The 71,768-nt window shown below is 42.0% G+C and overlaps 3 protein-coding genes across 7 annotated transcripts in view; 1 reads left to right on the forward strand and 2 right to left on the reverse strand.

Annotated features, from left to right (window-relative positions):
- Positions 1-15,782: 15,782 nt before the first annotated feature.
- Positions 15,783-30,362, reverse strand: Mrpl46 (mitochondrial ribosomal protein L46). 3 transcript variants are annotated; one of them, XM_046436938.2, is made up of 5 exons: positions 30,075-30,343; positions 28,573-28,762; positions 27,287-27,460; positions 22,707-22,879; positions 15,783-16,551 (listed from the first exon to the last, which is right to left on the reverse strand). In XM_046436938.2, the coding sequence occupies exons 1-5, from the start codon at positions 30,300-30,302 to the stop codon at positions 16,543-16,545; spliced, it is 774 nt and encodes a 257-aa protein (XP_046292894.1). In that variant the 5' UTR covers positions 30,303-30,343; the 3' UTR covers positions 15,783-16,542. The 3 variants fall into 3 exon arrangements, with proteins under 3 accessions (XP_046292894.1, XP_046292883.1, XP_046292911.1); XM_046436955.2 differs by lacking the exon at positions 15,783-16,551 and adding an exon at positions 26,657-26,713 and having other exon boundaries at positions 22,743-22,879; positions 30,075-30,362; XM_046436927.2 differs by lacking the exon at positions 15,783-16,551 and having other exon boundaries at positions 22,493-22,879; positions 30,075-30,341.
- Positions 30,363-30,383: 21 nt separating this feature from the next.
- Mrps11 (mitochondrial ribosomal protein S11) lies at positions 30,384-41,442 on the forward strand. Its single transcript, XM_046436966.2, has 7 exons — positions 30,384-30,496; positions 30,607-30,745; positions 30,872-30,982; positions 36,783-36,881; positions 38,769-38,898; positions 40,156-40,221; positions 40,927-41,442. The coding sequence occupies exons 2-7, from the start codon at positions 30,681-30,683 to the stop codon at positions 41,032-41,034; spliced, it is 579 nt and encodes a 192-aa protein (XP_046292922.1). The 5' UTR covers positions 30,384-30,496; positions 30,607-30,680; the 3' UTR covers positions 41,035-41,442.
- Positions 41,443-70,456: 29,014 nt separating this feature from the next.
- Positions 70,457-71,768, reverse strand: part of Det1 (DET1 partner of COP1 E3 ubiquitin ligase) — a 19,700-nt gene continuing 18,388 nt past the window's right edge. For 2 of the 3 annotated variants that reach the window (XM_046436989.2, XM_046436978.2), the window contains one exon: positions 70,457-71,099. In XM_046436989.2, the coding sequence (XP_046292945.1) occupies positions 70,910-71,099 (190 nt within the window). In that variant the 3' untranslated portion in view covers positions 70,457-70,909. The remainder of the gene's footprint in view (positions 71,100-71,768) is intronic. The other variant, XR_006850204.2, reaches the window with a different exon arrangement.

Raw genomic sequence — 71,768 nt, forward strand, 5'->3', positions numbered from 1 at the left:
CCTCTAATACCTCTAACTGTCCCTCACACTTCTGTTCCCCCTCTTCTCTATTTTGCCTCAGGACCTTGGGGCTCTATAACTCCCCTTAGATTGTGAAAGCCTTCCTAAAAGAACATCCTATTATGCCGCAGTATGGCTGGGCACAAAATAACGGAGCCGCCATGAGGCACTTGTAGGTTCAAACAGAAACTACTTTATTGCCCGAACTCTCACTGGCACTCCACTCGTGGCTCCACTGGAACTCAACTGGAACCCCGGGAGAACTCACGGGAACTCAAAAGTATCGGGCACCGGAGGCAGCAGGAGCCACCCTATTGCCAGACAGCAGGGGTCTATATACAACTCAATACACAGTCTGTTTCAATCCAGCATCATCCAGTCACAGCAATTATACACAGCTTAACTTAATTATCATCATGTTAATGGCTGGCGTCACCTCTCAACCACTCCTTCTAGCAATGCCAGGCGCCATCCCCACTCGACTCAGCTGTGGCTCTCAACACTATTATATCAAGTATGTTCCCCCAAATTCGATTTCACAAATGTCTCATAAGCACCTACCATGTGTCAGGCACAGAAGAGAATGGAGACAAAAGTCCCAGGCCTGAGGGTGGGCTGGATTCCAGGAGCCAGGCAGGCCCAGAGGACACAGGGATGAATCACAGAGTATTGGACACCTTGTACTACAGGATCTTTAACTTCTAGGTATGCTTTTTGAAACAAAAGAAAAGAAAGAGGAAAGAGAATGAGATTGAGACTCAAAGAATCAAGGTAGGACTAATTAAGGGTGCCTTGGGGGGCCAGGGAACGTCGTGAGAATTTCAAGTCAGGCAAACAAGAGGAGAGAACAAGGGGGACAAGTAACACTCATGTCCCACATGGTTTTTGTTTGTTTCTTTAGCTGTTAATTTTTTTTAGCTTTACTTTCACCCAATATATTTTTATTTGTTTTGTTATACATGACAGTAGAATGCAATTAATTTTTATTGTGATAAAATAAACATAACATAAAATTTGTGATTTATTTTTTTTTAATTTTTTTTATTGGTTGTTCAAAACATTATAAAGCTCTTGACATATCATATTTCATACATTAGATTCAAGTTGGTTATGAACTCCCAATTTTACCCCAAATACAGATTGCAGAATCACATCGGTTACACATCCACATTTTTACATAATGCCCTATTAGTAACTTTTGTATTCTGCTACCTTTCCTATCCTCTACCATCCCCCCTCCCTCCCCTCCCATCTTCTCTCTCTACCCCATCCACTGTAATTCATTTCTCTCCTTGTTTATTTTCCCATTCCCCTCACAACCTCTTATATGTAATTTTGTATAACAATGAGGGTCTCCCTCCATTACCATGCAATTTCCCTTTTCTCTCCCTTTCCATCCCACCTCATGTATCTGTTTAATGTTAATCTTTTCTTCCTGCTCTTCCTCCCTGCTCTGTTCTTAGTTGCTCTCATTATATCAAAGAAGACATTTGGTATTTGTTTTTTAGGGATTGGCTAGCTTCACTAAGCATAATCTGCTCTAGTGCCATCCATTTCCCTGCAAATTCTATGAATGGATAAAAAAAATGTGGCATTTATACACCATGGAGTATTACGCAGCACTAAAAAATGACAAAAAAAATGACAAAAAAATTTGTGATTTAAATTATTTTAAATATACAAATTCAGTGGCATTAATTATGTTCATGTGCAAATGGAGATTATTCTTTGTTCTATTTAGATATATATAACAGAGTGTATTTTGAATATTATACATACATGGAATATAATGTACTCTAATTAGGATCCCATTCTTGTGTTGTACATGATGTGGAGTTTCGCTCACAGTATATTTATACATGAACATAGTAAAGTCATGTCCATTCATTCTATTGTCTTTCCTATTCACATCCCCACTCCCTTGCCTTCATTCTCCTTTGTCTAATCCACTGAACTTCTATTCTTCCCTCCCCTCCTTATTGTGGGTAAGTATCTGTACAACAGAGAACATTCAGCCTTTGGTTTGGGGGCTTGGCTTATTTCACTTAGCACAATAGTCTCCAAATCCATCCATTCACTGGCAAAAGTCATAAAGTTATTCTTTTTTATGGATGGATAACATTCCACTGTCACACATGGTTTTGAAGAAGACACTAGAGCTACTTGTCTTATGTCCCTGAAACTAAGCCTCTATTATGAACATCCCTGAAACACCCAGTGGCTCCCTGTTCCCAATGCCCCCATCAAGTTACAAAGCATTTGTGTCTACAGTTCTGGTCTTGGGCCAAGGGCCTTGTGGGCTACTGACTGCCTCTCTATCACAGTAGTACAGCCCTGGTTGGCATATGTATGCATTCAGCAAACATGCAGGAGTCACCTCGAGAAGCTAGGGATGTAGCGTATGTAAGAGACATCTTCATCAGGAATCACTTAGTTGCAAGAAACAGAACCCCGTCCCCCAAAACTAGCACAACCCCTTCAGGGTTTAACTGAAGGGCTATTGGAGAAACTCAAGGAAATACTGAAAAGGAACTGAAAGTAATTTTCACAGAAGCTGAAAAGTCATTCCCAGCTTTTCTCTCCTATTTCTGGGTAGCATCATCATGTCTCCAGGTCTTTCTGTAGAATGGCTCCATGTTGGTCTCATCCATAACTTCCTTAGGCCTCCCTAGGCCAGGCTGACTCAGTTCTGACTCCACAGGGCCTCCCCCTCTCAATCTCACAGCTTACCAACTCATTCTCTTGGAGTTTTAAGAATCAATTGAAATCAATTGGAAGAATTTACTTGATAAAGGAACTGATCAAATAAGGTCATCTGTGCCAGCCTGATCTAATCAACATGAGACAAAGCACTGCCCCTTCCAGAAACTTGGGAGTCCTATCAGATAAATAAGTAGAGTATGTGGGCAGAAACACAAACTCACTGGCATATCCACTGCAGGCTGGTCCCAGCTCTCTAAAACCACAGTCCATTGGGAAAGCTTGCCCTCCCACAAGGAAATAAGAGCAACTCCTATTTCCCAGAGAGTAATAATGAGTCCAAAGGAGAGTGACCTATGGCAGCTCAGAAACCCAACAGGGCCCCAATGAGAGCAATCTGCCCAACTTCATACAGACCCATCCTGTGTCTCCCCCTGACTGACTGAGGTTCACTCCACCTGAGCCTATAACCCAAAACAATCTTCCACCTCCAGCCTTATCATCAGAACCTCCTGCTAGACTCTTTTGTGAGAAGAACACAAGATCAGAGGCAGTTTTATGATCCAGATAAACCAACACCATCCCTGTTCTACAGAGCTTCCATGCCAAGGTAGACCATACTGTGGTCTAAAAGCATCTGAGATATTGCAGTGCAAACATACAGAATGGGAAAAGAAATAAAAGAAAAAAAATAGTCCCACAGTGGTAGAAAGAGGAATGGACTAGAAATGAAGAAACCTGACCCTGAAGCTAGTGCATCAAGTGAAGGTGGACAAATCACCTCTTCTTTCTGCAGCAGAGCTAGCCTTCCAGCTCTACCCTTCTTTGGTGGGGGGTTACCTTGGACAGGGTGGGATGGGGTATGTCAAAGGGAAATTGCTCATGCTTTCCCTTTACTTAATAAAAAAAAAAAAGATTCTCTGGATGGGGCTAGTCCCCAGAATTGTTTAAAAGAGGAGAGAGAGAGGGTAATAGAGAACAGAGATCTAAAACTAGAAAGAGTTCTCAGGCCTGGCATCACTTGGGAGAAGGCTCTCAATCTTCCCACCCAGTAAACCGGCCAGCAGGGTCCATTTTCCTATGGACTCAGAGATGGTCCTTCTTCCATGCCATGCGGTTGCTGAGCTGAGCACTGTGATGCCAGCTGACCAGACTGATCCTCTACCAGAGCCCTCAACTCCTAGCACTCTTCATACCTCTACTGAGTTTAGAACCAGGGCTGAGCTGAGTTGTGAACCTCATTTATTGACATATAAAATCCAAAGGTTTGTTTCCCCAAGTTTCTGCTGCATCTGTGATTTCAAAATAATGACTCCAGTCACTGAAAAACATGTCTGACCACTTGGTCACTGCCTTTGAAAGAATTGATATGCTTTAAAGCATTTGTTTATTTAATATTTCCAAATTAAATTTAGAATTTTTATAGCAATGCTATTAAATATGTCACCTATTTTGAACTGTATATAAAAGTGTTTATAAGAACTGTGTGCATTTCCAAGTATTTATTTAATCTTCTAAATTAACCTTTTAATTTCTGCAAAGTGCCTCATTAAGTATGTCACCTCTTCTTTTCAACACAGTGCATAAAGATATTCATGAGAATTGCATTGTTTTCAGCATTTATCTACTTAATCAGAAATGGATATGTATTTATATACATTTATTTAATTAATTGGGGGTTTCAGATTTTCAAGAAAGATAAAAATGGCTAACCAAATGTTAGAACTCTGAGAAACCACAGAGGAATCACTTATCCAACTTTAGAGAAGCAATCAAATCAACTCTAATGCGTAATGAAACAGTCGTGGTGAAGATGAGCAGAAGCCTGAGGGTAGAAGAAAAAGACTAGAAATAGAAAGAAAGAAAATGCTGCAAAACAAAGACACAGGGATATTCCAGGTATAAATCATTGACAAACTACAGTCAGCACCATGGAGCCCCAGGGAGGAAATACGTAACAAATACAAGCATCACAGTGAGCTGGGACACTCTTCACCTCTCACTCGCCATATTGCTCTCCATACTCAAAAGAATAGGTTGCTGGGGTTTTTTACTGATCTGCTAGCAGCCCCAGGGAAAAACTTTTGACAGAACTTCAAATCCTAGAGAATGATAGGCTCTGTCAAAGTTTGATCATTGGCCTCATTAAAAGTTATATTTGAGGAGAATAAGATTAACTGTTAACAATGAAATGGATGGGAAAATGTGATTTTATTAATAGCAAAGTAAGATCTGCTGGGATGAGGTGTATTGCACTGGGAATAGCTCATTTCCAATCAGCCCCTGCCCTTGGGGCTATTCACTACTCTTTGGGTCATCTGGGAGTCATCCTGATCCATGCTTCAGGCATTCGTTAGATTTGGAGAAAGGACAGTCTGTCATGATGCCCAGAGTGTTGGCATTATATACCATATTGAATGTGGTGATTTAGACACCTGGCTAATTAGTTTTCCCAAATACATATACACACACACAACTCTGGCAACCTGAGTTCTTGCACTTATCCCTATCAGGAGATCCCATCCCATTTGCACTCAAGGTAGGCCTTGTCGGGATCCAAGTACTTGAGTAGTTGGAGAACTGTTGACTTTGAGTATCAACAGACCTTATCAAGTAGATTTCCCCCACCCTAACACTTAAAAGAGATGTGAAGAAATAAACACAACACTCCCTAAGTACAAGCAGATCTTAATAAAACCTCATACTGTTTTTCAGGACAGAAAGATATTACAATAATTCACAGTTTCCCCATGAATAATGGTGAATTATTTAAGATCAGGGGGCTACAAACTTTTGGCCACAGGCTAAAAGCAACTTAGCCCACTGAAACATTTCTTTTGCTTGGCATAACATTTTCTAAATATTTGAATTTTTGGTCACCTTGAAAATGAACCTGACTTTACACTAAAAGAACAAAATCTGGGCTTCTAGTTAGGATGAACAAGGATATGAAACATGTCATTCCAACAATAACAATGACAAAATTTCAGATAAACTATAAAATAATATTATGTAAGCCCACCAGAGAACTGAGGATGCAGAGAAATCTAAATGAACTAGATCCTAGAGAGGGAGACAAGCCTTTTATAAGTGAACAGAGACCAGTGGCTATTTTCATTCTTCAGTATATGGGCAGGCTGAGAAGAAAACCTGCAATAAATAGAGATATTTTACTGAATTAAAAAGAATTAAGATTCACTTGTAATGACAATAAAAGGTGGAATGACAGACTGGATTGTGATTGAGCCCTCAAAGTAAAGACAATGCTCACCAGTGATAATTCTCCCTCACAGGACTTTTAATGAATATGCAGTAGCATGCTGACCTGAACTGGAAAGCAGAGCAAGACACCTCCCATAGAATAAGAATCTGGAAGCAGGAAAGGACTGAGAGAGAAAGGTCTTTTGTCATTTTATATTCAGATTACAAGGGAGAGGTCTGATTCCATCCTCAACACATTTAGAATCAATGAAACAGTTATTTTTGCTGCTAGAAGAAGAAAGAACATGATCTTTCTGAGGGTAAATATTGTTTACTTCAGGTTTTGACTGTTCTTTTACATAACACATCTAGCTTGTGCTAAAATTCCAATTAATGCAATGAAAAATGGCACCTATAATCAAGAGACGAATAGCCAAGAGAAGCAGACCTACAGGTGACCCAAATAATGAAATTAAAAGACAGGAACTCTGAAACAGCAATTACAAATGTCTTTAAAAAGTTAGTGGAAAGCATAAATGTAATAGATAAAAAGAAAATTTCATAAGAGAAACAGAAACTTTAAAGAAGAAAATTTCAGGCCAGATAAATAGATATCTTAAATATATATATAGATAGGTAGATATCCTAAGTGTATGTATGCATATATATGTGTGGGTGTATATATGAAATGTATCTCAAGTATACACACACATTTCTGAAATGTATGTGTGTGTGTGTAAATGAAGAAGCAACTTTGTAATGAACTGGACAAAGTAAATGAAAGGATCAGTGAACTCAAAATTAGGGCAATTAAAAAAACTGAAGCATGTAAAGGAAAAAAAGAATTGAAAAACAAACGCAGCATCAGAGTGCTATAGAGGGGGAAAAATCAGTTAAATATAAATGAGAGTCCAAGAAGAAGGGAATAAAGAACTGGGGCAAAAGAAGCATTTAAGCAAGGAACACACCTCTAATTCCAAATTAGAAGGAAGGATTACAAGTTTGAGGTCTTCAGTAGCACAGCATGACCTTGAAAAGGTTGGGGGATGTAGGTCAGTGTCAGAATGCTTGCCTAGCATGTACTCAGGATTTGATCCCCAATATCACATACACACAAAAAAATTGAAGGATGATGACCCAGAATTTTCAAAAATTTATAAAGCATATCAACCCAAAATCAAAGAAGCTATCCAAAGAATACTGTATCTAAGCACATTAACGCCAAACCACTAAAAACCAAAGATGATGAGAAAATCTTAATATCAGGCGGAGAAAAAGAGAGACATTAAATTTAGAGAAAGAACCATAAGATTTACTGATTTATAGTTAACTTCTCAATGGAATTCAGCAAGTAATGAAAAACACTGTTTAGATGATGAAAGAAAAACTGTCAGTCTGTAATTCTATATACTATGAAAACATAATCGAAAATGAAAACAAAATAAAGACACCTTAAAAAAAAAAAAAAAGGTATTCATTGCCAGCAGACTGAACTAAAAGGAAGCTCTCTGGACTGAAGAAGACATGGAGGCCTGGATTTTTTGTGTGAGTGTGTGCATTTTTTTTTTTTTTTTTTTTTTTTTGGTGGAGGCACTGAGTATTTAACCCAGGGGGCGACCAACCCCTAAGCCACATCCCCAGCCCTATTTATTTATTTATTTATTTAGGGTACCAAGGATTGAACTCAGGGGCACTCAACCACTAAGCCACATCCCCAACCCTTTTTGTATTTTATAAAGAGAGAGAGTCTGAGTTGCTTAGCGCCTCACCATTGCTAAAGCTGGCTTTGAACTCACGAACCTCCTGTCTCAGCTTCTCGAGCTACTGGGATTTTCAGGTATGTGCCACCGCACCCTGCGGAGGCTTGTATCTTCAAGGAATGAAGAATACAGGAAAAGGGCAAATATTTGCAATGTGTGTGCATATATGCAATGTTATTTAAAGCAAAAAATAATAATAACTTTGAAGTGTGGAGTTAATATCTGGATGAAAAATAGCACAAATAGTAGGAGAATAAGCAAAAGGAATCATACTTTGTACAATTTTTACATTGACCTGAGGTGCAGCACAGTGACAGAGTGCTTGCCTAGCATGCATAAGGCCCTGGGTTTATTCCCCAGCACTAAAAAAAGTAAAAAATATAAATAAATACATATATACATACATATGTACATACATACTTACATGTTTTGTTAAATGGTATAATATTAATCAGTACTAATTACATAGTGTTATGGCTTGGATCTTAAACGTCCCTCAAAAGCCCATATGCTAAAGGCTTTACCACCATCCTGTGGCACTATTGGGAAGTGGTGAAACCTTTAGGAGGTGGGACCTTGGTGGAAAGAAGTAAGATCACTGGGGACATGTCCTTGATGGGGATATTGGGACCTCTCCACTTCTTCTCTCTTTGCTTTCTGGCCTTCATGAGTATAGCAGCCTCCTCTGCCACACCCTTCCACCAAAGCAACAGAGCCAAATGACCATGGTCAAAAACTCAGAAACTGTAAGCCAAATAAATCTTCCCTCCTTATAATATGATTATCTCAGGTATTTTGTCACAGCAATGGAAAGCTAACACATATGATTTGTTAAATGTGGGAAGTTAAGAATACTATAATTTCTATAATAAACACTCAAAATGATATAAAGTATAGTGTGTAAGTCAACAAATAAAATAGAATAAAAATGCTTGATTAATTAAAAAAAGGCCATAAATGAAGAATAAATACATAAAAAGAGATGGAACACATAGTAAAAGGGCAAACATAAACCCAATCCTATCTTCAACTATACTAATTGTAAACACACCAGATCCTTAAATTCCTAAAAAGAGAGAGATTGATTGATCATTTGGATAAAGAAGCTCAAATTACACTGTTTGCAAGAGAGAAACTTTTTAAGTATAAGGATACAGTTTGAAAGTAAACAGATGAAAGAAGATATATAAACGCTAATCAGAAGAAGGTTAATATAGCTATACTTGTCTATATCAGACAAATAAGCTTCAAGATAAGGAGTATTACTACAAGTAAAGAGGGTACATTATAATGACCAGGAAGACTTAAGAATCATAAATGCATATGAACCTAATAACAGAGTTTCAAACTACATGAAGCAAAAACTAGCAGGAAGAAATATACAGATCTACTACCACAACTGAAGATTTTAACATAACCTTCCCAATAATGGATAAAACAACTAACCAAAAATATCAAGAAGTATATAGAAGATTTGAGTACTGTCAATACAACTATCAATACAACTATTTTATCTAATTGATATTTATAGAAAACAATATTTAACAACTCCAGAATATAATTTTTGTCAAATCATATGGAATAGTCACCAAAATATCCACATAAAGCAAATCTTGATAAATCTCAAAGGACTAAAATTATAAAGAGTACTTACTTTGACCACAATGGATCAAAATAAAATCACTAACAACAACAAAACACTAAACATAACCTGAACAAAATAAATGTATATAACACATATGTAATAAAAAAATAAGAAGAGGGTATCAAATTGAAAAGAAAAAAGGAGGGCAAGGAATTGAAAAGGGAAATGTTTTATTTTGCTTTGTTTGCAGTGCTGGGGTTCAAACTCAAGGCCTCATACAGGCTCCACAAGAGCTTTTCCAATGGAAAGGGGAAGCACTGGGGAGTGATAGTGGGCAAATTATTTTGTAATATTGTGTGCATGTATGAACGTGAAACAACAAATCCCAGCATTATATACAACTATAATGTGCACCAATAAAAAAAATGGAAAAAAATTGCTTTTCCACTGAGCCACACTCCCAGCCCTTAAATGGAAACTTTACAAAATATTCTGAATAAATATGATTGATATCACCATTCATCAGGGAAATGTAAATTAAAATCACAATGAGGTACACTACCTACCCATGAGAATGGCCTAAAGTGGCAGATGAAGATGTGCAGCCACTAGAATTCTCATATGTTGCTGGAGACAAGGTAAAATGACATAATCTTTATGGAAAACTATTTCTAATAAAGTTACACAGACCTCCCCATGGCCCAGCAATACCCACTCATGCATATGTATATGATGTAAACTGAGTGCACATATCCAAAAAAAGAAACATGATGGTTCATGGTAGCTTTGTTCACAATAGCCCACAAGTGAAAACTATCCAAATATTCAATAAGAGCATAAGTAAGCAAATTTGGGCATTTGGTCCCACTCAGCAATAAAAAGGAATAATGGTGCATACAACACGGATTGGTGGCTACTGTGATGCCCTTGCTCGGGACTCCAAGCCTAACCGGTTCACCAAGGTAGTTGTATGTGGGCAGTGTGGAGCCAGATAGGCAGCAGAAATGAATGCTGTACATGCAACATGGATAAATCTCAAGAATATTATATTGAACAAGAGAAGCTGTACAAATTATATGATTTTAGTTCTGGGAAGTTCAAGATCAAACAGTTTATTGCTACAAAAGTCAATGATTATCTTTGGTAGGACAGGAGTACCTATTGACTAGAAAGGAGCACCAGAAAACTTCCTAGGTGATGGAAATATACCAGATCTTTCTATGGATGAAGGTTACATATGTAAAATATATATATGTGAAAATTTATTGTGATTTGTGTGTATTATACATAAATTGTACCTCAAAATAAAACTCCACATGTATCTGATTTCTTTTTGAAAACATGAGAAAACCTGGCAATGCAGGGTCCTTATTCCTCATGGCCACAATCGGCTAGGAGAATGCACAAGCCACTTTTTTCACATCATGCCTTATTGTTCACCTCTGGCTATCACATTCATTTCTGCTGCCTGTCTGGCCCCACACTGCCCATGTACAACTACCTTAGTGAATGGGTCAGGCTTGGAGTCCTGAGCAAGGGCACAACAGTAGCCACCAATCCAGACTGGCAGCAACCCATTATTCAGACTCTAGTTGTTTTTATCCTGGCATTGGGAGAATATCTCCTTCCTTCACAGTGAGCCAACAACAATTCAATGGGGCAGGAAACCTCAAAAGAGAGATCCTAAACTTCTGAACAATAAAGACTGCTCAAGCAACTAATTGGAGAAATAAAAGAAATGTGATGGTATTTGCATTTCAAGCTGGTGAAGCAGGTCATATTGATTACATTTTAATCATTTAAGCAAACCATGTACAAACTCTATTTTAACAAAGATAGACACTCCCTCCTTGTTGCTTCAATTCAGCTTCCAGATACAGGGCTCTGCCTTGTCTTATAGCCATGCTGGGGGAAATTATGGGAAGGGCATCTTTCAAATCAGCTGATAGTGGTGGGCTTGGCATCATGCCCATAAGTGAGGCCATTCTGTGTACTGACCTGGCACCATTTGGGCAGCAGGCCTGTGGTAGTCATGGTATTCAAACAGTTTATCTACTGGTCTAGCATAGCCTTGACCAATCAGAACTAATAGTGACTAAATCATGGGAGCAAAATGAATCAGAGGTTGGAGGCTTGGTAGGGGAGGAGCCAGGGATAACAGAGTTGAGGGAGGGCTCTCGAGGCAGTGGTTATTTACAAATGTTTAGTAATAGAAACATTTGTTAAGCAGTCTTCTCATACCAGTGGGTACTGGGCTAGAGCTCCACTAGAAGAACCAGCTCACACCAACACTTGGTGTGTGTACTTCTTCACAACTCTGCATTCACTGATGCCTCAAAATCAGCTATGATGGGAATATTTACACCATGGAAATGAGCAGAAGCTATGAAACAGCACAGTACCACCACCATCACCACTACTCACCCACTGGTGTGTGTTTACAACTGGAACTAAACATCAGCTACAACACCACTAATAATCAGGATGGTCAGGGTGTATTCTGGGACCATGGTGACAGGTGTCCACCCTGGTGATCACCCAGGTGACCTATGGGTTTTGAATATACACACTTAAGGACTAGAGGTGCAGCTCAGTGGTAGAGCACGTACTTAGCGTATGCAAAGCCCCAGGTTCCATTCCCAGCACTGCAAAAACAAGTGTTTTTCCTTAATCCTCACAGAAACGCCAGAAGGTGTGGCAATTTGTATTCACATTTAACAGATGAGAAACAGAGATACAGATAAGTCAACTTATTTGCCCAAAAATCATACAGCTACTAAGCAACAGTTCAAACTTGGTGGGCTGGCCAGAGCCAGAATTCACATGCTTCATCTCCATAGGACACTGCCCAGTTTCTCTTCTTTCCCCTTCAATAGCTTCAGTGGGCTTGTACTTCCTGTTAGCCATGAATGCAGAACCCAAATTACCAGTTGCAGAAAATCTGACTCTAATTCTTGGGAGGCAGGGAAGGCCCGGGGCTTCAAAACCATATTCCATTGCTCAGGCCCCACTTCTTCAAAAGGATGGGAGCTATGTGCATCAAATCTTGAAAAGAATTTCCTCCCCACCAGCCCAGGAATGTGCCTAATGATGCTTTCTAAAATGCAAAGTCAAATTTTCATTACCAAAACAGGTGGACTGTCCATATGCAGCATTATTGGTAATGAATGACTTCCTGTATCCCTGATCTGGCTACAGCTGCCCTGCCCTCCTCTTTCAGATACTGAGGGCACAAACTCTCCCAGCCCTCTAGGCCCCTTGGAAAATGCTGGCCTGGCCCCAGACAAGGAGCATGTCAGACCTTGGCCCCAGCCCTGCATGAAGGCCTAAGGGGCTTCTGGGAGGTCCTAGCTAGTGACATCAAGACCAGATGGCCAGGGAGATTACTACAATTTGATTTCCACATAATCCATAAACTTGGATGAGTTAATGTTTCTTCATATGTATTATCGTGTAATCCCAGGGAAAACTGTGCAGAGCCAAGAGTCTGGTTCTCCCCGCCTCCTGGCATGCTGGGTAATCCCCTGCTCTACCCGACAGATCTTATGAAGGCCAAGAAGCTCTGCCAGGGGCTGAGGAGATACTGTCACCAGGGCAGTGCTGGCTCCTCAGAGGCCTGACATCTGAGGCCAGTGCGGGAGGTCCTGAGGCTTCCTAAGGCTCCCAGCAGGCACCAAGGATCTCGCACAGGGGCCAGGCATACCCCACATGGATCACTGGGAAAAAGTCCAGGCTGGGGATCAGGACTCCCAGAGGCTCTTGCCTTTTCCTAGGCTCTGTTTGAGACCTAAGACAAGCGAGTCTCCATCTCTGCACTTTGTTACTCCCAAATGTAAAGGAAGGAGGTAGAAGCAGGTGATTTAAAGAGCCCAGCTTGCTTCACTTACTGTCATGTGTGAGCCCAAGGCCAGCACTGTCTCCCTGTTACATGCCAGGAGTCACTGATCAGATAAGACATCCAAGCCCACCCCAAGGCAACAGGGTGCCCCACCACATTGATTCTTTCCAGTACCAAAGGGTGTCCTTCAAAGGCCTGGCCACCCTGGTTCATGAGCACTAGACTCAAGACCCATCTCTGCCACTGACTAGTTAGCATGCCACTTAATTTCCCCAGCTCCACACTCCCCTCATCTGTCAATTAATAATGCTTATACTTTCCTCAGGCATCTTGTGAGGATCACAAAAATTTAGGGCACTGGATTATAGGGAAAATCTAACAGATCCATCTGCTCAAAGTGAAGATATGTTAAATTGCATCAAAAACATGAGAAAATGCTTGGATGTTGGTGTCATTACCATTTTTCCTACTTCCCTCTTACCCTTTCAAATTTTATTCTCCTGAATTCTCACACCCTCTCCCTGATTCTGCTTAATCCTGTTAGCTCACTCTAATGCACTAACCTAATGCTTGAACAATTTGGTTCAGTAACTTCTGCCTTGCAGTACTGCTGTATATTCAGTGGCCTTCAATGCCTTGACTCCATTTGAAATAGGCAGATGATCACCAGTGGCATTCACATGCTAGAGGCTTTGGGGAAGGATAGCATGGCCTTTTTGAACTGCAACACAGCCTTTGGCCTGTGGTGCAGGGATGGCCCATACATTTGGGTATGGTGCCTCCCTGTGGAAATTACATGTACTGCATAGGATCTGCCCCAATCACCAACGCTCCCAGCAGGCTTGTGAATCCACTGAGGAAAATGAGGTCCACATGCTGGCCATATTTGTTCAAGGTTAAATAGTTCCTCAAGCATTTTGCAAATAAAAATAAGTGATTGGTAATGCCTGTAATTCTAAAACCAAGAATGGTGAAGCTGTGGGTGGCTTGCCCATACCATTTTCAGAGCTAGGATCATAAGTACAACTAAGTCTTTAGAGAGAGTCTTTCCTATTTAACCCAATCGGTGAAGGTCCCCTTGCTTCTGAAGTCACATCTGGACTACTGAGGCAAAACCTGGTTGTGCCTACTGTCCCTTTAAGTTTCCACAAGAATGACTCAGTTGAGGAAAGCTCACCCTCCAGCCTCCAAAAAGGCTTTGTCCAAGATCAAGAACCCCATGAGGCTGGTCGCTACCACCGTTATTCATAATCCACCTAGACAAGACTGAAGATGCCCCTACGTTCAGGTATTTAGGGATGCAACAAGCTCCATCCAAGAAGGATCCCAGTAGTTGTCACTATACTCATTCAGCAAATACTGAATATTCCAAACCAGGGTTTGATCCAACAAAGTTCTGACCACAGTCAGAGAAAAGGCTGTACACTAGGGATGAGAATATTCTAAAGTAGGTGTTGGCTGAGCATCAATCAGGATCCAGTTAGGAAAAAGCCATCCATGCCAGGTAGTTCAGAAGAGGGAATTTAATATTAGTTACAAAGGTGTTGGTAAGATGGATAAACAAATGCAGGAGGGGATGGTGAAACAGCCCAGAAATTAAAGCAGAAGCTACCACCACTCCTCAGGCTGGAGGAACAGAAGGAGGTGATGTTACCAGGAGCCTCATCCATCCTGCAGACAGGGAAGGCTGCCAGTGGTATCTGGGACCACAGAGATACTGGAAATGCCACCAAAGCAAAGAATGAGAAGAAATGCTTGGCGTATCTTCTCTTCAGTTTCTCACCAGTACCTCTTATTGGCCAAATCCAGCTGGATTCCAGTGGGCAAGACAACTTGAGAAATGTGATTTACAGGGATCCTCATGCATATCTCCCAACATATGCACACACACATGCACAAATACACTGCTCAAAACAGCAGGGGAAGAATCTGAGGATCTGAAAGCAACAGGCAAAACAACCTGAACAGTGTGTGAGGTCAGAATATTCATGAGCATGTGACATGAATGCTCAAGAATGTGTATGTGCATTCTATCAAGTTTCAAAGATGTGTGAATAGTGTGCATGTGTGTTGGTGAACATTCAAGGGTATATGTGTATCAGGTCTCAAGGGTCTGTAGCTATATGTGATAAGAACATTCAAGGGTTTGTGTGTGATGTGAACATTCAAGGGTATGTGTATGTGATGAGAATATTTAAAGAAGCTCTTGGTGTGTATGTGTGCACTGAGTGGCCAAGGAGGTGCATATGTGATGTGAATGATCAAAGCTGTGTGACATGATGCTCAAGAGTGTATGAATAAGAGATTTGTGAGAGAGATTTTTGAGAAAAAGTGGGGATAAAAATGTACAAGTGTGCAAAAACATTCCCTATATACATGGCAGAAAAATGCAGCCATGCATCTTGGAGGATAGATATGCATAGTAAACTTTTTTGCTCACAAAATAGCTTTTTGCACACAAAATGGCTAAGAGGACGGTGTTCGGAGAAGGCTGTACAAGAGGTGTGACATCCAGAAAACAAAATTTGTTTTTGTAAACATACTTTTCCATCCAAGTGTATCTGCTTCAAAGGAGTCCCTTAAAGAGTTAAATTCTTATTTTATTGTCTCAGCCATGGCACAGTGAAATCTTCAGACCTGCTTTCAGAGTCCTTGTGCTGAACAAAAAAAAAATTCCAACCAATTCTCATAATCACATACTTTTTTTTTTTAATTTTAGGGGAGGGGGGAGGGAGGGAGAATATGAATCTTTTTTTTTTTGTAGATGGACACAACAAAATGCCTTTTTATTTTTTTATGTGGTGCTGAGAATCAAACCCGGGTCCCGCCCACGCTAGGCAAGTGCTCTACCACTGAGACACAATCCCAGCCCTCACATACTCTTTTATTAGCAGAGGCTGCAGTGATGCAACTTAGTCACTTAAATGACTGCCATTGTTGGCTTAAGAACCTTTCCCAAAGGGGGAAACAAAACGACTTTGTCACCTTTGTGGCCAAGCCTCCTTTGGGTATATGGATTAAAACACAACCTCCTTGATGGATAAGAAGCTTTGTAGGCGAGAGTGTACAGGAGATATGCAAACAACCAGGAACCAAGGAATACTGCAGAACCTGTAGGATCACCTCATAAGCACATCTGACTTTTATGAATTCAAGCTATTAGACTGGAATTTTTTAAAGTAAGATAAGTAATGTTATAAACAATATTTTCATCCACTATTCTCTTCCATAGGCTCCTGGAGTGAGCCTGAGATGGCTGAAGCAACTCCATCTTGAGTCCCAAGAGTCTCTTTTTGTGTGAGCATTTCACAAAACTCTGTGTGATTCTCTTCATATTCTCTCCGTGTGATTATTTTCATATTTTCCCAAATGTCCAAATTCAGGCCTTTCTAGCGGTGGGAGGCATAGACTCACAATTAACTGTGGTTACAGATACAGGAATCTTAAAATTTTATACATCATGGTTCCTAAAAAAAAAAGCCAACCAGTTAATCCTATGCTAAAATAAACCACATTTGGTTCCATGATTGGAGGAAACACTAGCCATGTTAGATTCCCAAAGGGCCCAGGCCACTTACCAATGTAACACTGTATTTCTTTTGTTCTGTTCTGTTTTGTTTTGTGGTACTAGAGACTGGGTCCAGGGCATTTTACCACTGAGCTATTCCCAGACCTTTTTTCAATTTTGAGACAGGATCTCACTAAGTTGCTGATCTTGGCCTAGAACTTGTGATCCTCCTGCCTCAGCCTCCTTCAGATCTCAGCTCAGGACTTCAGCTCAGCCAGGACTGCCTGGGAGGCCTTCCCTGGGCCAGACAGGATGGAGTGTCCAGCACACAGTCCCATGTTTCTGCCCCAACCCTCAGCACTGAACCATCATAAGGATGTTGACCAGAAGTATTGTGATCACTATTTTATCTCCAGTACTTAGTAGTAAAACCACCTCCTCCACAAGTGTTTGTAGAAAGGTAACTAGAATGTTTCGAGAATTCCTTTCAATGTCCAAGGAGTTCTTTCCATGTATAACTTCTCAAAATTCCTACTATTGTATTTTAGGCTTACTTCCTGTAATTCAGACAAAGATGACTAAATGACATCCCTGTATTTACAGTACATACACTGAAGCCCATGACTCCCATCAGTCTCTTCTCCAAGTTCAAGAAATTCAACCCCCCGAGCTTCATAGTTCTCTACTCCAAATCCTTTTCATATTCTTAAAGTTGCCCCAGTTCAGGCTTTTCCAGGGGTCCCTCAGCCTGCAGTAAGTTGTCCAGATGACCAGTCAGGGATTCTGATACAAAGAGTAAGTGTCCAGGCATCAGGGAACATTGGGGGCTGGGGAGTGGCCTTCAGAATCATACAGCTCTGGATTTAAATCCTGGCTCCATCACGTTGACTACGTGAACTCCATGGAGTCTCTTCACCTCCCTAAACTGGTCTGCTGATCTAGAAACAGTAAGAATAAAAACTTCCACACAGGGCTGATGTAAGAATTAAGTGAGGCAGACAGTGTGGACAGGCAGGCTAGCACCAGGCTACACTAAGTGGTCCCAATGTGTGGGACCCATCCTGAGGACAGAACATGTCTGTGGCACTCTCAGAGATGGTCACAAAAATCCTAAATCCATTCTGACTGGTTGTGTTCTAGCTTCAATCCTAGAAGGCAGGGCAGAAGATGTCACCCAGCCTGAGGCAAGAATCTGCTCAAATAGAGCAGCCAGGACCAGGTGCAGTGAAGGTTCCAGAGACAGCCTGCTGCATCCAACAGACAAGTGCTGCCACCTTGTGGTGCTCACAAAAATGGCCCCACCCACCAATCATGAAACCCTGCCCTGACCCTCCACCCTCTTGGGGTTTCTCAGTTTCAGGTATCCTCTACTCTCAGCTCTACTACCTCAAAGTGTCCTGATCTGCAGGTGTCCTCCCAAATCCCCTATTCTCAGCATGTTCTTGACTCCATCTATCAGCCCGTTAACTTCCAAAGGGCACTCCTCTCAGGGCTCCTCATCTGACTTTATTAGGACAGTTTTCTGGGCCAAGGAGAACTTGAGGGGTCTCTCTCCCCCACCACCTGAGCCTCTTCTTCAGTCACTCAGCACTACTAGGACCCCAGAGATCTGCTATTTCAGTGATCAATGGTATGTCTGTACTTACAAAGCCTTTGTACAAAACCTGTTGCTGGCTTTTCCAGTCTACTTCAGGACTGCTTAAGGTAGGGTAGCTGAGGACTTGGGTATGCATGCACAGGAATGCTGTGTACCCATTCCTTGCTCTACGTTCGTAATGCCCTCTTTTGTCATGCCCATTCTTCACTCGTGAGGACCTCAGTCCCACCCCAGCAATCCCATCTGGAGTACACCTATCACTGAGCCTTACAGCAGCCCATGTGCTGGATACCTCTCCTGGATACAGGGGATAAGCAGCTCACTCCCTCACTTCGTGTTTTGAGAATAAATTCAAAGGCAGGTGAAAGGTAACTGACAGTCTAAAGTGACTGGCCATAATCCAGGCTCCAAGGGCTTCTAGGGAAATAAAGTCCTGAGATTTCAGGCAAACGAGCTTTATCTTGTGGTGTGTGCTTGCAATTTAACAATCCATAAGCTCTTAGTAATTGGGTTGCTGACCTTTCGATGGTCCTCCTTTTTCCCCCTGATAAGGTACCAGAATGGGTCAGCAGGTCTATTCCATTTTTAGTGCCCTATAAGCCTGTGCCCAACAGTGGCTCTGGGTTTCCTGGCCCAGGGTGGGACAGGGTGAAAGTGTCCAAGCAGCTGGATGTAGTGATGGGACTGACCTGCCACAAACCCATTTCAAGATTGGCTGTTGGAATCCATTAATGTCCTAATTACCCACGTCCCTTTCCAAACAGGTCAGAAATGCTTGGTTGCCATGATGCATAACCTAGAGAAGGTGAGAATGAGAGTTGTAGAAGCTATAGACAGAGCTGAATCCAAGAGAATATGGAAGCCTAACTATGTTGGAAGAAATGAAATGGAGTGTTCACAACAAGCCATGCTAAGCACTTTCAGATAAATCATCACATTACCTGAGAAGTAGCAAATTCATTTTACAAATGAGAAAGGTAAAGTTAAGACAGGTGTGTTCACAGATGTAAGTTGGCCTCATTACTTACTAGGGAGTAATTCTAAGCAAGTTAACATGAATCTATTCTCATCAATAAAACAGGGATAATGATAGCTGCCCTGTTGGTTTAAATAAAAATTTTCATTGTAGGTAAGGGCTTTCACACCATCCCTGATCCTAAGGAGTCACTCCAATGCCATTAATAGTAATAGTTGCTATAGCTTTCCCGAGGTCATAAAACAAATTCAAACCCTAGTTTTCTGACTCCCAGTTGGATATTCATGGGGAGAGAAGGTAATTAACTAATGTAGTTTTTAAGTTCAGTTAGATATGAGAGTCAGACTAATTACCCTATGAAATGCTAAGTGTAGAAACACATACTAGGTGAAGAACTGGTCCAACAGGAGGTTACCTGGAGGGCAAGTGACTAGGAAAACAAATTTATAAGTGCAGTAGTATTTTCTCCACAGTACCAGCAAAGGTGGGTCAAGAGTGACTAGAGCCAGAAACTGTAGCACATACCTGTAATCTCTGACTCAGGATGCTGAGGCAGGAAGATTACAAATTTGAGGCTAGTCTCAGCAACTTAGCAAGGCCTTAAGCAACTTGGTGAGACCCTGTCTCAAAATAAAAATTTTTAAAAAAATTTTTTTAGTTGTCGATGGACACACTATCTTTATTTTATTAATTTATGTGGTGCTGAGGAAGGAACCCAGTGCCCCACACATGCAAGGCAAGCACTCTACCACTGAGAAACAACCCCAGCCCCTCAAAATAAAATATTTTTAAAAAGGGCTAGAGATGTGGCTCAGTGGTTAAAGGTTAAGCACCCCTGGGTTCAATTCCCAACACCAAAAGAAAAAAAAAGTGACTGGAAATCATCTGGGAAAGAAATGATGAAGTGGAGGTCTAAACCTACATCTCTGGAGGATCTTTCTAGTGAGTTGGATGGCATTTTATGTCTTATACACATACATACATACACACACACACACACACACCCTCTTCTATTTTTAGGTTGCACAAACACACCTCAAACTGCAACTCCTAATCCCCACCACACCACCCACACCACTCTCCTCCCACAGTTTGCTTTGAAGGCAGGCACCCATCTCCACAGAGAGTATCACTTCTTATTTTGTCACTGGTCATCTTCTCCCAAAAGAAACAGTAGAAACAATTTTTGGTCATGTTCGGTAGTCAGTGGAAAGTCTGAGCTAGCAATCAGCAAACAGTCATTTATACTACAATGCTGAATATCCTACATTCTGCAAAATCACATTTCAAAAATAACAGAAAAGGGGTTGGGGGAAGACCCCTAAAACCTATGGAATTTTGTAGCCAGAGGGCTAACAGAGCATAAACAAGCCCAATGAGACTAATAATGCAGTTAAATCCCAACAACTATGTACACTAGTCCCTGGCTTTAAATCCTGGGCATGTGCCATTTCCTGAGATATAGGTCCTAGTAGAAATCAGTTCCATCAAAATTAAAAATGTGGTCCAGGATGGGGCCCTCTTCAATAATTTTTTTAAAAGAAAGGGAGTACACGGAATGAAACTGAGCAAATTATGTTATGTGCATATATGAATGTCATAATGAAAACCACCATTATGTATAAATTATAATGCATCAATTTTAAAGTTAAATAAACAAATAAATAAATAAAACAAAGGCAGTAGAATATCTTCACAGCTTCCTCCTTTTCACTCAGTTTCCCAAGACAGCTAAACACAGTGGAAGGGCTATCAGTGATTCCTGAAGCTACTAAACCAGTTCCTATTTGCAAAAAAGGATGACATTTCTATAAAACTTTCACCTTTTTTCAAAGGTGTTCAATCTTGTATGTGATCTCAAAATGTTCCAGGGGAAATCTTACAGGAACTAACAGAATTTCAGCTTCTTCTGACACCATCTCTCTCCTTACTCATTACACACATGCTATTTCCCACTAAGGAAACGATGTTGTAGGCTGGGGCTATAGCTCGGGGTACAGCACTTGCCTAGATCTAGGGCCAGGGTTAATCCCCAACACTGCAAAACACCTAAACAATGTTATAACAAGCAAACCTTCCCCCCCCACACAATACCTCTCTTCTATTTATTGATTTTTATGTGGTGCTGAGGATCAAATCCAGGGCCTCACACATGGGCAAGTGCTCTACCACTAACATCTCCAGCCCATGCATGCTTATGAACATAATTGCCAATTCACCTAAATGATTTTTGCCTTTCTAGGTTGGAGGTGCCTAAGGCCCTAAGAATGGGCAACAGAGATCATGTACTCAACACACTCTAGAATCCAGTAAAGTGCACCCTGGTCCTATGGCTATGCTCAAGCTTCACTCCAAGGTGCCACTATTGCTGGTGATGAGCAAGCCTCACCTAGAGGACATCTCCCCTCAGTAATAAGGTACAGGGCAAGGAGAGGAACTTAAGTACTAGACACCTTGCTGTGATCACAGAAAGCAATTTCCCTGGCCCTGTGTAAGAACACAAGGCTACATCTGATGCAGAAATAGAAACCTCATTTCACAAGTTCACATCACACCAGCCAGTCTGTTTATCTAAAAGGGTCTAAGAGAAAACCAGGAAAAGTTTAGGACCATAGTCTTCCTACTGGAACCGCTATTCTGGGTGGAAATGTTTCTCATTCCTTGCTCTCCTGCACTCATGTAGCAAATATTTATTTGTACCTTCTATGTGCCAGGCACTGGAGACCAGTGGTGACACAAGCAACAAACAATAGTCAAAAAGCCCCAACTAAAAGCAAGGGATCACCATTCTCTAGCACCATCAAGAATGCGCAGCATGACTCTGGGCCAAGTTACACCATGGTCACGGTTCCTCCATTTGCAGAATGGACATAAGCTGAACTTGCTTATTTCACATGACTGTTTTCAAAACAGGTTAAGGCATAATTAATTATTTTTTAAATATAAATGCTTTATGGAAGAAAGAGAAACAAAGGGAAAGGAAAGGGAAGAATGGGGAGAGGAAAGGAGGGAAAAGAAGGCATTATTTCCTAGGCAAAATTAAAATTCTTTCATATCAAATGGAAAAGAAAGGGGAAATAAAATGGAAAATGACTATGAACCCAGGTTTTTCTCATGGGCCTAGAAGTTTTCACAGAACTTAAGGCTTCAGGTTGATTCATATCCTTCTGTTCTTTCTTCCTGAACCCAGTAGGCCAGTTACTTCACTATAAAGTAATACAATACTCAATTATCAGCTTGGGGAAAATAGAAAGGCATCCTAAGAGATGGCCCCCTCTTCACTGGAAGAACCAGGCATCTTCAAAGAGCAAATCAGCTGAGACAACATAATAACAGACTCATTTAATTCTCAGAATTTAGTTTCCTGCTTGATATTCCCTGCAAATATGGGGCCACCACACAAATGTCCTTAAAGCTCTAACCCCTGATTTGTCTGAGCAATATCCACAGGCAGCTCAGTCCATCAGAGGTCCAAAAGAAATCTTCTAACCTGGGTCAAATATTGTGGTTTCAAATAGTCACTCAACTCCTCCTTACTGACCCAAACATGACGGCCTTTCTTCCCAGTCTGGGTAAAGTCTCCACTTAGTAGTAGTGCTTTGAAGAAGAATACTTTTGCCCCAAGGTTACTCTCTGTCCGCATTGCCTGGGGGAACTTGAACTTGTAGTGGCCACAAGGTGCATTTCCTAGGAACTTGGCTTCCATGTTGTTTTCTAAGGGAGAAGAAAGAAAAAAAAAAAAAAAAAACAGAATTGAAAGATAAGGTTATACTCATCCCCAAATTACAGGATGTCCCTAGGAAAGTCACTTTTCCCCTGAGGTAAAAACCATTCCTAACAATGAAGACAAGGGCCATTCCAGCAAAAACCCTCCTCATTCTCAATCCAAATGCTTTCTGGCCTGAAGTAGATAGCCTCTGGATCACTCCCAGATGCCAAGCTACCACTTTTAGACTGTAAGTCAGCAATGCAATTAAAGTAGCACTATCTGGGAATCAGAACAGCCAGACACTACATTCAGTCCATTCACCACCTGTCAGTGAAGAACCAGGACACTTCGTATCTAAAAAGCAAAGTTCGCCCACATTTAAAAGGGATATCATGTGCAAAGCACAAAAAGATCCCCAGATTTGTAGACAGTTTCTGCAGTCTATAACTAGAGTTAATAACCCTAAGCCAAGCTTTCAAGGGATGAAGAAATGATGGATTAATTACTACATAGCATCTGATTAACTAGCTAGCTAAATGGAAAAACAGAGTTAGATCCCAAACTCAGTCCTCGTATCAAAATTGATACCGTAAATTAAAGATTTGGCAGAAATTTCAAATTTCTGTAAAAGATTTGTACATTCCAGATGATGGCTTCATGATCAATTAATTATTTCTGAATCCTTAAGTTTTTCATTTAGAAAATCCTAACCACATTAGAAGAAAATGTGGAATACTTCCTGAATCATTATTGATAAAGGAAGCCCCTTATAAGCAAGACAAAAAAAAATTCAAATACATAAAAACTTATATTTGTCTAAATAAAAACTAAATCTTTCTCTAAGAAAAAAAAAACAAAGCACATAAAAATCAAAGACAAGGGCTATGGTTGTAGCTAAGTGGTAGAACACTTGCCTAGCACATGTGAGACACTGGGTTCGATTTTCAGCACCATGTATACATAAATAAAGGTCCACTGATAACTAAAAAAAAAAAAACTTTTTAAAAAGGGGAGTCTGAAGGTAGTGCGCCCCTGGGTTCAAACCCCAATACTGGGAGGGGAAAGATAGATAGATAGATAGATAGATAGATAGATAGATAGATAGAAGAAACACTTAAGAGAGCAGCAACTCAGGAGAGTGGGGAAAGAGAATCATAAATTCAAGGCCAGTCTGGGCAAGATCCTGTCTCAAAAAAAAAAAAAAAAAAAAATTTAGAAATCAATGAGGAAAAAAAAATTCAAAAGAAAAATGAACCAAGAATATGAACAGGAACTTCACATGAAAATAAACATTAATAATTAAAGAAGTACAAATTAAAACAATAATAGCATATCATTACAGTCAGGTCCTAAATCCATGGATTCAACCAACTATAGGTTGAAAATATTTGGGGGAAAAACAATTATCTCTGTACTGAATACATACACACTTTTTTTCCTTGTCATTAGTTCCTAAATAGTATAGTATAACAACTATTTAGATAACATTTCCATCATATTAGGTATTGTGAGTAATCTAGAGATGATTTGAAGCACACAAGAGGATATACGCAGGTTACTTGCAAATACTACACTATTTTGTAGAAGGAACTTGGCACATTTTGCAGATTCTCATATCTAGGGGCAGGGTGGGGTCAGGAATCAATCACATACAGATACTAAAAACAATTGTAAAATTAATTTTTATACTATATTTATTAAATACCATTACCCATATAAATAAACTGAAACTTACCATAATAAATTTTAAAAAGTTTGATCTATACTCTACTTGGGGAAAACTGGTACCTTCAATATATTATGGGGATATAAATGAATATAACTGCCATTATTTGGCAAGAAGTATCAATTTTAACCATACATACATACACTTAAACCACTCCATTGCTAGAAATTTATCTTCCCAAACATAACTTATTTGCCCATGTGAGCAAAGATGAGTACCCAAGGATGTTCACTGCAGCTTCACTTGTAAAAGCAACGAACTTTTTACACAAGGTAGTATCAATGTATTATGAAACAGTATGCAGGTGTTAAAAACACTTAAACTTAGTCTTCATAAATTGATCTGGAAAAATGTTAAAAAACTATGTAAGGAAAAAGGAAGTGTGTGTATATGCTTCCATTATGTAGAAAAACAGAAGTATAAAATACTTAGGTGCTTAAATATGCATAGAAAATTTCTTAAAGAATACACATAAAAAAATCTGTTACTGAAGGCTGCCTCTGAAAAGGGGAAATTACTTCTTATACCACATTTACCAAATACTGCTTGGTAATTTTTTCATCATACACATGAACTGCTTTTCTCATGTTCTTTCTTAAAAAAGCACTACTAGTATTAGATGAAGAATTTATATATGGTATGAATTCACATACAATACAAAATCTTGCAGCAGATATCTGTGGTAGAATCATACTAGATTATTTATTTACACTTTTCAGAATTTTCCAAACTTAATTCAATAATGCATGTTGCCTTTCTATGATCTGGAAAAGAAGCAAATCAAAAAGATAAAAATAGCTCATTATACATATAAGCAAAGGATCTGAATAGGCAGTTAAAGAAAAACATAGCCAATAAACATGTGAAAAGATAGTCAATCTCACTAATAAACTGAAAATAATCCAACAGAGATGATTTTTACTAACTGGAGAGGCAAAAACTAAAAAGGGACTATTTCATGTGTTGTTGAGGTCTAGACAAACTGGCATTCCCATATACTGAAAATGTCAACTATTACTTACCTACTTACTAGGAGACAAGTAAACAGTACTTATCAAAAACTTAAGTATGCATACCTTTCACCCGTGAATTCCACCTCTAGAAATTCCATCTTGCAGATATTGGAAGTATGGAGTCAGCGGGGAATGTATTTCCACTTTTCTCACATATTGTTTGAGCTTTTCTTTGCCTTTTTAATTATTTTCTATTATTTGCTACTTTAGTTTGTGTAGACATTTGCAATAAATCAACATATTTTATATGCAGCTAATAATATAAACATCTTTTAGTATCATTTATATATTTCCCTTAACATATATTTATTACAATGGGAATATGAAAAAGAGGGAAGAGTAGGACCAAATAAGAACCCCTTCCATGTGACACACAGAAGACAGAATTGACCAGATATGTCACAGTGGCTTGATGCAAAACATCAGGCACAAGGGTTCTGGCAAGAAACCCAGCTATCAGTTTCAATGTGACAGCTGCGTGACTGAGAGGAGCAAAGCTTCATACGTTCCATTGTTCCTTGCTGTCTCCTATAGGCCAAAGAGGACCGTGGTGGGAAGGGGTTAGGGGGCATACACTGCTAATGCTTTGCGAGGAGTCTTATGCTGGCAGCAGGTCTGTCAAGTGGTTGTGCACCACAAAATCCATTTACTCAACAAACACTCAGCAAGCACCTACTTTACTGGGAGCTGAAATCATAAAAAAGAACACATACTGGCCAGACTTCGAGAAATTCAAAATTCTGGTTGGGGAAAGAAATATAGTATATAATAAACAATTATAGTGCAATGGCATATGTGAGAGAGTATATTCTCCACTAGAAAATGAGGTCCTAGAGAACAGGGATAGTGCCCAATTCATCACTGTGACCCCATTGCATGGAAAGAACCCAGATGATGGAAAGCACAGAGTAAATGTCTGGTCTTCTGTATAAAGTGCACAGGCATGCACTGTGGGAACCCAGGAGCAAGAGGCACTCTCTCTAACTAGAAGCTCAGGGAAGGTTCCACTACAAAAGGTATACAGCATATGAGCTAAGTCTTACAAATTGAGCAGCCAGGCAATGGAGGACAAAACCATTCTGTCCAGGGACCAGCATGCCCTAAAGCAGAAACATACAAAAGACTACATTATTTATTCAAGGAATGTAAAAGCTTTACTAGGTTAGAACCTGGAATATAATGAACTCAGCAAGACAGAAGACTATCAAGATCAGGACCACAGCAAAAAGGATTTTTAGGCTATGCTGAAAAATTTGAATTTCTATGAACAACCTTTAAAGAATTCTCTGCAAAGCATGACAAGGGATTTGTGTTTCAGGAAGCTCATGCTAGCAGCATGGAAAGGTATGACACAAAAGCAGGGGAAATTCTTTGGCATCCCCTTCAACCATCTAGTATAATGGTTCCCAACCACTATAATTTTGCTCTCCAGGTAACATTTCACAGTGTGTAGATATAATTTTGGTAGTAGATGGGAATAGGAATGAGGTTGTGCTTTTGAATTGTGTGGGCAGAGGCCAGAAATACTGCTAAACATCCTACAGAATAACCCTTTATAAACATCAGTATCCATTAACCTTCCCACTCCTTACTCTTAAGCCCTTTATCACAATCAGCCTATAAATCATCTGGTTGAGTCTGAAGTGAATCTTGTAGGTTTCTGAGGAACTCACCTGAGAGTGCAGACAGGGTTCGCTCAGCTGTCCCACGGAGGGTCTCCCCAGGCTGCCATTCTGTCTGGGGCAGCATCCAAACATCCTCATCTCCAAGCTTCTCTCTGACTAACAGAATAAGGTTCCTGTCTAGCTTCCGGTGCAATGAGGTTCGGTCATTTTTTTTATCAGCTTCTATGAAGAAAAGGGGGTGAGTAAAAGCAAGAAGGCTGTGATCATCTGGGACCAATGAGCTTTGAGTTTTAAAGTTTTTCTTTAAGGGAATGTCATAATCCTTTCTCTCAAAGAAATTATAGCCAAATTTCCCCTTTGACCCATCTCTTTAATTCTAATTCTGACCTCTTTCAGGGTATAGTCTCATACTCTTAAGGAAACTGAAAAGTAAAAAAAGGAAACCAAGAGTTGAACTCATCTACAAAGTAAAACATACTCTGAGCCTTTAAAAAAGAAGCAACAACCATAACTCAAACACAACTGCTTAATTCAACTTAACACTATTACTGATCTAACTAACCCACACTTTCTCTGTTCTTCAGCCTGCATCTGTAAAACAAGGACAATAGAACCCCCGTCCATAAAGGTGATTTCCAGGGCTGGGGCTGGGGCTCAGTGGCAGAGTGCTTGCCTAGCATGTGTGAGGCACTGGGTTTGATCCTTAGCACCACATACAAAAAAATAAATAAATAAAATAAAGGCATGCTGACAACTACAAAAAAAAAAATTAAAGAGCAATTTCCAATAAAACACAGAACTAGAAGAAAAAGGCCTACTTTAAACCACTCTCTGTCCCAGAATGGGAGTTAAACTCAGACAACATTCATAAAGCTTAACTAAGAGAAAAGGCTACCCCAACATTCTTACCCACCTCCACTCAAAAATAACATGGGCCTTTTAAAAACCATATTAGGGTAGATGTGAGGAATTGGGAAAATAATTTATTTTCCTCAAAGTTGTTTTGTAACTTAAAATTGTTAGGTCGGTGCACACCTATAATCCTAGCAGCTCAGAAGGCTGAGGTAGGAGGATCATGAGTTCAAAGCCAGCTTCAGCAACTCAGCGAGGCCCTAAGCAACTCAGTGAGACCCAATCTCTAAATAAATTACAAAAAAGGGCTGGGGATATGGCTCAGTGATTAAGAACCCTGAGTTCAATCCCTGGTACCAAAAAAAAAAAAAAAAAAAAAAAAAATTGTTAGTTAAAACACAAAGCAGAGGCTAAGTAATTGTCCTATATTTGGGAACCAGAATACCCCTTTCACTTCTTTTTTTAGACTAAAAAGATCATACCTGTTATCCGAGCTCCAGGTTTGAACTGTAGGAATTTCTGCTCCCACATATCTTCCAAATCTTGCACAAGCAATATATCCTTTTCATCTTGCTCTTCATCATAAAGATCAGCTTTCTTCTTTGCCAGTCGCTGGGCTTCATCTAAAGCACGAAGCTCATGGTCTGAATATAGGCTGTTTTCTATCTCTATCTAGGAAAATTAAAAAGACAAACAAAACTAGGAGAATATAACAAAGTTATAGCATCCTTGATAGACTCAGAAGTTTATCACTTAATATTACTAGACATACAATTAAAACACTGAACAGAGAGAAAACAGAGACAAAGAAAAAAGGTCACCTGCACTTAAGCATAAGTTACATTTGCCAAAATGTCAGAATGTGATTGGGGATCAAAACTGCTGCAAAGAACAAAGGAATGGGACAGGCATTGCCTGCCTACTTACCATGCTCCAGTCATAGTGGTAGTCCTTGATCATCACCTTATTCATCAAGGACATTCCTGCCTCAAGGACTTTACAGAAGTTGCCCTTTCTTCCTAGAGTGTTTTCCCTTGCTTTTTTCTCCTAGAAGAATTTCTACTCATTTGTATGATCTCAGTTTAAATTTCACTCTCTCAGAGAGACATTCCTTAGCTTGCCCATAAAATAAAAATTTAGATGTCCCTGTGAAGCACTTTCATAGAACCGTTTTCCTTTAAAATATTTATCAGAATCTGCAAACAGTCATTTGATTATTTGGTTATTGACTTCTCTCCCCTACTCCACTGAACTCAAGGTCTCTGATAACCAGAACTACTCCTGTCTTACTACTGCATATCTGCCATTTAATACATGTCTGATATATGCTATGAACATCTGTAGGGTATGAATATGCCAAGTGAGAAAATTAATAAATTTAGCAAAAAACACAGAATAAAAGCTTAAAGCTATCAGTAACCTAAGACAAAACATCCCAGATTCTGGGGAAACCTAACACCCTTTAATCACTGTATGTGGAGACTTAACATCTTCACAGCCACTACACTCAGCCTTTACCCGTATTTCCTCCCTTGCCCTTCACAGAAATAACCCGGTGAGGTAAAACAGAGCAGACTCTATCGCAGGCATCTCACAGATGTGCCCACTGTCTCCTATACTTCATTCTAAACACTCTTCACATCACAAAGATTGTATCCCCTCCAATCTATGAGTTCCTTTTAACAAGGATCGATTCTTGTTCGCGACCAGATCCCTACTGTTCTGAATGAACAAAAAAGAATCTCCAAAAAACTGCCCCAACTGACAATAATAAGGCCATCAAAAATAAAATATTTGTTAAACGCCCATTACGTACCAACCCACCTTAATAAGATTTGTTTCATCCTGCAGACAAGTGTACGGAAGTTCAGGGTAGTGAAATGTCTTGATCAAAATCACACAGACTAAATGGTGCCAGAGTCAGAATGGAACCAAGGCCCGTGAGCCGTTATTACCTCCCCTTGCACCTGTGTCTCAATCCTACCTGCTGTAGCAGAGCTGCCATCTCTTCCTGCAATGGGGTCAGCGGCTTGGAAATGAGCGGTGGTCGCTGCAGACACAACGCGCCCAACAAACGCCATGGGGATTCCCTTTTTGAGGGTGCGGCCTCAAGGACCAGGCTGCGAGAACCCAGGCTACTTGCCCATACCCTTTCGAACCTCCGCAGGCCCCTCGCCACACCTGACAGAGTCCGCCTAACGGACATCGCCATCTTTCTCCCTTCCCACAATGCATCGCGGCTCCAAGAGGAGTCCTCAACCAACCCCATATTCCCATAAGGCAACGCTCATGGCAAGATCAGGAAGAGTACTATCCCAAGAACTATTGGAACAAACCATTCCTATATGGCGGGTGGTGCAGGTGAAATTCTCATATTAGAACATTAAAAGGGGAAGCGAGTCCCAGGTGAACATGTAACTATAGTTTTCATAGAGCACTTAAATTTGAATAAAAATACTTAATGGGCCTTTTAGAGAGCAATCAGATGACTTTCCTTTCTGTACTCTCCACCACAGGCGCTCAAGGTGCTGGCGTCACTCCAGCTACGCCGGAAGCGGCCGACCGGAGCTGACTGGGGTCAATTCAAGTCATGCAGGTTGTGAGAAACGCGGGGTCGAGGATCTTGCAGTCATGGGCGAGGACCTCGACGATCGGGTAAGAACGATTGCCTTCTGGAGCCTACGGCTGTCTTCAGGACTATTCTCCTGACAGTGTCTTATGTGTTACTTGGGCTCCGGTGGCCGGTAGGCCGGGGCTTTTTTGAGCTTTCTTTCTCCACAGGGTTGTAGTCCGAGGCCCATCCCGGACTGTCCACACCGGAGCCCAGTTACTGCAAGATGCGGCGGCCAAGCCGGAAGTTGAGGAGGTAGCTCCGAGCCAGAAGAGCTTCAGGTGAGGGCCACTTCTGGTCCAACCCTTGGGAAATACGCACCCGTGCAGAGTCAGAAAACCGATGAATTCCCACTCTTGTCATTTGACATCTGTGGGACCTTGTGCAGATCTCTCTGAGTCTTATCTAAAGTGGGGGGTAATACTCAAGATTATGGAAATTATAAATGAGATGAGCTCTGGCACAAAGTAGCTTCACAGTGAACATTAGTTGGTTGAATGACTGAATGTCAGAATCTGTGTATAACAAATATGAGCTCTCTTAATCCTTTTGAAATGAATTTCATGTCAAATTAACAACCTCCCTCCTCAAACACAAAATGGGAAGAGTGGGGTGACACACCATGGAACAAATTATCCTGCATTTCTTGGAGTTGATTAAAGGTCCAGGGTGAGTTTTGTGTTCAGCCCTAGAAACTGGCACCTTGCTTCCCAGCAGTGCCACTACTTCTATGTGCACGGAGTGTACATATCCACTTACCCTCACATCCAGTACAATGCTAATTGCTGGATACATAAAAGACCATTTCCCTCTTTAGTAGCATAGGGTCGTCCAAGAAAGGCATATGTGCAAACGTTTTCACCATAATCTGATTAATAGTATAATGGAGTTAGAACTGGTTGGAAGTATAAAAGAATAAGTATCCACTCCCAAAAAAATCATGCAAGATTATGGTAAGACAGTAAGCTTAGTGAATTGAATGGGAATTCAACTGGACAAGATAAAAGGGATCATTGTAAGCAAAGATAACAGTCTGTGAAAAGGATGCCTCATCCTTCCAAATAACTGGCATTACACTTGTGTGCTACCATGCCTGTCATGGTAAAGGTATTTTCTGTCACCCTAGAGATTTCATACTCTCCACTGCAGACAGTAAGGAGCTGCTGAAAGGATTTAAACCAAGAATCTGTTGCAATCATTCATTCAACAATGCCAGGCACTATTCAAAGTGTTGGGGTTATAACCCTGATCAAACAAGCAGGGCTTCTTTTTTTTTTTTTTTAGCCCTGCTTCTATGCAAGTTAAATTTTAGTGGGCAGGATACAGTAAATAGAAAATAAGTAAAATATGGGAGTTATAACAGTGGGAGGTAGGGATACCAGCAGGCATGTTAAACAACATTCTGTAGGGCTCACAGGCCATCTCTAGAACTTTAGCTTTTACTGAGATGGAAAGCTACTGGGGAGTTGAGTAGATGGTTGACATGATCTTGCTTACTTTTTAAAGTGAGTCTATTTTCTGTGTTGATATTAAATCACAGGGAGCAAGGAGTTAGAATAATAAATAAAAATAAATCAGGCAAGAAACAATGGAGGTTGGGATCACGGAGATGGCTATGGAAGTAACATAAATAGACTGATTTGTTAATATAAGGTGTAAGAAAAAGAAGAGTGAAGAAATACTCCAAATTTTGGGGCCTAAACAACTGGAAAGATGGAATTTTTATTTTATTAATATGGGGAGGACTGCATGAGTTTAGGTTTGGCTGGTTAAATTTGAGATGCCTAGTCACTAAATGGAGATATAATGAAGTCTGTTAGAGATTAGAGAGATGTAAAAGAACCAGCAAGAGACAAGGAACCTCCAGAGAGGTAGTAAGAAAACCAAGAAAGTTTTTGTTGTTGTTGTTTTTCGTTTGTTTGTTTTTAGTGTAGTCAAATGGGAAATCAATGTGTCAAACACACTGATATGATAGGTGGGTGAAAATGTCAGGATTGCACATTGGATTCAAGTGTGGAGGTGGCTGGTGACTTTGATAAGAGCACGTTTAGTGGAGTGGTAGAGGCTACTGTCTGATTAGAGTGGATGCAAGGAGAATAGAAGACAGGAAAAAACATGAATATAGTTAATTCCTTAAGGAGGCTTTGCTGTAAGAGGGAGTAAAATAATGGGCAGCTCAAGGAATCTTTGGGTTCAAGAGGTTTGGGTTTTTCCTTAGATTTTAGATATGACAGTATGTTTTGCTGCTAGAATGATGCATAGAGAAGGGAAAGAATGAATACTGAAGTGGAACATTGCCGGAGCACTGTCCTTGAGGGACTAATAGGCAAGTGGAACATGGTGAGGGGATAGACGGCAAAGGCTGTGGGCACAGGTGTTTGGTAGTGGGAGCCAGAAGAAATTCTGATTGCTGCTCTTTCTCTGTAGAGGTCATCAGCTGGCATTGAGGAAACAGGAAGGAGTTGGAGGTTTAGGGAGACAAAAGAAGGAATAAAAGAGTCATCCAGAAAAATTGAAGGGTAATTGGACTAGGGATGATTGCCAGGCAGTGCTGAGTGCCCACCTGATGCTAGAAGTCATTCAAATAGGGTAGTGATTCTCAATGGGGATTGATTTTGCCCTCAGAGGACTTTTTTGCAATGTTTGACAACATCTTTGGTTATCAAAACTTGGGGACAGTATTTAGTGGGTAGAGGCCAGGGATGCTGCTAAATACCCCACAATTCACAGGGCAGCCTCCTAAAACAAAGAATTATCTTGCCCAACTGTCAATAGTGCTGAGGTTCAGAAGCCCTGGTAGAGAGGTAAGTCAGCATTGCTATGTATTTGCACAGCTCAGAATGACTGGCAAGGTGGATTTGACCACAGTTAAGGATTTGCTAGGAGAATACAATGAAGTAAGAGGAAACATCATCAAGAGTGTCTGCAAGGGAGTAATTGTCAGAAATTGGCCACAAGATTTAGTCTAGGTGAGGAGAGAAGTGGGGACATGAGGAGTGTGAGGGACAATGGAAGGCTGGTAGGGTTATTGGATTGTAAATCCTTGTGAGATTGAAAGATCCCAGAGTGAAGACAGCAGGGGAAGTGAGTGGGTGTGTCAGGAGGTAGTTGCCAGAGAGTGTGGTATTTGAAACCAAAGTTATGATGGAGTTACAAGTATTGGTAATGACAAAGGTTAGGTGTGACCAGGGCAGTAAGAAGCCAAAGTAGAACAGAAGACATGTGATCACTGAAGGAAACAATGTTTAGAAATAGAAGCCAACAGGAGTTTTGTTAAGGACCACTAAGCCAGGAGCTGTGGTCTTTGCCTTTTTCTACATTTGTTTGCATTTTTAAAAAATTATCTCTGGCAGCAGTTACAAAATGGTTTGCCTCTCTACATTTTCCTGGTGTGAGTGTAAATAGAAAGAGGTAAGCAACCAGTACCAAAAAGCTTTGTCTTTTATGTTTAGGGACTTCCTTAGATAAACCACTTGTTTACACATTGAACCTGGGAGGTTTGAATGCCTGATCTTGCCTATGCTTTCAATTAAATGGCTCAACATCTGAATCCTTCCTAGTTCCAAAACCATTCTATCTACAAAAGGCATTACACTGCTTACACTCAGACTTAGTAGGTTTGTGTTTGTTGACCCCCAAGTCAACAGGGGATAATTATCAGTAGGGAAATGATTATCATTTCTTCCCCCCGCCACCCATATTACAGGGATTGAACCCAGGGTCATTTTACCAGTGAACCACATCCCCAGCCCTTTTTTACTTTTAGACAGTCTCACTAAGTTGCCCAGCTGGCCTTGAACTTGCAGTGGTCCTGCCTAATTCCCTGAAGCCAGTGGGATTACAGGTGGGTACCATCACGCTACACCCAGCTGAAATGATCATCTTATAAACGTTAATGTCATCTACAAGATTCACCCAATTTCCATCCCAGCATATAGACTGATAAGCCAAAGCATGAGGAGGTTCTAAATCATCTCTAAGATCAGATCCACAGGAAAGAATACACTTGTAACTAATGTGCTATTGTTTTGTTTTGTTTTTGAACGTTTCTCTTGGAAAGCCAGTAGGGCTGAGGGAGAGTGGCAGAGTTCATTGTAGTTAAAGTCGAGCATGGCTGTGTGAAATACAAACATGAGTCTGATGTGAGTGCATGGGCAGAGTAGAACAGTGGGTTTTCTCCCATCTGCAATACTGAATGACATCCATATGTGTTTAAATTGTGAAAAGCACAACTTTGTAAGTAAAACTCACAACTAAAGCAGATCTCCTAGGTCCACCACCTGACTTCTCTTGCCGACCTTATGCTCCTATTTGTATCTGAGCTTCTCCATCTGAAAATAAAAGAGTACTTACCCAAAGAAAACTAGAAAATAGATCAGGCAAACCCAAAAGGTCTTGAACTCAACCACAATGTCTAGGCCAGTGCTCCCAACCCTTAGTGCACATCTGAGTCACCTGGAGTATGTATAAATAGGTTCCCAGGCCCCACCCATCCTTAAGTCTGGGTGGCATTAAGCATTTGGATGCACCCAGGGGACTCTGCTATTCAGTCCACATTGAGAGCCGCTGGTCTGGAGTTGGGGTTAGCAAATTATGGCCAGTTGTCTGTTTCAGTAAATGAAGTTTTATTGGAACACCCATACTTATTAATTTGCTGTTGTATATGGCTGCTTATGTGATAGCATGACAGAGTTTAGTAGTTGTGACAGAAGCCAGGCATGGTGATGCACACCTATAATCCCAGCTATTCAAGAGGCTGAGGCAGGTTGGAGTGAGGATCTTGAACAGAAACTTCCTTTTTTTTTTTCTGTTATTACTCAATACAAAACAAAAAAGGCTAAATATATACTGTGAAAAAGGCCTTCTTCTAACAAAAGATCAGATCCTTCTTCAGCTTTGCAAATTTTTAAATAAAATCATATTGAACATTAAAAAAAAAAAAGAGGCTGAGGCAGGAGGATCTCAAGCTATAGGCCAACCTGGACAACTTAGCAAGAGCCTATCTCAAAATAAATTTTTTTTTTCCCTTGGAACCAGGGATTGAACCCAGGGGCTTAACCACTGAGTCACAGCCCCATCCCTTTTTTTCATTTTTCATTTTGAAGCAAGTTCTCACTAAGTTGCCCAGGGCCTTGCTGACTTATTGGTCTCAAACTTGCAATCCTCCTACTCAGCCTCCTGAGTTGCTGGGATTACAGGCATGTGCCATCACACCCGATTCCAAAATAAAATTTTAAAAGGGCTGGGGATGTAGCTCAGTAGTAGAACACTTGCCTAGGGTGCGCAAGACATCAGGTTTTATCCCCAGTACCATAAATAAATAAATAACCCCCTTGGCCTGCCAAACAAAATATTTTTATCTGTCTCTTATGTGCTAATGTCTATAATTCTAGGGGATACTTGGTTGTAGCTGGACACAATACCTTTTTTTTTTTTTAATTTATTTTTATGTGGTGCTGAGGATCAAACCCAGGGCCTCGCACATTGCTAGGTGAGCATTTTACTGCTGAGCCACAACCCTAGCCCGTGGATTTTTTTAATAATAATGATGAATGTTAAAATTACTTTATCTCATTTTTATAAAGTATAGATAAGATATTGTTGAGTTGATGAAACAAGAAACAGAAGTTTGACTATTTTTGAATTGCAGAAAAAGTAGTCCATAAAGGACTTGAAAGCAATAATATAATTATGCTACCAGAGACAAGAGGAGGTAAGGAGTATCAATTAAATTTCCTTTTCTTATAGTAGAAAGTTACTCCATATGTGTGAGGTCAACAAGCTGAGAAGTAGCCCCAGGCTGGGGATGAAACTCGGTGGTAGAGTGCTCAGCTAGTACTTGTGAGACCTTGGGTGATCCCCAGCACTGCAAAAAAACCTAAGAAGTACTGTGTTCACAAATATTGGAAGAATTGAAAAGGAATGGTAGGGGCAGCTGTCTTCAGAGTAGGACAGGGCTGTTGTCTTTCATCTGGGTTCATCTGTGCCATTTGATTTATTAATTTCTTTAACCATGTGATGTATTTCTTTGATTTAAAAAAAACAGGGCAATTTTAAATAAAATGTTTTTTCTACTTGCAGCATTTACCCTCCAGTTCCAGGCCAGGAGAGCTCTCTGAGATGGGCAGGAAAGAAATTTGAGGAGATCCCAATCGCACACATTAAAGCATCCTACAACAAGTAGGTGGGAAGGGAAGCTGTTCCACCCCTTGTCGGGGTGCGGGTCTGGGTGCTGTGTGATGATGCTAGAGCTGGGGTTCCCCAGGCAAATACCTCTTGTTTGGGGAAAACAACTTTTGTCTTTACAAAATTTCCTTAAGTTTTATGAAAATATGAAATACACAATCTCTTTGCCTTCTTGGGAATAATATTTCCTGGTCCTGCTTAAAGGTTGTTGGAGGGACTATATTAGGGACGATGGTTCCACTAATATGGTGGTGCACACCTGTAATCCCAGCTATTCAAGAGGCTGAGGCATGAGGATCTCAAGCTGAGTACTAGGGAATGGGGTGGATGAAATATGAATAAGAGAGATTTATAAATACCTTATTAATAAACTAACCCTTATATAAAACTTCAAATACATGCTCCCCCTTTAATGTTTGGGCCACTATGCACTGACCCTTGCCTTGTAGGGGCTACCTGCAAATAGTAAATTCAGAGTGACAAGACTGGTGTTCTTGTGTGGCATATAAACAGATGTCCAAGGTGTTTGGTCATGTGTGGACTACAGAAACATTGCTGGCGTTAGTGACAACCTCACAGATCAGGCCCCCACTTGGAAATCTGTATTTGGTCACAGCCTGACCACCAGGCAGCTTAAAGAACAGTACAGGAGACTGTAGTCACGGGATAGAGTGTGTGGCAGAGGAAATGCTGTAGGATCCATCTGTTGAATAAACTTGAAATGAGAGCAACTGGATTTTTTTTCCTTTTCCCTCTCCCCGTCTCAAACTATTAGGGACACAGGTTAGGTTCATGCTTTTGTGTAAGTGTCTCTCCTCTTTCTCCTTCTCTTCCTCCTCCTCTTCCCCCCACCCCTAGATGTCTCAGTGGCATTTTCTACACATCACTATTGAGGTCATCTCAGAAACAAGCAATGATCTTACCCTTCTGTTCAAGATAGAAAATGCAAGAAGCCCTGGCAGGGGGAATGGCAGCGCTGAGCCAGGCCAACAAGCAACTAAGCCCAAGGCCGCCTCCCAGAGGAGGCCCATACAACAGCTTCTACTCCCCTCTGCTCTGAGCTTCCAGGCAGCTCTCCAGACCAGAAAATAGGGGGATGATTACTGAAAGGGAAACAGAAGGCATGTCTTAGGATTTCTAAAAATGATTCTTAATTGTAATTTAACATTTTAGAGATAATTAGGGAAAATGTTTCACTTATTTAAAATTACTTTTGATCACGGAATAGAGTGTCATAATAAGCATAAGAATTATCCAGTGTGACAATTTGATTATGCAATCGTTTTGTGGGTTTTGTTTTAGTATTCCTTCTGTTTTAGATGTATGAACTGAAATATTTGCAGATGAAATGATAGGTGTGAGATTTGCTTCATAATAATCCATTGGTGACGGGACTAGGAACAAGGTTTATAGGCGAAGCTAAATTGGAGATGAGTTGGTAATTGAAGCTGAGTGATGAGTCCCTGGTTCATGTACTCTTTTCACTTGTGTAGGGAAAGCATATTTGAAACTTTCGACGAGAAAACTTTAAAAATTCCCTGGTAATTAAACATCTAATTTCTTAGGAGGGGGGAAAACTAAGACAAGGACATCACACCTAATTTAAATGCCAGCTACAGGGAAGGTACTTCTTCTGGTGATGCTTAACCACCCTCAGATTGTGGAGCTCTCTTCAGATCATATGACTTGTCAATTTTCTATTAGGCTTAGGGGATGATTCGACCCTTCCTAGTACTTCTTAAAGGGATTTAAAAAGCATTAAACTCAAGATAAAGCAAATGAATTTCTCTTTCTTACTCGGGCTTCTAAGGGCATAAGTTAGGTCTCTTTTATTTCCCTGAACAATAGTTACATCCATTTTGTCTCTTCTTCTTTACCCAGCACACAGATTCAGGTGGTCTCTGCCACTCACCAGCCCCTGGCCTTTGCTTCCTGTGGCACTGAGGGGTTTCGGAATGCCAAGAAGGGCACAGGCATCGCAGCACAGACAGCGGGCATAGCTGCAGCAGCAGTAAGTACACATGCTCTGTGGTTCTGTCTCAGTGTGTTCCACTCTTTGCATGACTGATCAGTGCAGAGGATTCTCCGTGGTCATTCAGAAGCAATGAGGAATTTGCAACCCTGTTAGATACCCTGACTCTGCAGGTAGCTTGAAGAGGTCTATGTGGCAGGGTTCTCTCTCTTTTTTTTTTTTTTAGCTTCATTAGAGGTAAAACACTTGGTTGTTTTAGGAGTAAGAGTCAGGGTGCTAAAGGCTAAAGAACCAAAGACCCTTCAATTTAAAGACCAGAAGGGTGAGGAAGGGATGATAGTACTCTACCTGGGGAACATGTGGCTTAATGAGAACTCACACCGTACCAGTTCCACCATGAAGTGTAGTAGATTTTTCTAGAAGCAAGTTGTCAGTGTGCTGCTATTGAACAACTATTATGTTCCAGGCAATTTTAATTTATTACCATAATTCTTCAAAAAGCCTTTAGTATTATCTAGTTTTTCAAGAGCCAGTTGAGAATCTGAATGTGTGTGACTTTAAAGCCAAGCTGCAGTTCAGTTCCCTGATTTGGATCTAGATTGGCCCATGACCAAAACCTGCATAGTTTCTGCTATAACAGAGGCCTTACAAATGAAAACCTTGACCTTCAACTAAAACTCGATATCCAGAGATGTTGATTGCTATATAATAATGATCATCAAAAATCAAAATGCTATAAAGGTCAAGTAACAGTGGCTTCTGCATGGTAAGTTATGTGTGTTTTTCAGTTTCTAGAAAGAATTGCCTTTATAATCAAGAAAGCAAAATTTAATTAATACTAATTAACACTTTTATTTTTCATGGTGCCAGCCCTTTGTACATGCTGGACAAGTGCTAGATCACTGAGCTCCCCCCCCACCCCCGCCCACCAGCCCTAAATAACACTTTTTAAGTGGGTATTTAGAGTCAGTCTTGAAGTTCAGGGTGGTACCTCATGGTCTGAAATTCTACATTTGTGAACCTGAGAAGAATCTGAATGATATTTCAAAATATCCATTAGGTGGCGATACTATCCTGAGTGAAAAGATCACAGTCAATTTAGTTCTTTGACTTTTGACATTCTGTGGTCTCTGCTGACTCTGTTCTCCACTGCAGCCATCTCTGCTTTGCTTCCTTCTCTGATTCTGCCCCACTTCTTACTTCTGTAGGTACCATTTCCCTCTTGCCCCGCCACGGTAGTAGCAAGAGATTGGGGTGCAGTAACCCAGGCATTAACCACTTGCTGCTTCTTTCCAGAAAGCTACAGGAAAGGGTGTGACCCATATCCGAGTGGTGGTGAAAGGCCTGGGGCCAGGGCGCTGGGTAAGTAACCTCAGTTCTCCATGGTGCTTGTGCTTGCTTTAGTGAGAAAAATTGGGGCTTGAGAACTAGGTGTAGAGAAAGTGTAAAAGTCTCCATTAGTGGATTCCACGGCATGGCTTCAAGTTTCTTTCTGTTGTTCCTATAATTTACTGAGCCCCTCAAAACAAACTTAGATCACTTAGTTTAATTCATCAGACCCTTTTGAGTGACTACTGGGTGCTGGGCCCTGGGAATGGTTCCCCAGGGACCACCACAAACAGATCCCTAAGTGAGTGAGTGCAGTGGTGAAGCATGTGCCCAGGGCACTGGAGTCTGTAGAGGGGTCCCACACCCTGCAGGGACATCTCTCTGACTTTACAAGAATGAAGAGGCCTGTGTGTGTGGATATTCCAGGGAGAGGAAACTGCTCAGGTGAAGCTACAAAAGATCCTTAAGTTGCGCCAATGTTCTACAAGAAGATTTTGTCCTCAGTTTATAAAGCATAAGATGGGAAGTGGCCAGTGTGATTTGAGAAGCAGGCAGTATTGAGAGATTGGTTAAGGGATTTGGGCAAGAGAGTTTTGTGGGAGTAGAATTAGATCAGGATAGTAGGTATCCCAAGCCCTGTTCTCCCTTCCCTGCAGCACCCCATCCCTCTCAACCCAGGCCTGAGGTCCTGGGTCATCACTTCTGCGACCACACCAATCTCCTGTTTTCTGCTTCCAGTCTGCCATCAAAGGACTGACTATGGGGGGCCTAGAAGTGATCTCAATCACGGACAACACCCCCATCCCACACAACGGTTGCCGCCCTAGGAAGGCTCGGAGGCTGTAATGGGAAGAAAGCCTGCTTGGAGCCTGACCTCAAGTCTCACCTTCAGCTGGACCTTGTAGGAAGCTCCTGGCCAAGGTGCCTCCAGAAGAAGGCCTGCTGGAGACCCGTCTGGCTCTCACACAACGAGCTCTGCCTCCGCATACCACAGCCTTTGCCGGCTTCTCCAACAGAGGGGAATGTGCCCCACAAGCAAGTTCAGACCTCTCCTGCATTGTCAGGGCTAACTTTAGCATGCCCACTAACTGTGAAGTCTTCTTCCATCCAGAGGTGGACAGCAAAAAGCTCTCCATCGGGAGCCAAATTACAAGTCACATGCTTCTCTCGTACACAGGAGAGCTGAAGGGGCAGCTGAGGCCCAGGCTCCAGTCTCTGCTTTGTGAAAATAAAAGACCATCTGTACCATCTGTAGCAATTGTGAGTTTTTACTCTTGGAGTAACAAACTAATCCCACTTCCTCCTAAAAAGACTGTGAACTGAAGCGAAACCGTCAATGGAAGGGTTAAAGTGTAAATTTGAGCTGCTCTTTACCACACCCCTTCTTTGGTTTCACATATTTCTATTATAACCCCTCAACCAGGGTTTCCAGAGCTCATCTTACGAACTTTTCATACTAATGGCCTGTAATTTGACCCCAAATGGAAAGCATTTTTACTATCCTTGGATTCTGACAGAAGATTTCAGTCAGTGCACATGCTTAAAGTTAGCCCCAACAGTACAGGATGGTTGTCTGCAGTTCAGATATTCTGGTAGTAGACACAGATTCCCCACCCTCAAGTGGCAGTTCTTCATAGACTTTGACAGTCCCAGCACCCAGGAGGGAGTATATCAAAATGGAGAATGGTGGGCTTAGAAATGAGAGAATTTTCTAGAAACTACGGAAGATGGCAGGATGGGCTGTCCTGTACATTAAGCACTGCTCCCTGAAATGGCTTCCCAGAGGGGAAGGCACTGTGGAGTGTACCTCCATGCCCTGCCAGTTGAGCCCCCAGAATCTGCCTGTACTCATCATAGTGAAATCCACAAATACCCCTTCATATTGGCAGGAAGAGCTGTTAGAGGTAGAGAAAGGGAAAGACTAGGAACCCAGATTGGAGCTTAGAAGGAAAAATGTTTCCCTTCTACCTTATCTTATTCCTCAGTAGGATCTATCAAGACTATCTGGAGACTAATGACTAAATAAACCTGACTGGAGGTTTCTACTTTTAAAGCCACTACCAAAAAGGAGTTATATTCTTTTTACCATAAAACTACATATAGGGGATGTGGGTGTAGATAGTAGAGCACTTGTTTAGAGTGTATGAAGCATAGGATTCAATCCCCAGCACTGAAGACAAAATAAATATATATATAAACATTTTAAACAACTGCTATACAGTAAAAGATGTGAGAATTTCTGTAGCAGTTATATCTATGAAAGTAAAAGTAAAGATTTCAAACACAATATGGGTAAAAGGGGGGGTTTTGTTCCCTGTGATTTGATATGGTTTGGCCTTTATTCAGGTGGATAGAGGGCCTAGAGCAGTTGGACCCCAAGTTAGGACCCCAAGCAGGACACAGTTGAAAAGGTTGAGGATAAAAACTTAATAGAGGCTTTTTGCAGAGGATTGGGCAGAATTGAGGGAAAAAGCAAAGGTTTTTCCCTTTGTTTTTGCACAAAGGAACAAAGGATTAATATGAGCCCAACCTAGCCGCCAGCCTGGACCTAAGGGGCAGGGTAAGAACAGTCACCAGAATGGGGCAGGTACCTGACAAGAACTGTGGTCACAGAAGAATGTCAAAGCTTGGCCTGGCAGAGAAGAAAAAGTGCCTCAACTGCTTCTGCCTGCTGGTCTCTGGTTGGGGTTCCCCTGTGGCATGGTTTTTGGGGGCTCAGCCTCTCAAGCCATAGGATGAATCTAGAGGGCCCCATACAAATAGCAAATATAGGGGGTTCCTGTGCTTCCTGAAAGAAATCCTCCATACACTAGTTTGAGAAAGTGTCACTTTATTCACAAGAAAGCTTTGAAAAAAGAGGCTGCAAGCGTGGACAAGAAACAGAAGACCCAAAGGAATCGATGGTCTTGGACCCAGAAATAAGTCCCTGGCCCAAGTCCCAGAAGTCAGTTCTGCACGAACCTTCCTTTCCAAAGTACAGGGAAACCCACTGCTTTCTGTGGTGATCTGTCAGTGCACACCTTTTCTGGGCTCTTGAGTGGCCAACAAAACTGTGCTCTCTTCAACTGTTAAACATTTCTTCTTGGCTTCTCAAAGTCTGGTCCCCAGCCCCTTGGGGAAACCAAGGCATCTCCCCTGAAGACTGGTCAAGCAAGGCAGTGTTTGTTTACCTAAAGTAAGGCTGCCATTCCCCTGCTGCCACCAGCTCTCAGCAGTAGGTATGTCCTGAGAAAACGGTAGAATGTGTACTGGTGCTTCCCTCAGGCAAAGATCCACATTTGGGTCCTGAGTGTTTGCACAAGCAGAGTGTTGGCATAAGCGTGTGTGACACGCATCCTTGTTTCCTGGCAGCAGGACACTGGATAATTTCTATGCGTATATTTGCAGTTTTGCTTCTAAAGCTGGTGGCACAAGGCCTGGCTACACCAGAGATATCTGTCCTACACAGCAGAAGTACGAATCCAATCTCTTTCAGCATAGATGGGGTGTTTTTTCAGCCTTTTGCCAAGGCCATTAACTGACACTGAGATGTATGATCACTGCCAAAATAAGCCAGTTTAATACTAGAGTCCCTGGTTGCTACCAGAATGTCACTTGGCACTTAGGGAGAAATCACCTCCCTGCAACCTAGCTCTGAGGTGCCCATTTTTAAAAAATGTATATATATCTTCCCACAGGCTCCATTATTCATTTTATTTTATTTTTCATTTTGGAAGGACATGTTGCTTGTTAAATCTGGATACTATCAGCTCAAAGTGATGGAGTGGTCATTGCCAAAAGCAAAAACTGTCCTTTCAGCCAAATTGAGCCAACAGAGGTTAGCCACAAACAGTCTGGGAACTGAGGGCACTGTGTATCACTACCATGCTGGAGTTCACGGTCTATGGAGACCAGGCAGGGATGCAGCTGAATTAGCATAAAGCTTAAAAGAGGCATAAATGTTAGAGTTTGACTGCAAGTGATCTCCATTTAAGGGAACAGAAGAGAAGACCTTTAGGAGAAAATGACATTCAAGGCAAACAGATGGGTCAATGCAAGGACTTGGGATTAGAAATTGGCAAAGTAGCACACACAACCCAAGGTAGGGGGGGTGGAAGGTCATCAGGTTACTGGTTATGGCTTAGTTGGCATAACAGGGGTCATGAGGTTTAGACTAAATAGGGAAGTGAATAGAGGTCAAAATTTCCAGTCAACATGGAGGATAACACGTTCAACGAATGCAATGAAAAAGAGGGAGGCATGTAGAAGGATATGGTTAGAAACTTGAGAATCAGAGTAAAAGTATGAAATAAAGTACATGAGTGTCAAAAATTCAGTTGAAATAAAATAGTTTTAAGTCAAGTATTATAAGATGTGGACCAAGAAAGTTATCATGCTGAAACCCCAAAGTTGATGCCAGGGCAAGGGACAGAGAAGGTCTATGAGATTCAAAGTCCCTAAGCAAAGTGGAGTGTCCCAGAGTCTAGGAAGAAGTACAGGAGTGTAAGAAGAGAGAAGAAAAAGACAATAGGAACTTCAGAGGCAAAGGAATGCTGCATGGAGGGGCAGAACAATGTCCAGGTGGTGGTGGTGAGGAGTGGGGAACACGCTGGTCACTGGGGATGTGCAAGTGGGCACTGTCAAGTGAGCAAAAGGAAGGAGCAAGGAGCCTCTGGAAATGACGGCCATGAGAGGCTCTCTTAGTAGGGTGAATGGAGGTAGGACCAAGGAGGCAAGGGAGAGAGGGTGAGAGTTCAGAAGGCAGGCTGTAAGCTGGAGCAGGGTGCCCACATAGAGACTGGGTGGAGATGCTGACAGGTATATAACCAGAAGAGTCAAGCAGTGCCAGAGGGGCTAGTGCCAGAGCCTTGCCAGAGCCAGGATCTGGATTGGAATTGTTTCTAACATCCAGTGTCAACTCTGCTTCTATATAGGAAGAAACAGAAGGTTCCACACCATGAAAAGACATTTAATCTAACTAGTCATCAAGGAAACAGAAATTAAAAGGTGTTACCATCGTACCCCCAATGTAGAGATGTTAATCAAAGTCACAGTGGGGATGAAACTGGCAAGGGAAAAGTAAAGAACAAGTGAAAGACGCCCCGTCTGTAAATGCCACCAGGAGGAAAGCTGGCAAAGGTGTGGGGTGGAGTGGTCATGGAGAGGAGGGTGCAGCATCTCAGAAGCCAAAGGGACCAGCACTTCAGGAAGAAAGAGAGTGGATGGCAAATGCTGCCCAGAGGTCAGCTAGGCCCACTTAGGACGAGCCCTGGAAGGTGCCCGTGGAGTTTGGCAACGTGTATGGCAAGATTCACCAAAGGATGAGAGCATGGGAGACAGTGGGAAGGGAGGAAATGGTGATGTGGGCCAAGAGTGGAGTCTCCAGGAAAGGGCATCCTGGCAACATGGAGTATATGAGGGAATCATCACTTTCTCTTTGTGACATGGTGGACCACATGTCAGGGTGTGCAAAGGGGAGAAGAGGCTTAGAGCTGGGGAGAAGCAGATCTTGGCAAGGTGGCAAGAGGCCAGGCCTTCAAGAGACAACACCAGGTGGGACCCCAGGGACAAGTGTGCCCTTAATTAATTTGGGAACAGCAGCATCTGATATAAGCAACGCGAACACCTCAACAGAAACAGAATGTCCTTGGAATCAGTACACAGGGAACATTTCTTGTACTTTCCTACATTTCATACAATTGTTCTCAAACAAAAGAGCTCTCCTCTCCTTCAGCTGTCATTGGGTAGAATGCGTATAACTAGAGCCTCTTCAGCGGAGAGGTTTGGCCATATCTGTCAACACATAAGATGCACAGACCTTTGGCTTCCTAATTCCTTTTTAAGAACATATCCTCTAGCAAGAGGAGCACTATTCATCAAGCACTTTCTGCAAGATGGAAGCATTCCCTGTCTGTACTGCCAGTGTGAAAGCTACCAGCCCCACATGGCTTCAAATGTGGCTAGTGTGACCAAGGAACTGAATTTTCAGTGTTATCTAACTTGACTAAATTTAGATAGACACGTGACTGGTGGCTGCCATTTTGAACAGCACAGCTATAGATATTTTTTCCAATGTGTACCAAGTATATAAAGACAGACACTGAGGCACTGTGAATAACAGTAAAGATTTGAACATCAATATCCATCAATAAGGGGTTAGTGAAAGAAATTAGTACATCCACATGGAATGGAATCCCTGAAACAAGCCAAGATGTATTGCTAAGAGAAAAATGGAGAAGTAGACCCGAGCATGGTAGCACACGCCTGTAATCCTAGCAACTTGGGAAGCTGAGGCAGTTGGATCACAAGTTTGAGGTCAGCCTGGGCAACTCAGTGAGACCCTATCTCAAAATAAAAAATAAAACAGGCTAGAGAAGTAGCTCAATGGTAGAGTGCCCCTGGGTTCAATCCCCAGTACCAAAAAAAAAAAAAAAAAAAAAAAAGTAGGTGACAGAATATAACAGAATACAGTGCATTGTATAGTCACTAGTTTTTGTAGAAAAGTGAGAACATGTGTCCACATATGTTTATAGATGCATTGGATATCTTGAAAGACATATCCCAAATTGGTAGCATGCTCTACTCCAGAGAGAGACACTGAGGGACTGAGGAGTGGGGATCAAGTAGAAGGAGAACTTTCTACCTTTCTCACCTTTAGAAGTAGGTGCCATGTGTGTGCTGTTACACCGAGCCAATTAAAATAAGATAAATAAAAAGCTGTTTTAAGAAGAGTATATAGAAGCTGCAGTCAGGCATTATGTAAATTATCTGAATGTGCTCATAACATGTTTTGAGTATACGTTCTGACACACTCAGACTCTGTAACACTCCCTTGCCCCCATTGCTGGCCCAGGATTTGGGGAAAGACACCAGACTTGCCTCTGAAATTTGATGTGGTAATTACCAACATTTGTTGTGGCGTCTCCCCTTTGCCAGCTTAGTTTCAATCAAACTGGGCACTAGCTCTCAAATTATCATACAAGTCTTTCCAGAACAGTGCCGCTCAGTGTCTTTATTTTGTGGCTGGAAGGAGGGGCAGACAGAGCAGGGTGCTCCGTTTCCATAGTGCCCTGTAGCACTTTAACCACCTTGGATCTGCGTAATCCCCTTGAACTGAAAAGAAATGTCAAGTGAGGAGCAGTGTGGTGTCACAAGGGTCCCTGGCTAGAAGGATACCTGTTATCTATACTCACTTGAGCCCACCCTCTACTCCCCTACCCATCAGACCTCAGTTTCCCCATGAGAACAGTGGAGGAGGGGAGTGGGATGCAACTCTGGCATCTGAGGAGCCTACAACTCACCCCTGGAGGAATGCCCAGGTCCTAATGCATTAGATCATCTTGGAGGAGAACCCAAGGGTGCTGTAAAAGCCATATTGGATGTCCCAGAGAATAGAATTAGTTCTTCTCCCCTGGACTCCTGGCCAGTGCTTCCTCTGGTCATCCATTCCTTCAGCCTGCTAAGGTAGGCTTTGTAATCACCTGGGTCCAGGTTTCAGTGCTCTTCTGTGTGACCTAGGCATAAGGAGATGACTGTATCTCTTTGAGCCTCAGTTACTCCCTCCTGTTAGGTGCTATTAGGGGGGCTCACTGAGATAACTGGGTACTCTGATTGTACCCAGCTGGTGTCATCCAGGATGGCTCTGCCTCTCCGGCCCTCCTGCTCCAACACTGCAGAGCTGGTAGCTCTGTCCTCACAGAGGCCGGCTCCATTCTGCAGTCCTGGCTGGGAACCTAGTGGTGAATACAGATGCACACCCATCTGTTGTTGTTATTATTATTATTCTAAAACATTTTTCCTGTAATTTTTAATTAGAAAATGTTGTACAGGAGCCAGCCACCCATCTTCCTATTTCCTTTAGTTCACTCAACTGTAGATTAAACCAGATTGTTAAAAATCTGTAGCCAAAAATGAAATGAAATTAAAAAGCCAAATGATTCAAGAGGGTATCCCCCAAGAGTCTCTCTTTCCTCTTTCCCTGAACATCTATCAATATTCAGAAACAAGATGACCAAGCCCAGGTAACTGCCCTGAACCACTTCAAGGCTAGAGGGAAAGACAAATTCAGAAAGTCTATTGTAGGTGCTACCACACAACAGGGGCACCTGAGAGTAAGCGTGATGACGGTAGGGGTGATGAGAAGAGGGATCAAGGATTACTTCCTAGAAGAGGTGACACCTGAGCTCAAAATATGAATAGAAGTTAGGAGCCAGGCATGGTAATGGTGCACACCCATAATTCCAGTGACTACTGGGAGGCTGAGGCAGGAGGATCAGAAGTTCAAAGCCAGACTCAGCTACTTAACAAGACCCGGTCTCAAAATAAAAAGTAAAAGGTAGCTCAGTGGTAAAGTACTACTGGATTCAATTTCCAGTACTGGGAGAAAATTTTTAAAAAGAGTTGAGAGGTGAATGTGGGGGATGGGATAATGGGGGATGATGGGTAGCTTCCGGCAGAGAGGATGGCACGAACAAAGTGAACAGAAATGACACTGTCTATTTGATAAACTACAAACCATTTAGAGCACATTGTGAAGTAGGGAGAGAGTAGCAGGCTGAATAAAGGCTTCCAAAGACATCAGGTCCTAACACCAGGAGCCTGCAAATGTCACAATAAAAACAGGGTCTATGGGGACTGGGGATGTGGCTCAAGCGGTAGCGCGCTCGCCTGGCATGCATGTGGCCTGGGTTCAATCCTCAGCACCACATACAAACAAAGATGTTGTGTCCACCGAAAACTAAAAAATAAATATTAAAAAAAATTTTTAAAAAAAACAGGGTCTATGCAGATGTGATTGAATGAAAGATCTTGAGATGGGGGATTATCTGGAGGGTAGGACGGGAGGGGTCCTACATTGGATCCCATGTACGCTTATATAATGGAGGTAGAGAGAGATTTGAGCACACAGAAGAGAAGGCCCTGTGATCATGAAGGCAGGGACTGAAGAGGCAGCCACAATCAAGGAGAGTCCATAGCTGTAGGAAACTGGTAAAAGCAAGACTGATTCTTCCCTAGGGCTTTGCAGCAGAGCCCTGACTCCTCTTGATTTGGGTCCAGTAAACTGACCTCAGACTTCTGGCCTCCAGAACTACAGGGGAACACGGGTTGATGGTTTGTCCTCCTCCCCATTTGTGGTCACATGTTCCAGCAGCCACAGGAGTCTAATACAGAGGGGTAGGAAAGAATGCTGGAGTAGTCAGTAAGGGTGGAGAAAAGAAGGTGGGTAGACATTTAGGAGACAAAGGGACAAGGCTTGGGTGGGGAAAAGGCAGCCAGCCACTCAAGGGGGTCCACTGGGGTCCTAAGAGGGCCCTCCATGGCCAGTAAGCAGTAGGAGCCCTTGAAAGAGTTACTAAGGTCACAGCATGGTAGGGAGACCTCCCTGGGGCCTTGTGATGAAGGAATGGGGGAATGGGGAACAGGAAAAGGCAGGAAGACCTACAAGAACTCAGATGATTGATGAGGAGGCAAAGATGCCCTTTTGGGGTCAAAGATGGAAGAGAAGCTCTGAAACTGCTACAGGGAGAGTCTAACAGGAACCTGTGGCTCTTCCTAGCTACCCTGGTCTTAGAGGGTTCTGCTTCTGAGAGTCAAGGCTCCTTTTCTGGGCCTGCATCCTGGGCCCTCTGAAAGGGGCAGATGAGGATGCCTCTCCAGCCACTCTGAGTTGTGCCATCTGAGCACAAAGCCACATCTGGGAGAGGACAATCTGGACCCTGACAGCCAAGTCCCTGGGAGCAGGCAAAAGCACATTTTTTGTCCTGTTGGGACTGGGATAATTGGGGCATTAACGGAAATGCATTTCTCACCTATTTTCTGTCTGATTGAAAAGTACTTTTCAGTCATTTAGAGCCCTCACACCTCTTATAATCAGAGCTCGCTTTGCTCAGACAGAGGCAGAAAACTGGGTCACCATGCAGCTCCCACGTCTCCCAGGATTCGACAAGCAAAAAGTGCAGCTTCGCTCACTTCCCTGCCACCGGAGGAAATAGCCAGTCTCTTCAGACTGAGCCCCCTTCACTGCCCAGTCCCTCAGTGAGTGCAGCAAGTTCACTATGCAGGTTGAGCCCAGAAGACTCATAGGATGGGACTTGATTGTTTTCCCATCACTGCTTTAAGTCAACTATGTGGGTTACATCTCCTGCAGCACCACCATCACAGGACAATTTTCCCCGCCTTTATTCCTTTTTTTTTTTTTTTTTTTGGCAGTACTGGTGATTGAACCATTGAGCTATACCCCCACCCAGCCCTTTTATTTTTTATTTTGAGACAGGGTCTTGCTAAATTGTCTGAATTGACCCCAAACTTGCTATCCTCCTGCCTCAGCCTCTTGAGTTGCTGGGATTTCAGACATGTGCCACTGTGCCCAGCTTTTTTTTTTTTTTTTAACTTTAATTGTGAAAATAAGCCCCATTTGGAGTTGGGGATGTGGCTCAGTGGTAAAGCCTTTGCCTGGTATGTGCAAGCCATACTAGATGGATTCTGTCCCCAACAACACACACACACACACACACACACACACACACAATTTCCATTTTGACAATTACAACTGTCAGAGATCTAAAAGTTCAGTCAAATCTAAAACAAAACTTCAGTCTAACAACCCTTTCAAACTTCTCCCTGCCCCATCTGTTTCCCCTTCCCCATTTCCAAGGCTGAGATAATGGAAGATGGAATTGGAGAAAAATACAGAAGTTTTTTTTTCTCAGCAGGTGCTATCTGTGGGGCTCTCTTGCCAAAACTGGTCATCACACCTCCCTTCTTGAAAGTATAGCCCCATGGTGGGTTCTTTAGAGACTTGTCCCCACCCACCCATGCAGAGACCTCTGCCCTGGATCTTTCTGAGGTGGACGTGAAGCTATGCTACCCATACTTTGTCAGGGAAGGGCCTGTTGCCCTGCTATTGGGAAAGCTGTCAGCACCAAGGACAGCCCCAGAGAGCTGCCTTGCCCAGGTCACACTCTTCCAATCGCACTTGTGGTCAGGCTTACAGATGCAGCAAACAAAAAACACTCTGGCTATTTTAGGCAGAGAAGGATGTTACTGGAAATTAGATGTTTACATTTTAGAAGAGCCTAGCTCCATATGCCTGCAGAAACTCCAAGTTGCTCCAACTGTGCCCTCATCAGGAAGGTAGGGCTTGCAGAGGAATCACAGGGGTGGGTGACCATCACACCACTGCCTCTCCTTGATCCAAGCATGGGGAGGCTGTCAAGGCCTGCCACATCCACCTACCCACAAAGCTCCATGGAAAAAGAACCAAAGCAGGTAGGGCATGAGGTATGGATGGTCTTTGCCTCTCTTCTTTCTTCCAACTCTTGTGCAAGGGTCTAGTGAAACATCATGTACAGCCTCAGCTGCTTTCCCCTGCTCTGCAGTCAAGCAATGGAGAGAATGGCTCTAGAGTGTGAGGGCCTATCAGAAGTGGAAAGTGGAGTCTCTTTCTCTGACCAGAGGCTTGCTGAGCTGCAGAGAACATGCAAACCTGCTCCTGCAGCCTGAACAGCAGGGTTGACAGGAGTTCCTGGGAGGGAAACATTGATGGTCTCTTACAGAGCTTGGCTGGGGCACACACATGAAGATCAAGAATGGTGCTTGTTGAGGACCATGAGTTCAAAGCCAGCCTCAGCAACTTAGTGAGGCCCTAAGCAACTCAGTGAGACTCTTTTGTCTCTATATCAAATATAAAAAAGGGCTGGGAATGTTACTCAGTGGTTAAGCACCCCTGGATTTTATCCCTGGTACCAAAAGAAAAAAAAATGAGGCCTGCTGTCTGCCAGAAGCCTGGAGTGCAGCCTATCCTGCAGGACAAGGAGAGAGAGGCAAGGGTTGGGGAACTCATGCTGATAGTGACTGGTGAGACAAGCAGGGGCCTCCAAAGTTTCTGTGGCTCAGTGGGCACTGAGGAGGAAGCTATGCTTAAGCCAACATCACTATACCCCACTCACCTAGGGAGGCTCAGGAGTCCTCATACTAGGAGACTGGTTGGGGTAGGCCACAGGGGTAGGAGCTGAGGCAGTCAAGGAGAAGTAAGCCACAGAGCACACCTCCTGGTCCATAAAGGAGTCTTAAACAAGGGTTCTGCAGTGGCAGACTGAGACAGTTCTGTGTTCAATATTAGGAACTGGTCCTAATTCCAAAGGAATTTTTGGACTATAATTCCAAAATAGATCCCAATTTGACTATTTTTGCACCATATCTGCTGCTACAACCTTGGTCTTGCCTGACCTATTACCTTGGCTCCTAACTGGCCCCCTGTTTCCTACAACCCCTTCCTTTAAGCACAGTTCACATTTCCTCCAATAAAACACAAATCAGATACTGTTATTCACATTTTAGTTTTCTTGTGTATGTTCAGTCTCAGTGTGTGTGGCTTTGGTGTACATGGGGCCTGGAGAAGTACTGAGGTGGACAGGTGCTCAATGAGCACATGTTAAGGGCCTCACTGAACAGAAGAGCCTAAGCCAGTGGCTGGGGCAGGGCCTCACCTGTTGGTAACCATGTTGGTTACCCAGGGCTGTCCTGACCCACTGCACAATGCAGAGCAAAAAACCCAGCTCCAGATCCAGTTATGTTCCAGAAAATGTCAGAAACATTAAAAAATGTGCCTTTTAAGATGATTTTCAAAAATGTTTCTGAAGAAACATTCCGAAACAATAAATGGTAAAACTGGATTACCAATGAGATAAATGACCAAAATAATACATGGTGATACATGGGAGTGGACTCTAGAATTACAACTAGAACCTGAAACACTAGCCAGTGATAGACTCTGAAAGGGCACACAGAAATGTCTCTAAGATATACCAAAAATCTGATATATCAGAAATGAAAAGGGTGGTGATTTCTTTATTAAAAAGTAGATAATAAATACTTAATGAATCAACTGTTTGCATTATGTAAAAAAAAAAAAACATGACTAAAATGTGAATTTTAATAAGACATAAGACAGACTAAAGTAGTTCCAGAAGGGGTCAAATGTTCTGAAAAGAGGTCACTTACGTAAGAAGTCCTGGCATTCCATCTACCTCTGGTCCATATATTCCTCTGGCTTCAAATCACTCATATACTTACATTATTTTCCTATCATTTTGAATGCATTTTTGAGAGCTGCTTTAAATCCTTTGTGAAATAAGTTGGGAAACAGGACAGACAGAACAAATGAAATCAACAGACCCAAATCAAAGAGGATATAGCAAATATGAAGGAGGACAGGAGAGAGACCACTCACTTCAGTGACAGACCGTGGGCCCATTGTCCTAGTTTTACACCCTCATCTCTAGATGGTTGAATACAAGGAGGTTCTCTGATAATTTGGGGAAAGATTTTCCTTTTCAGCTCTTCATATTAGGAGATAATTGCTGAGTGAACAGCCTGGCCATCAAGGGGTAGGAAATTCCACCGCCTTAGTGATAGCTCTGTCACCTCCTGCTGCCATGGGGATGGAGATTAGCAAGCTGTAAGCACCCAGAACTCAGAGTTACTGGAAGGTCAGCAAGAAGGGCCCCCTGTGCGTCTCTACCCAATGGTCACTGAGGTTTCTGGGTACACCTAATCCCACTGACACCATACACTTGCCACAGGGGCATGCAGTTAGCTCTCTCCTGCAAACAGCAGCTGGTCAGGGCTGGGCCCCTTGGCTGCCCATCTGCCATTGGCCCTCCCTGGCCAGAGATGCGTACCTGTCTCTAAGATAGTCCTTATCCTTGGAGCATCTCATTCCATTCCCTTTGAACTTTTTATTCCCAATTTTTTAATTTTCAATTAGTATATTATAGTTATATATAAGTGGAATACAAATGAAAAATATTTTTAAAAAAGTGGAATGCATTGTGATGTATTCATACATACACATAATTTGGTCCACTTACTTCCCTCCCCAGTTCTACCCCTTTCCCTCCTCTCCTTCCCCCCTCCTCATCTCTACTGATCTCCCTTCTATTTTTCAATTTTAAAATTATTATTCTTTTTTTCCTTTCTACCTTCTGCATATGAGAGACAACATTCAGCCTTTCACTTTCTAAGTCTGATTGATTTCACTTAGCATGCTGCTCTCCAGCTCCATCCATTTACAGCAAATGACATAATTTCATTCTTCTTTATGGCTGAGTAAAACTCCATTGTGTATATACACCATATTATCTTTTTTTTTTTTTAAAGAGAGAGTGTGTGTGAGAGAGAGAGAGAGAATTTTGTTTTTAATATTTATTTTTTAATTTTTGGCGGACACAACATCTTTGTATGTGGTGCTGAGGATCGAACCCGGGCCGCACGCATGCCAGGCGAGCGCACTACCAATTGAGCCACATTGACACCATATTATCTTTATCCATTTGTTGGTTGACAGGCACCTAGGCTGGTTCCATAATTTGGCTATCGTCCATTCCCCTTGGTTTGGATATGTGGCTCAGATGAGGATTTTTCATCCTTTCTGTGTAGCTGGCCACCTCCATGCAGTCTGAGCCCCAGACACGCAGTTCCCCCTCCTTCATCCCATACCCTTGCCTGTGCCCTTCATTGTGTGGCAGGGTAAAGGGTGACTGAGCTATGTTAGAAATCCGAGTTAGAATTCTGGTTCCAGTTTTGTGACCTCTGGCAAGTTATTTAGTGTGTTGCCTGATATGTTCCTCATTTATAAGATGGAAACAACCATCGTAGGCACTGGAAAGATGCCAGATTAAATTGGTAAACACAGAATTTAACAGTGTCTTGCTCAAGTACCCAAGAAATGCTTGCTGCTCTAGCTTCTCTGTACCCCCTCCTTTATTAAGCCTCTTCACAAAGCATTTTGAAACCCTTGAGTGAATCTTAAGAATCTAGTGGAAGGGTGGGGTTGTGGCTCAGCAGTAGAGTGCTTGCCTAGCACATGCGAGGTGCTGGGTTCCATCCTGAGTACCCGGTAAAAATTTAAAAATAAAGGTAAAAGAAAAAAGATGTGGTCATTAGCAAGAAGAAGAAGGAGAAGGAGAAGAAGAAGAAGGAGAAGGAGAAGGAGAAGAAGGAGAAGGAGAAGGAGAATCTAGTGGAAAACTCTAAGGCAAAAAAAACTGCACACCAGTTTTCCCTTCAGTGATTCCCTGGGTCTAATGAAACATTATGTTCAGCCGCAGCTGCTTTCCCCTGCTCTGCAGTCAAGTAATGGACTTGATTCTTTGTTGCCTCTCACTTGAAAAAAATTAGTATCATTTTGTCTAAATGTCCTTCCTCCAACACTAGAAACTCTTTTTTGGGGGAGGGGGGTACCAGTGATTGAACTCAGGGGCACTCAACCACTGAGCCACATCCCCAGCCCTATTTTGTATTTTATTTACTGTCAGGGTCTGAAAAGTAAAAGCTTAGTGCCTCGCTTTTGCTGAGGTTGGCTTTGAACTCCTGTCTCAGCCTCCTGAGTTGCTGGGATTACAGGTGTGCACCACTCTGCCTGGCTTAGAAACTCTCTTTTTGCTTTTTTTTTTTTTTTTTTTTCAGTACTGGGAATTGAATCCAAGGGTACTTTACACTGAGCTACATCTTCAGTCCTTTTTATTTTTGAGACAGGGTCTTACTAAGTTGCTTAGGGCCTTGCTAAGTTGTTGAGACTGGCCTCAAACTTATGATCCTCTATCTCAGACTCCCAAATCACTGGAATTATAGGCGTACACTACTGTGCCCAGCATCCAGCACTAGAATCTCAATTTTTATGCTGTTCCAAATATAAACTGGAGAGTGCTACTTTGGTAATTAAATGCAGTATTAATATCTGGGGGGGGGGGGGGTCACTGCCCTAGAAATGGAGCTTCCCTGCACCATCCATCTGGCACAGCTGCTTCAAAAAGTTTGGCATGGGTGGGCAGAACTTCAGCTGAGTGCTTCTGTGGAGGAAGTTGGACTTTACTCCCTGTCAAAATTCATGAATGAAGAACCCCACAAACCCAAAGAATGGTTCAAATGCTGGGGAGCCCAAAGAATGTTAGTATGACTCAATGAGTACTGAAAGTAGAACTGTGGAGGTGAGCCCACTAAAGTCATTGTAAGGGTGAATGGAGGCCTTGAACTAGAGACTGGTGGGAGCCTAAATTGCATGGCCTCTGACACCCTTTCCAGTTCTGCTCAGGTGATGGTGTGTGCAAGATTACCTTCGGCTCTAGGATACTTGGCTCCTTAGTATTTGCTGGGCCAGGTGTGGGGAGCATATAGTCTCCCTCCGCCTTCTCTGCACTCCCACTCCAAGCTAGGCCTACTATTGTTCTGTGGCTCACAAGATATAAAATGCACACACCTACGAGGTGTCTGCAAGCTGAGGCAGGCCAGGCTGGCCTGCACAGTGGGGAATGGAGAGGTGGTAGCTTCCTATTTTCGCTTCATCAATAAGAAGCAGCTGGGAGGGAAGCCAGAACCAAGAATCATCATCTCCTACTGTCTCTCTAGAAGTGAAAAAAGCTAGTCTTTTATTTTTTTTGCCATGAGTAGAATAACATGAACCTGCCAGGTTAACCCTTTGAGCACTTCCTTACACCCACCCTGACTGACCAAGAGGCTCTGAGCTCCCTGGAGAGTGGCCATCCAGGATGGCTCTTGGCAGGTGCTTTCTACTATGTGTTTTGAGCACCATGTCTCACAGTTTCTTATTTCACACACAGTCTCTTATTTCATTCTTAATACAACAATGGAAAATCAGTGTTCTAAGGCCTATTTTTAGATGAGGAAACTATGGCTGAGAGAGGCAGCACAATAGGAAGACAGTCACACAGCCGAAAAAAACATGGAGTCAGAATTCTAGAGACCAAACTTTTACTCTAACCCACTCATTAGCCCTCCTCCCTGAGGAACTCTCTCCTTCTCACCCTTCCCTGCTTACCCCTGCTTCCTTTGTAGCTTCACCTAGCCCTCTGGTTACCTGACCCCTCTGTCTCAGGTTTGCATGGGGCCCTCACTTCCTTCAAGGTCTAGCCTGACTCTAAAGGCAGCGTGTGCTCATGAAAACAGCTTGGCATTGGAATCGAATGGAAATTGTTTCATATCCTGACTTTACATCTAGTGTGTTATCTAGGGCAATGTTCTAATCTGAACAAGAAAATATTATTACCTCCCTCAGAGATTCATCATTAGACTGGTGCAAATGGCTGATAACTCCATTGGGCAGGTGCCTAGAGAAGCAGCAATGGAGCCTATGATGGGTCTCCACAGAAGTTCTGGAGGCCGATCACAGGCTCAGTCCTGATTCCTCTACTCAAAAGGTCAGCAGCTGAAGGGCCTAGAAATGTCCCCTACCCTCCACTTCCTTATTTTTAAAATAAAAGCCCATAGTAATGTCTGTTTAATGGAGCTATTGTGAGGTTTTGAGATATTAATAATTTAAAGTGTAATCACCATAGTAACCACTAAGGAACTTAGCTGTTGTTATTTTCTTCTCAAGCAAAACACTTCCCTGGGTAATCTTGGCCACTCTGATAGAGGTCAGCAGCATGGTTTAACTCTGGCTCCTTGATCCTGACGCCCCCTCCCACCAGCCTACAGCTCTGACTCTCCAGCTTCATTCCCAGCCCTCACCTATGGGTGTCCTCACTGGATAAGCGAGGCTAACCACTGTGTCTGGCACCTTCCCCTCCCAAGGCTCTCTTCCTGGCTCCCCAGTCTTGGCTGGGCACCACTTCCCCCACTTGCCTTACTCATCTCCAACTCCTCCTTACTCCACATATAACAGCTCATTCCTTCACCCCATCCTCTCCATCCCTCAGTACTGCTAGTCCAAGATACTTGTCCATCCCTTCCAGGCTGCAGGGCACTGAAGCCTGTTCTGGGGGGAGGGAGAGTGGGCCTGATGTGCTAGGCTAGGTCCAGCCACATGTGAATGCCCAGCACCAAGTTCACCACCTGGACTCAGCAGATGGACAGAAGCCATGCTCTCAGCCAGCCAAGTCATCCTAGAAGAGCTGCCTCCACTGATTAGAGTCCAGCTGACAGTTCTGGGAACCCAGTCGGGGTAGGAGAAGGCAGGAACAAAGTGTGCAGGGGAATCAGTGAGAGCATGGGCTGTGTGCAGAGGGTGATTTCTGTTCCTCCCTTTTGTGGGGCTGCTGATCAGGGAGTCAGGTGGTCCCTCTGCCTGAATCATTTCTTTCCTGTATTATCGCAATGGCCTCTCCTCTGAACCTCCCTGCCTCCCAACTCCCAGAACCCCCAACAAATCCTTTCTGTAGCCAGAGCAATCTGTGGACACAAAGCTAACAAATGCTTCACAGATTAAACTCTCTAAGAGCTCTGTCAGCACAAACCCTCAGCAGGTCAATAAAGCTCTTCCCACTGCCACCCTGGTGACCCCACAGGTGCACTAGCTTTTGACAACTTAAGGTCTTCTTTGCTAATCTCCACACATCCAAGCTCTCTCATGCCTCCATACCTCTATAAACTACTGTCTCTGGCTGGAACACTTTTCTTATTCCACTCTTCTTTTTCCTCTTCATCAAGCTAACTCCTCTTATCCTGCAGAATTTTTAACTCAGGTGCTTTCCAGAAGCTTTCACCCCTCCCCCAACATCACCAGTCTGGGTCATATACTCAAGGTCTCTGTGCTCCCCTCCTATCACTGGATCTCAGTGCACCCCTCCCCACCCCAGCCTGTTTACTTGTTTGTCTTCCCATCTGGCCCATAAAGTTAGGGAGTGCAAGGACAATGCCTTACTGGTCTTTTTAGCCTGGTGCCTAACTCAAGATCGGGTACTATGGCTCAGTAAAAGTGGGATGAATACATGAGTGAATCTGAGGCAACCCCTACAAAGACAGCCAGGCTCACCCCAGTGGCTATAGGAGAGCAGAGTCAGGCATTCATCAAGACTGATGAATCAGGAGGTAGGGATTTAGTATGCTGGAGAACACACATGCTTAATCTAGAGGGTTTCTGACTATTGCTATGTGGGACTGAGGACCTCCTGATGGCAACATGAAAAAACAGGATATTCCACAAAACTTCAAACACTGCAAAAACATTGTATGCCAAATTAAGCACATCAGTAAGTGGGCCTCATCCCAAAACCTCTAGCATGCACCTCCACAGAAGCAATGGAAGGAACCTATCCAGAGCAGTCCTCTCTCAGGTCCCGTGGGAATGGCAAGTTCCAACTCAAAATTAGTAACAGCTGCTAACATCTGCCTCCCCTCTCCTTCTTCCTAAGGCCCTGGAAGTCAAGAGACTGCAGACCACCTGGGCTGAGACTGCCCCTTGTTGTTCTTGCATAGATGATGTGCTGCCAGGGCCTCCAACAGCCCCCACTACATCCTGAAAGGCAGGTTCCACCAGGTGGGTGCCAAAAGCATTCTCTCTTCTGCAAGTCTCATCTCAGCTGCACTTTAGAATCCCAGTGGATTTTTCTAGTCCCTATTGCTCTGACTGTGATACAGCTAGTGGCACTCTTACCTGCTCTAATCATGAATTTGAAGAACCGAGGTAGCAGACACCTGAACCAACAGGCCATTCAAAGGTCAAGAGATTTAGCACCACAGCTAAATAACAGTTTCAGATCACTCACATCCTATGGAGAATTAGCCCCAGACCCAGGAACCCCTTACCCCCATCTGACTGTGACAGCAGGTGGACAGCCATGGAGAGAAAGGGCTTTAGAGCAATCACATGTGAGGTCTGCATGTTGCTAGGAAGCAACCAGCAACAGCTGGCTGAGAAATAAGTCGTGTCCTTGGAAAAGCATGTTCCTGGCCACTGATTAAATGCTGCTGCTGCGTTTCTTCCTTCAGGGAGCTATAGAAATGTGCTGAATTAATGCAGACGGGAGCAGCCCAATTCACAAGCTGGCTAAGTCTCCTCTTGTCTCTGCAAAGGAAAGGCTCAGGGGACAGGAATAAAATTGCTAAGCCCCCAGGAAGCTGATAAAATAAAGAAACTCCTGACCTCAGAAACTCAGTTCAACAAGCCCAAAATGTCTACATAATATCACCTCTGATACTGCAGGTGAATCCATTGGTTAAATACTTTTATTATTTTTTAGTATTAATTTTTAATATGAATGGTAAAGGGGCCCTCTATCACTGAGCTACATCCCGAGTCCTTATTAGTTTTCTATTTTGAAACAGAATCTTGTTAAGTTGCTGATGCTGCCCTTGAACTTGAGAATCTCCTGTGTCAGCCTCCTGAGTTGCAGGAATTACAATCATGTAACTACCACATGCAGCAGTTAAATACCTGAAACATTCATTAATCCCACTCTGGAGATATATATATATATATATATATATATATATATATATATATACAAAATATATGAAAGCAGGATTTCTAAGAGATATTTGCACACCTACTTTTCACAGCAGCACTATTCCTAACAGCCAAAAGGTAGCAGAAACCCAAGCATTCATCAGTGAATAAATGGATAAATAAGTATGACATATACAATGAAATATTATCCAGGCCTTAAGGAAGGAAATTCCGACACATACTATAATATAAATGAACCTTCAGGATGTTATGCTAAGTGAAAGAAGCCAGTCACAAAAGGACAAATGCTGTAGAATTCTACTTGAAGATACCTAAAGTACTCAAAATCAAAGAGACAGAAAGTAGAATGGTGGTCCCCAGGGACTGGAAGAAGAATATGTGGGGTTTCTGCTTAATGGAAATAAAGTTTCAGTTTTACAAGATGAAAAAGTTACAGGGGGCCAGGGTTATGACTCAGTGGTAAAGCCTCACCTAGCATGTGCAAGGCACTGGGTTTAATTCTCAGCACCACATAAAAATAAATAAATAAGATAGAGTCACTGTATCCATCTACAACTAAAAAAAAAAAAAAAAAAAAGTTACAGGAGCTGGAATCAAAACTCAGTGACACAGCATAAATTCAACATGCCCAAAATCCTAAATTCAATCCCCAGCACCAAAAAAAAATAAAAAGAGAGAGAGAAAAAGAAAAAGAAAAGAAGGGGGGAGTTGTACAACAATGTGAATATACTTAACTTTATGGAACTATATAGTACAGGTAGAAATAGTTAAGATGATGTTATAATTTAAATATGTAGTGTCGCCCAAAAGCTCAACTGCTAGATAATGCAAGGTGAAGTGATTGGGTTATGAAAGCCTAATCAGTGGATTAATCCACTGATACAGAATAACTGGGTGGTCACTGTAGACAGGTAGGATGTGGCTGGAGGAGGTGGGTCATTAGGGGCATGCCATTAGGGTTTACATTTTGTCCCTGATGAGCAGAGCCCTGTCTGCTTCCTTACTGCCATACCCTAAGCTGCTTTCCTCTGCCATGCTCTTCTGCCATGTTCTGTCTCACCTTGGGCCCAGAGCTATGGATTGATATCCTCTGAAACTGAGCCAAAATATACTTTTCATTCTCTACCTTGTTCTTATCAGGTCTTTTAGTCACAACAAAAAAGCTGATTAAACAGATGACATGCTAGGCAAACACTCCAATTAAGTTTTATCCCCAGTCATATAACTAAAAAATAATTTTAACTCTTAAAAGTTTTTAAGCAAATACATATTCACAGTAAAAAAAAAACTGCAATCATAAAAGAAATAAGCTAGTTCATGTTCCCTCACTTGCAGCCACTTTCAAATTCAGTAGACGTTAGTTGATTTTTCTTCTTACTAAAACAACATCATGCTAAACATCATTCTTCAATTAATGTCTCAGAGGGCTTTCCAACTCAATATGTACAGGTTTGCCTCAGTTTTTTGTTTGTTTGTTTGTTTAGTTGTAGTTGGACACAATACCTTTATTTTTTTATTTATATGTAGTACTGAGGATCGAACCCAGGGCCCCACACATACTAGGTAAGCACTCTACTGTTGAGCCACAACCCCAGCCTTTGCCTCATTATCTTCAACAGATGTAACAGATTCCATTTCATAGATGTTTCACAATTTATCCAGTCTGTCTTCTATTGCTGCACATTTAATGTTTCTGATGTTTCATAATGAAAAAATTACAATGAACACACACCTTGTTCACATATGCAAATATTTTGCCTTAATACATGTTCAGAGTAAGACTACATCTAGGTTAAAAGTTATGTACATTTACTTAAGAAATTGCTTTTCTGTCTTAAAAGAAATCCAAATCAATCTACTCTCCCACCAACAGTGGGCGAGAGCACCCTACATCCTGTCAATACTGGCTCATCAAACATGCCTAACCTTTGCTAATCTGATGGGTAGGACATAAATGCTATAATCACTTTTCATATATTTGTTGAACCATGTGTATTTATTCTGTGAATAAATGCTAACAATATTTTTATTTTTTCCTTATGGATTATTCATGTTTTCATTATGATTTATAAAATGCTTTTACTAAGAAAATCAACCCTTTGATAAAGCTATTGTCATTTGTCATTCGACTTTGTTCTGCCATTCCTGAGTTTTTATTTGTATATATTCAAGTTTACAGGGCTTTCCTCCCTTAGAAGGGAGGCCATCTTGGAGGCTGGCTACTACAGATGGCCCTAAGAAAAAAGAATCTAACAACTAAACTACGACAATGCTTGCAGTAATTTTTATACTGTATGAACCATGCCTGTTATTTCCCGATTGTCTGACATCTTGGGCCCTCGCTGATTCTGGAGGGACTTCCTCTCTCGGGGCAGTGTCAGAGTTTGCTAATTCTAAAGAGAGCAAAAAAACCCTGGAACATGTTTGGTAGGTTTTGTTGATGTTGTTGTTCTTTGTTTTGTTTTGTTTTCTGTGTGGTACTGGGAATTGAATCCAGGGTGCTCTATATACCACTGAGCTATATATATCCATGTCCTTTTTTAAATTTTGGGGCAGGGTCTTCCTAAATTGCCCAGACTAAACTCAAATTTGTAATCCTTCTGCCTCAGCCTCTTAAGTAGCTGGGATTACAGGTGTGTACCCCTTTACCCTCACAAGGAACATGCTTTTCATATGCAAACCAATCTAGGGCTCACACCAAGCCACCTCCTTTCCGGGGCTCTCCTACTGGGCATTATCACTTCAGGGCCAGATACCAGACAATTAGAGACAGCTTCTATACCCCCGAGTCCATTGAAATTATTCAAGTTAGCCAATCTCAAACCTGCTTGTCCTGCCTCATACATTCCTTCCTGCAGAAATCACAAGGATCCTGCTCACATTTTCCCCTTACTTCCTCTAGACAGAACCTAGGTGCTGCCATGTGTGCCCCTGTGTGGTGTGCCTTATCTCCTGCTTCTACAGACATGAGTAGAAGAAATTCTTCCCTTGTGACAGTCACTTTTATGCCTATAAGTCTTACCATACTTGATGAGGACAAATCCCTATGACTCTTACCATATTTGATGAAGACAAAGCTCTTGAAAACAATACTTATTTAAAGAACACTTTAGGGATGCCCCCCTCCCCGAGATTTCAAGGCATACTGAAAAATACCCAGGTTCATCAGCATTTCCTATTTGACTTAAACTCTAGTTTCATTTTTTCCTATATTGGATCACATGTCCTGGGAGTTAATCAGCTCCTGTTCAAAGTCAGCAGGATGCTTCTGACAAATCAATTCACACCCTAATGATTAGTCCTATGCTTTCCATGAATTGGTCACATAGGCCTCTCACTGCATTAAAACTTCTTCCACTTAATCCAAGGAACGGGACGGTTTCTCTTCCATTCAGTTGCCTTGGTCGTGTTTAATATGCAGTCTTTTGCACCAATCTCATTACGTCAGTAAAACTTCATTTACTAATGGGTTTCTTTCTCTCTATATAGATTTCTTTTTCTTATTTAGTGTTACTGGGGATTGAACCCAGGGATGCTCTACCACTGAGCTACATCCCCTGCCCTTTTTATTTTTTTGAGACAGGATCTACGTTGTCCAGGCTGGCCTTGAACTTGTGATCCTCCTCTCAGCCTCTGAGTTGCTGGGATTATAGGCGTGGGGAACCGCATCCCACCTATCTTTCTTTCTTAATTTCAAAAAATACTTGCTGCTTTGAAAAAAACTATGGGCTTTGTCCATTCCTCCAATGGCAAATCTATGCCTCACTAATATCAACATTAACCAACTGCTCTGCATCTGTGCCTTTCTTAGTACAAAACAGCCTTTTACTATGATACCAAATCATAGTATAATTTATCTGAAAGTATAAAAAGCACTTACACTGAACACCTGTAGCACCAACAATGCACATCATTTAAAAAAAATAATCAAAATGGTAAGAATATGCCCAATTTGCACATGCACAGGTGATGACTGCAGCCTGGCTGACCTTGATAAATGCAATTTTTAGACTCCAAATTTTTAAAATGCATCTCAGAATTTATGAAATGCAGTCATTACTTTCCTTCATAAGATGCTTACCATGGCTTCCAGCCTATAGTAAGCTTTTAATAATGTTAATCAGCAATACGATAATAACAAACCCTCACAAACAAAGCACCCAATATATTTGGCTACAAAGAGGATTAGGAATGCTCTGGTTTAAAATCTGTATATGCTAGTAGTGTGTGTGGCAGCAGAATGGCAGTATTTCAGATGCTTCCAGTCTCTGGTGGGTAAGCAGGGGTTGGGCCTGGAGAAGGGTCAGGTTTATGTCACTTAGTCACCAGGGAATGAAGAGTTAATACCAGGGCTGAAAGCTATCTCTGGGACATGAAAGAGTTGAGAGAACCTACCACATAGGCCAAAAGGTCTAGAGAGAAGGAAGAAGGTAGCTAGCATTTACTGAGTACTTACTGTATTGAGCTTTAATTACTCATTCAGCATTCACATCAACCCTACAAAGTAGAAAACCCAACCCCATTTCAGAGGAGAAACTGAGACTCAGTAAATTTCTTATTATTAAACCTGGTATTCCACAGCCAAGGTTTGCACTAGGCTTTTCATGCAAGATGGAACTGTTTCCACCATTCTATCAGGGCACCATGAGTAAAGAATCCCAATCCAGCTAAGCATGGTGGCACATACCTGTAATCTTACAATTTTGAGAGGCTAAGGCAGGAGGATCACAAGTTTGAGACAAGCCTGGGCAACTTAGTGAGAAGCTGTCTCAAAATAAAGTAAAAAAGGTTGGTAGTGTAGCTCAGTAGTAGAGTGCTTGCCTAGCATGCTCAAGACCTTGGGTTCAATCCCTAGCACTGAAACAAAACACAACAATCCCAAACCTACTATATACTTATCAGTCTCTTACAAAGAAAATCAAATGTTGTCTGATGGAGATGCTTTAGAAGTTTTCTTTTTAAGCAACAGAGAATTATAGCCAATAAAGGATATATACTGAGCAAATTAATGTTGTAAACAAAATTGCCCCCTGGAACATCAAAATCATTTAATAAGCTCAATTGATGTCAAAGCACGAATTGCATAGAACCTTTATGCTGATTACCAATAATTATAATCTACTCATTAAGGAATGTCCCTAAGGGTTTCTACAATGGAACACTTCATTGCTGAGTTTAAGTTACTCCATGTACTCGAAAATAATGAAGCTACCATTCTTTTTAAAATTATCTAATTTAGGCCTTTCACTCATTTATACTGTGCTTCTCTGTAAGAGCTCCAAATTAAAGAGGCTTTGCTATATTTCAATGGAATCTTTCTCTCAAAGATCCAGAGCAGCTTCACTCATGTTGACATGCCAGCTCTCTGGCCAGCAGAGATAAGTTCAAGAAAGAATTCACATCTTAAAGACAGATTCTCTGAGTCTGTCCCTGCTTATCTTAAACATTTTGGTTCCAAAGAACTTGTTTCTCCAAAGATTTCTGAGCTTAGACATTTATGGAGAAGATGCTAGAATGTACTGATAGCTACCTTAATCCTTGAGGAACAAAGCTAATATAAACACACACACACAGATTAAGAATTCAAGCCACCCAAGTACACAATGGACTGGGTGCTTTATGTCCTATTTAGTTAAATCCTCTTAGTTACAAGAAACACTCATGCCAACTCAAGTATGGCTGCAAGGAACTATAGAAGAGCCAGAGAAACATGGAAATTCAAGAACAGGAATCCTTGCATCATAGGGCCTCACAGAAACTCAAACTGCTTCTAAGAAAGTACCCAGCCAGCAAGAACTTCATGAATCTGTCATGCATAGTGGCAGACACCTGTAATCCCAGAAATTTGGGAGGCTGAGGCAAAATGATCACAAGTTCAAGGTCAGCCTCGACAACTTAGTGAGACCCTGTCCCAAAATTTAAAAAACAAACAAAAGCGCTAGGGAAGTTGCTCAGTGGTAGAACCTAAGTTCAAGCCCCAGTACCACAAAGGAAAAAAAAAAAAAAAAAGATTATTATCTTTCCAAATGTTAATTTGCTTTCAATTCCAAGAAATGGACAACCCGATTCAAAGTGACTTAAACAATTAAGGAAATGTACTGTCTTGCAGAACTAGAAATCCAGATATAGGGTAGGTTTCAGGGTTATGTGTTCCAGCCAACCAGCACATCATCAAGGAGCAAGATTCTTTCCTGTTCTTCATTCTGCATCTAGAAGTCAGTTTTATTCTGGTGCAGCTTCTTTTTAAGTATGGTCATGGGGTCTTGGACGATGGAAATGTAGGCTATGTGTTTCCTGACATTCTCAAAACAGAAATATTCCCCAGAACTCTTTACCTTGTGGTATCACAAGCCTGAATTAAGACACAGGACATCCCCAAACTAACTGAAGAGTTTTGGCCTAGGATCCCATTTTAGACACTGGCAGGAATATGGAAATGATACCATTAGTTTAGATTGCTCAGGGCACATCCCTACTGTAAAGTCAGATATTGGAGGGCAGGAGTGGAAAGTGATAGAAAAAGAGAAACTGAGAACAATTTATAAGCGGTGGCTCGAGTAAATAGGTAGATCTTAAAGCCATATGGAATTTTTTTTGGGGGGGAGGCGGGGGGGTGATTCTAGATTTCAAACCTGGGCTTTTCCACTGAGCTACAACCTCAACCCTTTATTATTATTATTATTATTATTATTATTTGTTTGCCAAGGCTCTGAGCTTGCAATCTTTTCAAGTCAGCCTCTTAAGTCACTGGGATTACAAGTGTGTGCCACCATGCCCAACCATATGGAAAATCTTAAAAGGAAAATAGGCTGGAGGTAGGGGTAGGAATCACAGAATTATTATGGACATGTTAGTTCTGAAATACCTATTCAGTATCTAAATGAAGAGGTCATGTAAGTCATGGGATAAATGAATTTAGAGCTCAAGGAAGGGGTCAGGGATAGAGTTATAGCTTTGAGAGTCATCAATATAAAGCTAGAATTTAAGATGATGGGAATGGATGAAATTGACTAAAAATAGGGAAAAATAGGTGAGAATCCAAGACTTAGTGAGCACTGGGGCACTCCAACAACTAGAGTAGAGAGGAAGTCAGGAGAGGAGACCTAGAAGCAAAAATCAGGAAGGCAGAAGGAACACCAGAGCCATATGCTATCCCAGAAACCAGGAGAACCAAGTGTTTCTGATACAGAGAGAAAGCAACTATGTCCAACACTGAGAAGCTCAATAAGAGAGGGAGAAGAGGTACTGGCAACATGAAATCACTGAAAACCCAGACAACTGCAGTGTCAGTGCAATGAGGGGGTGGGGGAGAGAGAAACCTTTCTGGAGTGGGTTGTGGAAAAATGGAACAGAGGGAAATGAAAACAGACAGACAACTCTTTTGAGAAGTTCTGCTGTGAATGACAGCAGAGAAATGTGCACTAACTAAAGGGGAATGAGGGAACCAAAACAGGAGGTTTTAAAGGCAGAAGGTCTTAGAGCATATCCATCAAGAGATGATACGCAGAGAGAAAATAATTATAGGAACAAAGTCCAAAATCTTTTGATAAGTGAAAAGGAAATAGGATTCAATGGAAGGTAGAGAAGCTGGCATTTCAGAGAAGCAGGAATATGTCATTCACTGTATCAGGAGAAAATGCAAAGAACAAGAACAGATGCAAGACACAGGATTTGACACAAAGTGAAATGGAAGGGAATTCCTACATGATCATTTCCACTTCTGCCATGATAAAGGCAGCAAGATGGCCAACTGAGAAGTGCAAAGAATTCTGAGGACAGTGGTAGGTGAAAGTAGTTGCCAAGAGAGGGAAAATAAATAGATAAAGAGAATATATGAGGATTTCTGAGTGTCCATTTTGTCTGTGATCAAGAATTTAAGAACAGACATGGTTTTCCTACAGCAATTTTCACATGTTCAAACACAAATATGTAGAGTTGAGATTTTTCTAAACTAGCATTAAGGAAGTACAACAGCAAGATGTTGAAGTGCAATTGCAGGGAGTGGTGTACAGTGTCAAAACCACATGACCTAGGCTACATAAGAAAAAAAGGAGAGGACCTGAGGGGAAATGAGAGTTACTGGAGATGCTCAGTGTCAGAGACAGCTAATTATCCACCAAAGCTCGCTTTTTTCTTATTCTGAATTCAAGCATACCCGGCACATGGCTGAGTAGGTACACTGTGTTTCCCAGGCTCTCTTGCTTATTACATGCAGCCATATGGTTAAGGAGACATCTCCCATGGACTGTGAATCAGAAGTAACGAATGTCACTAATGGACACACAGGAGCCTGTGACCAGGCAGCTTCCTTCATGCTCTTTCATCCTCTTCCCAGGAAGATGCCACAGAGGACAGCAGAGAAAAAAGACGACAGGACTTTGAAAGGCAGTGTGTCAAAGAACCACTTTGAACTTTGAACATCTGCCCTAAGTTGACTGGAGGGACAGAAAGAAAACCAAAGTCCAATCTTGTTTGAATCACTGCCTAGAGGGGCCTCTTGTTCCAGCAGTTTAGTCCTCTAATTAACCCAGCTTGGGTCAGGGGCCAGAGGTGTCAGTGGAGTCTCAAGTTGATTGTGGTGGGGTTTAGAAAGAGTTAGGTGCTGCCCTTGCCTATCTGACCTCCCTCTCTCTAGTGTGGCCTCACAAACACATGATCAGACTCCTAGGGAAATAAGTATTTGAACACAAGAACAGGACTGCTGTTCATACATGATTTGACCACTTGCACCACTGGAACCAAAGCTCATCATGATTTACAAAGTATTTCATCCATCCAGAGAGGCCCAGGGATGTCCTTTTCTTCTCTAGATGACCACCAGTGACTTACCTGGCCTCCCTCTCTCTCTCTAGAGTTCACTCCCACCACTTTCCATTCTGCTCAAAGTTACCTTTGTGAAATTCATGTTATGCCTTCCACAATGTAAAATGCTAGCACTATGCACAAGACCTCTCATGATATCGTGGCAGCCTACCTGTTCAGTCACCTCTCCCCTGCCTCTCCACCCCAGCTCATGTAGACTTATTAGATTATCTGCCAGGCTACTACCTCTAAGGCCTTTTCATTTTCTTGCCTCTGTACATGCAGTTTTTCCTTGAAATATCCTCTACCCTGGCCCACACAATGCACTCCTATTTATCCAATTTCAGTGCCCCTTCCCCAGTATTTCTTTCTTTGCCTCTACTCCATCTCCTTCCATTATCCTCAGAGAGACATTACTAGAGCTTTAACTATATTGTATTACAAGAATCAATTTCTCTCCTCATCTTTAGCATCTGTGCATAGTAGCTACCTGACTCATAGTAGTTGCTCAAATCTTGTGTTAAAGGTTGAATGAGAATGGATTTAGCTGTTCAATATTGATGAAATTAACCATATTGTCTTTTGGTGGGGGTCAGCATCTCATATCAGTCTTTACATTCTCAAAGGCACAGGGAATAAAGGATCCAGCTGTTTGTATCCATGGCTCCTTTCACAGCCTGCTTTGCAACTCAACATTTCAAAGTTACCTTCAAAGGCAGATGTCGCTAAACAGACTGACTACATTACCAGGGGATGCATTATGCAGATGAAAACATAAATAGTTTGAGAAACCCTCCAGAGGAGACTGGTTAAAAATGTGACAGAAGGATGCAGGCCAGGGGCCAGCAGTTGTCTATAGTATAGCTGTGACAGCTCAGTCACTCAGGGACAACCAGTTTGATCTCTTTAGGGATACCTAGAGTTTTCCAGCTCCCACTAATGGAAGGACAGTACGTGCTACTCAGTGTTTGTTTCTACTATGGCCAACAAGGGCTGCTAGCTCTTCCACCTGCATGACACAGATGGTACAGACACGAGCATGCTTCCACATGAGAACACACAATTATGCCCCACTCCTCCAGCTGTAACAATTACCAGGAGAAAACCCTGGGGAGGGAAAGAATCCTGGAAGTAAATGTCTTCCACGCTGGCACTCACCTCTTACGCTCCCAGGGCAGCTGCTGCATCAAGGACTCTCGTCTCTTTCAGTCCCTCCTGGAACCCAAGCACTAAAAAACCATTGTGTGATGGGAACATAAGGCAGTCATCAGACAAGATATGTTTAAGTAAGAAAATACCAAGGCTTTAATTTTTTATTATAAAGATAGTTCTGCTTGTTGGGTAAGTGGAAAATTGTACACAGTTCTTATGAACAAGATTTACCTGCTTTGGGCTGCATACCATAATGCCAAAGAAGTGACATGAAAGGGGTTAAGGTATAATGCTTTTATCTTCACAGCAATAAAATGCTAAATACAAATTAAATGGACTCAATTAATGCTGGGCATTCCCACAGGGAAAAAGCAAAAGGATTTCAAATCAATCAGTAGCAGTATTGTATACAATAAACAAACCCATTATGCTGAGCCCCTGCTCCTCCCTGGCTCTGTTCCATGTGAGGTATACCAGTACAAAACCCACAGAGCTGGTAGTTGGCAGCATGTACTCTAATCCACTGAAATGAGCAGCGGGCAAAGTCCTGGAAGGCCAGATAACCTGGCTGTGGTCACGCACCTATGTGCAGCAGTGTCGCATATGGAAGTTGACAACATACTCAGCATTAGTCCTCTGCACAGAAATAGCAAAAGGCTCAAAAGGGTGAAAGGTGAAGGCAACGAGGCGCCTCACTGTGTGGTTGATGGGGCGGCCCAGTAAGCCTGCCTGGATCTCAAACTTAAGCAAGCCAGAGTCCCGGGCATAGAACCTAAATGGAAAAAGGAGACAGAAAGAGAGGATCATGTTGATATTCACTACCACCTTAAAATCTGGACAGTGGGGGATACAGCAACTCATTTGTTTTACCTCATTAATGAAATCTCATACATCAGCCCCAGGTTATCAATCTATAAAATCCCCTAGGTCTACACAATTCATTTTGGGGGCAGAGAGATTATGAATTTTACTAATGTCCTGAGTCACTGGTTATTTCTCTTTCCCAAGATGACCCTTACTACACTCTTAATCATAGCCTCTTGGCTTCCAGAAGATGCTGCCTAAACACTGTCTAGGTCAGGGCTAGAAATAAAATACAAGCCTCAAATCTAAGCGTGTAACTTTAAATTTTCAGGTAGCCACATTTAAAAGAGTAATAAGAAAAAGGTGAAATTAGTTATAATAAAATATCTTATTGAGCCTAATTATCCAAAATATTGTCATTTCAACCTATGTTCAACAAAAATATATATACTTCCCATTTTTATATCCCCCCCCTTTTTTTTTAGTTGTCAATGGGTTTTTCACTTTATTTGTTTATTTATAGGTGGTGCTGAGGATCGAACCCAGGGCCTCACACATGCCAGGCAAGTGTTCTACCACTGAGCCACAACCCCAGTCTCTATATTTCCCATTTTTTAACTAAATCTTTGAAATCTGG

The sequence above is a fragment of the Marmota monax genome, unplaced genomic scaffold (genome assembly GCF_021218885.2).
Source record: "Marmota monax isolate L192 unplaced genomic scaffold, Marmota_monax_Labrador192_F-V1.1 WCK01_AAM20220418_F8-fsc00005, whole genome shotgun sequence".
In the NCBI taxonomy this organism is placed as follows: domain Eukaryota; kingdom Metazoa; phylum Chordata; class Mammalia; order Rodentia; family Sciuridae; genus Marmota; species Marmota monax.

What these genes read in the sequence shown, in the direction of transcription:
- Mrpl46 (XM_046436927.2), bottom strand. Translation starts at nt 30,302, where the DNA reads ATGGCGATGTCCGTTAGGCGGACTCTGTCAGGTGTGGCGAGGGGCCTG. An exon ending in TGGCAGCTCTGCTACAGCAG is followed by an intron (nt 28,763 to 30,074) that starts GTAGGATTGAGA and finishes TAATTTTCCTAG; the next exon opens with ATAGAGATAGAAAACAGCCT. An exon ending in ACCTGGAGCTCGGATAACAG is followed by an intron (nt 27,461 to 28,572) that starts GTATGATCTTTT and finishes TTTTCTTCATAG; the next exon opens with AAGCTGATAAAAAAAATGAC.
- Mrps11 (XM_046436966.2), top strand. Translation starts at nt 30,681, where the DNA reads ATGCAGGTTGTGAGAAACGCGGGGTCGAGGATCTTGCAGTCATGGGCG. An exon ending in GCGAGGACCTCGACGATCGG is followed by an intron (nt 30,746 to 30,871) that starts GTAAGAACGATT and finishes CTTTCTCCACAG; the next exon opens with GGTTGTAGTCCGAGGCCCAT. An exon ending in CGGGCATAGCTGCAGCAGCA is followed by an intron (nt 38,899 to 40,155) that starts GTAAGTACACAT and finishes GCTTCTTTCCAG; the next exon opens with AAAGCTACAGGAAAGGGTGT.